This window comes from Molossus molossus, unplaced genomic scaffold, assembly GCF_014108415.1.
Source record: "Molossus molossus isolate mMolMol1 unplaced genomic scaffold, mMolMol1.p scaffold_m16_p_6, whole genome shotgun sequence".
Classification (NCBI taxonomy): Eukaryota; Metazoa; Chordata; class Mammalia; order Chiroptera; family Molossidae; genus Molossus; species Molossus molossus.
The window spans coordinates 103,184,251-103,256,339 of NW_023425399.1; the positions used below are offsets into that span (position 1 = coordinate 103,184,251).

The 72,089-nt window shown below is 46.1% G+C and overlaps 1 protein-coding gene across 1 annotated transcript; it reads right to left on the bottom strand.

The window, feature by feature from the left end:
- Positions 1 to 47,529: 47,529 nt before the first annotated feature.
- Positions 47,530 to 48,942, bottom strand: LOC118619281 (uncharacterized protein FLJ40521-like). The gene has a single exon (XM_036245967.1). The coding sequence runs from the start codon at positions 48,940 to 48,942 to the stop codon at positions 47,530 to 47,532; it is 1,413 nt and encodes a 470-aa protein (XP_036101860.1).
- Positions 48,943 to 72,089: the final 23,147 nt, after the last annotated feature.

The window sequence follows — 72,089 nt, forward strand, 5'->3', positions numbered from 1 at the left end:
CGGGGAAGGAGACAGAGGAGCCCTCCGCTGGAGGGGGCCCTCCTCACCCGCGTCTCTGCTCACCTGGCCCGATTCCATCTGTTCTCTATGCTCTCAGTTTCGCGCCCGGCCTTACCACCCGGCATTTGTGTCCTGGTTCTTCTCATTCACCTGGCCTCTGGCCTGCTCTTTGCTTTAAATGTCACACCTCCCGGGTGCCTCTCTGGCCTGCAGACCTCCTGGTGGCCATCGGCTCTGCAAAGCTCTGCTCTGCAAGTTCTGGCAAAGCTGTCTGCGATTCCTTCTGCTGCGGCCAATTGGGCAATACCCTCACTTTGATTCAACCGAGAATTATGTCAGAAGAGTGAGCTGAAGCAGGGCCTTTCTGCTAGTTACGATCCCAGACAAATACTGGAGAGACCAAGCGCCACACACTCGTCCAATGAGCAGATAGTGAGAAGTTACGGATAATCCACGCCTGCCGTGGTCCTTGAGCCACAGATACTTGTATTTCGTCTGGAGAAACGGGCGGAGCCACAGGGCCACCTTCCGAAGCCTCCGCAGGGATGACAGCGAGGGCCCGACGCCCCCCAGCTCCTGCGGCCAGAAGTGCAGCCTGCCTTCCGGCGTGAACGCGCACGGTCCGTGGGAACCGCGGCATCTGGGCGCTTCCCTCCTGTACACCAACAAACGAGCTTGATGTCATGTCACGGTGCTGGCAGAGGGATCAAGGCTCCAGGGTCAAAGGAATATGACTCATGACGAGAGCAGTAGCCAGGTCTTCGTGTTTCCGCAGGCACCCCGCGTCCCCCAAGTCCCACGTGGCCGTGCACGGGCCCACGTGGATGCCTGCGCAGGCGAGGGCTGCCTTCTAGCCGCCGGACGCCGGGCTGGGGGTGCGCCGCTCTCAGAAGCAGCAGCAGTCCTGCCTTTGTCTAGGGGAGGACCGTTCCTCATCCCTCAAAGATGCACGTTGCAAACGATTTGAGAAACAGCTGCTCGAACGTCTAGGTCAGAAGTCCTGAGGGCCTCGCTTTTGGCATTCTCAACAAGAATGTGCAGGGCTCAGAGGGCCCACGGCGGACTGCCCCCGCCTACTCCTGCCCCCAAACAATTCCCGGCACTAGGGGCTCCTGGTTCTGTCCTCCGGAGGCTCTGTGTGGGCCTGTGCCTCGGCACTGCTCAAGTACTGTCTCCCTAAGATGCTGTCCCCCATACTGCTGCCCACAGAAAGCCACCCTTCTTTAACGACCCCTGCAGAGGTCTCTGTCCCCCATGACGCCTTTTCTGATTTCTCTTCCTCCCTCCAGAACATGCTTCTCCTACGTTTCAGGGTGTGCAGAGCAGTCGCCACATCCCTTCCTTTCTGGGCATATTAATCTGACTTTCTTCTTGAACAGACAGGCTCGTGGGTATGTCAGATAAACAAAAATAACCCAGAGAGACACACACACAGAGGAGAAAAACATGCTGAAATCCAAAGGAGAGAATAAGTTATAAACATGTATTCAAACCAACCACCTCTCTTTCAGATCTTGGTTTCTAAACACTATTCCCTTAGAAAAAGGAACCAAGACTCCTGGAGAAGTGGGTGGACTCCAGGGCTGGGAAGAGAAGATGAGGCACACCTGGCATGTCCCGTGGCATCAGAGAGGAAGCGCTCAGGAAGGATGGGGACGTTGAAAGGAGTCAGGAGCCAACCCAGAGGAGATCCATGGCCAAAGCTGAAACAATGTGAGCAACGACATAAGTAACAATAATATTGTAGAAATGAAAAGGGTTAGCCAGGAGTCCACACTAATATAAATAAATGTTTAAATAAATAAGTCAAAGCAAAAGAAGGGACAACTTTTTCTCATAAGATAATGCCAATTAATAAATGTAGAAGGAATAATAGGAATGGGAAAATCACTGTTAGAAAACCACAATAATAATTGATCTAGACAAGATTCACCCAGGAATGCTAATGTTAGTGGACAAAAATTTAAAGAGAAGCAGAATTTGGGATAGTCTTAAAGCGTCTCCCCCAAAACATGTACTACTTACAAAGGGAAGACAATTATTTATGGCGAAGAAACCCAGCAGACACCCCCTTACCCAAGTGGTCAATGAAGACACCATGAGGAGGGAGACACAGTGACACCCTGTACCTTCCACAGGTGCACTCAGAAAGGCAGGCCATCTCTTTGCTCTTCTTCCCAAAATATATTCCCGAAATCCATTCACGAGAAAACATCAAGACAAAGCCACGCAGAGGAACATTCTGCAAAATACTTGACCAGTTTTCTTAAAAAAATGTCAAGGTCACGAAAGGCAAACAAGATTGAGGGACTGTCACAGCTTGGAGGAGCCATGACAAGTCAACTCAATGAGTTCTTTTAGATTCGACACTGGACCCAAAAAGGGACATTGGTGAAATTCTAGTAAAATCTTTCATGTGCCCATCGTGTTCTACCATGTTCCTGTCAGTCTGGAGAACTGTGCACTGATTGTGTAAGTTAACAGTAGGGGGGCAGCTGCAGCAATGGTTTATGGGACGTCTCTAGAGCATACTTGCTATTCCTTTTCATGTCTAAAATTACTTCAAGATTGTAAAAAGTTTAAGAAAAACAACCTATGCCCTGGCCGGTTTGGCTCAGCGGTTAGAGCGTCGGCCTGTGGTCTGGAGAGACCTGGGTTCGGTTCCCGCTAAGGGCACGTACTTCGGTTGCAGTTTGTCCCCGGCCCTGGTTGGTCGTGCAGGTGGCAGCCACTCGATGTGTCCCTTCACGTCGATGTTTCTCTCTCTCTCTCTCTCTCCCTTCCTCTCTCTCCCTCCCACTCTATCTGTACAAAAAATGGAAAAATATCCTCGGGTGAGGATTAAAAGAAAAGAAAAACAACCTAGTGAGAATTCAAGTAATAGCTAAGTACTTTACATACATGAACTCCCTAATTTACACAGTAACCCCTGAGGGAGGTACTACTATTGCACCCATTTTATAACTGATCGCACTGAGGCATAGGGAGGTTGAATAACTGGTCTAAAGAGACCCAGCTGGTAAGTCGCGCGGCCAGGATTGATTCCAAGGCATCCTGACTCCAGAACTGTGCTCTTAGCCGTGTTGCTTTGCTGGACAAGCCATCATGGTTCTTAGGAATGTGATTTCGCCCTTTTTCTCGGTGCTCCAAACCCCAGAGCAGGGGCTATCAGTAGGAGACCCTCTCTGTTCCAAGCACATACAAAATCTCTTACGACATCAGAGTCTCATTCTCATCTTGCAGTTGAAGAAAGCAAGACCCAGAGAGCTGTGTCAGACACTGTTTTTGATAGTGCAGGCTTTGTTTGTCTAAGCTCCCTCGGGCAGCCTGGTTCCCAGCGTCTGAAAACTCAACTTCCCAGAGTCCTGGGCCAGCGGGTCCCTGGTAGGATTCCTCCCGGAGAGGCCTGCTCTGGGCTCGGAAGACGGGAGAGGGGCAGATGCCTTGTCCCCGGCCTCTGGCTGTGGCCAAGCGGAGGCACAGCCTAGCTGCCCAACAGCCTGCTGTGGCTGCCAGGAGGCTTCGGTGCATCACCCGGCAGGCTGTCCGCTGGAGTCAGCTTCCTACAATCCCTGTATTTCCAGACTTCCTGATATTTGCTTTCCCAGCCTCTAATTCCCCACGTGAAACCTTTTCTAAATACCTAAGGTGGCTTTTATTTCCCTGCCCAAACACTGCCATAGAATTTGAGAACTTTCCTAAGATTACACAGCTGGTAAGTGGCCGCGCTGGATTTATTCATCCGCTCGTGCAACAAATATTTACTGAATACCCAAACTTTTTCAGTTCTGCACTCGGACTGGAGCCCTTTTCTGGCCCCCAGACCTTTCTGCTGGGAGCCTGACAACCTTTCTAGCTATGTTCCTGTTTTCCTCAGCCCTCTACGGGTTCCAGCTTCAACCAGATGAGCATTTCCCGAGGGAGGATGCTAAGTTCCATTTGTCTATAAGCATCACCGTGGCGGAGACCCGTCCACCATCTTTGACATTTTCAGTCACCCCAGCCTGGGTTGAGCTTAATATTGGTACCCATCCCCTCCTTGGGACATTATAATTCTCCTGCCCCTCCTAAAGACAGTACTAGAAGCAGATCATTCCACAGCGTCTCTCTATTTCCTTTTGCTACTACTCGAATTCCAACACACATCATTGCCAAAGCCAAGTTGATGACAACAGGCAACCAACATCAAGTGCAACTCTCATACAAAGCAACTCTGCAAACTTTGCAAATTACAAAGTGCTAGTAAAAATGAATTACTTTGTTTTAGTGCAGTTCTGTCCCTAGAGACCTGGCTCATAAAATGGAATGTAAAAGGAAATATTTACCAATTAATTACTATTAGGATAGCATCAACCCCAAACTGAAAGGATTAATAGGCATGGGTCTCTAGCAATTCTAATTAAGCAACGTTAATGTTGCAGATTTTTGTCTTTTCCGCCAGATTTGACATAAGCAGCCATTTCTGGCTGATGCTACTAAGACCCGGTTCATGTCAGTGTTAGCCAGGTTTGCTCCCACCGAGAACACTTTGAGATTGGGTTTGATAGCGACAAAGATAGGTGGGAAATAATGTGAAGATAGGAAGAGGAAGCAGAGTTGGAAGAAGAGTGAATGCACAGCAGGACTCATCCCTGCTGCCCCAGTGACGTCAGTCCCTGGCTGTGACAGAACTGTTTGATGTCTGGAGGAAGACAGACAGGATGAGACCACGGCCTGAGGGAGGAGCACATGGGCCCTGCCTGGGGGGCCGCTCTGCTGAGCTCCAGCCGGACGTGAAGCGGCAGGCAGAGTGCGGGTCCAGGGTGGCCGGACTGTCCAATTGTTCAATGTGTCCAGAGAACTTGGAGCTGGAAATCCATCGAATATATGTATATGAATACACACACACACACACACACACACACACACACACACATATGATCTCATTCTTTTCAAATGTTGACATCTAATTAAATTTCATTAAAACAAATAAAATTGGACCCACACCTCTGACTTTATGAATATCCTGTGGTCTGAGACACATATATTTAAAGAAGACATAATAGCCCTGGTGGGTTTGGCTCAGCTGTTAGAGGGTCAGCCTGTGGACTGAAGGGTCATGGGTTTGATTCCCAGTCAAGGGCATGTACCTGGGTTGCAGGTTTGATCCTCGGCCCCAGTTGGAGTCATGCAGGAGGCAACTAGTCTCTGTCTCATCAATGTCTCTCCCTCCCTCCTTCCCTTCAACTCTATCTAAAAAAAATCAATGGAAAAATATTGTTGGGTGAGGATTAACAGAAAGAAAGAAAGAAAGAAAGAAAGAAAGAAAGAAAGAAAGAAAGAAAGAAAGAAAGAAGGAAGGAAGGAAGGAAGGAAGGAAGGAAGGAAGGAAGGAAGGAAGAGGGAGAAAGAAAGAGGGAGGGAGGGAGGGAGGGAGGAAGGAAGGAAGGAAGGAAGGAAGGACGGACCATTAAGAGACGAGAAACAGCAGATGAATTACTCTTTCCTAAGCATCGATTTGCTAAGCATCGTGGTCACAGCGACATGTGTCACAGGAAGCAGCCTGAGAGTGGGGTGGAAAACAAGAGAGGCAGAGAGGACGGGAGCGGAGGTCTCTGATCCGAGCGCCCAGTGCCACGTTCACCACCTGGGCCCCTCTCCCAGAGCCGGAGGCCTGACCGAGGGAGCAGGGCTTCCAAGGCAGGAAAAGCCGCCGTCTCTTGATGAAAACGTGGCTATTTTGTTTATTAATTTACTTCCTTCACGTGTTTATTTTTATTTTTAGAAGAACCGACAGACTTGGAACCCTAATATATCATCCCTTAGGGAATTAGAGCGCACAGCTTCCTGCCTCCCCGGCTCTGATTAGATTGAGAAGGGGCTGGTTGTCATGTCTCGTCTGTGTGTATGTGAGCTGGAGCCCTGGGTCCCTGGCCCATCGCCGAGGCCCTGCAGGGGGGCTGGAGCTTGCGGGGACGGGGACAGGCTGGCCGACAGTCCAGGCCAGTTGGTGGCGTCCTGTGTGTAGGGTGTGGGGACAGGAGCAGCCTCCTGGACTCTTCCCTGTGAGCTGGCTGCTGAGGACTCTGTCCCAAACCTGCCCCCTCGCTGGGCCGCCCACTTTCTGCCCCCTGCTCCCCAGGTCTCATTCCATCCGTAGTAACACGGAGGGCCTTCGTGTGCCAGGCCTGCTGTCGTGACACCACGAACTGCGCGGCCTAAAGGGCAGAAAGTTCTTGTCTCGAAGATGGAGGCTGGGAGTCTGAAGTCAAGGCGTGGGCAGGACTGGCCCCTTGTGAGGCCTGTGAAGGCAAATGTGCCCATACCTCCGCCACAGCGTCGGGCTCTGCTGGCAATCCTGGCGCCCCCTGGCACAGGCCGGGGGCGAGAGTGACCAGGCCAGGCCAGAACCGTCTCTGATGAAACGCCCCGGCCTGCGCCGCCTCCCCGCCTCCTGGCAGCTCGGGTGCCGAACAAATGCTCCGCTCCTCCTCCGAGCGCTGTAGGCAGGTCGTCCCCGTCCAGGGGTCGGCAGGGAGGAGCCCGTCCAAACACCTGTGTTCCGGTTATTCTCCTTGGCTCCACCTGCTGCACAGCGCTGACTTCAAGCCGTGAGCCGTAGGGGGATGGATGAGATCTCCACCTCGGGGTGCAGACTGGCCTCGAGCCACGACTTAGTTATTTGAGCCATTTTGACGGGAACTCGGCTGTTCATGGATGCCCCCAACATCCATGGTGGGAAAGTGTCTGAGTCCCGACGGGAGCGGGGGAGGGCGCCTGGGCAGGGTGACGGAGGGACCTGGATGGGCTCCGAGCCCCTGGCAGGGCCCCCCACCCTCTCCTGCTTTCTGAGCATCAAAATATGCTTCCAAAGTCACCCAGCCCGCTGTCACAACACAAACACAACTCCCCGCTCACTCAGAAGTCCAGAATGGAGGCAGGCAGCACCCAACCCCGGGGACACTGGGCAGCTGAGAACACCAGAAAGGACGTTCCTACCTCTACCTTTGTCTTTGGACCAAAAGTCCATCTGTCCCCTTTTCTCCTGCTGTGTGTAGTTTTCTTACTGCGCATGTGCCCAGGCAGGGAGTGTAGGGCTCGTTGCCTCCGTCCCCGGGTTCCCATGGACACGGGACGCAGAGCAGGGCCCGCTTTGTCTTTGGCGTGTACCTAAATTGTGAATCAGGCAAACTGACAACGCCAATGCGATTTCCAGGGAGAACTCCATCTGATTATATTTCCTTTCCCAGAGCTACCACGAGCAAAGTACCATCAACTGAGTAGCTTAAAACAGTAAAAAGCTCCTTGTCTCGGTTCTAGAGTCTAGAAGTCTGGAATTGCAGTGTTGGCGGGGGGGCTCCCTGGAGGGGAGATTATTCTTTCCTCCTCCAGCTTCTGGTGTCATCAACCCTCGGCACTCCTTGGTTTGCAACTACACCCCCTAACCCCCTCTGGGCCACGTGGCATCCTCCCCACTCTGCCTCCAAATGTTCCTCTTCTAATGAGGACATTAGTCATAGTGGATTAGGACCCTGTTTCCAAAAAAGGTCTCATTCACAGGTAAAGGAGCGGTGGAGTGAGGTTTAAGACTTAAATGTATTTTTCTGGGGGACACAATTCAACTCATCATACTGTTGAACAGAAAGATTCTGTTCAAGTACTTCCATTTAAATACTGACAACAGCTACACTTACTAAAAATAGCTTGGCTCAGAAAACCTCAGTGGTGCTCTGTAACCTACATAATATTGAAATACAGAAGGCTTGCCCTGGCCGGTGTGGCTCAGGTGGTTGGGCACTGTCCCGTGCACCGAAAGGTTGCGAGCATAACTCCTGGTCAGGGCCCATGCCCAGGTGCAGGTTTGATCCCTAGGAGAGGCGTGCAGGAGGCAGCCCATCTATGCTACACAGTCACGTTGATGTTTCTCTCTCTCTCCCTCTCCCTTCCTCTCTCTCTAAACATCAATTTTTTTAAATCTTGAAAAAAGAAATACCAAAGTCTATGCTACAGACCCAACCCACCTTTGCACTCTCCTTCTCTAGACCTTGTGGAGTGAGGTTGTATCATTTTTGTGAGCACGCTAGACTTTTCTACCTTGGCACACTTCTTGGAATACTTTTCCCATACACCATCTTCCAATATCTCTCCTGGGAAATCATATCTAATTCTGCTCACCATTGGTTTATAAGCGTCCATTGAATGCTACGTGCCATGCAGGGTGGCGACAGGTGAACAGCACAAAGCCTTCCGTCAGGGTGCCCCAGTCCAGTGGGGAGCACACCAAACAACTGTGATGTCACAAACAAACTGCTAGGATTACGGGAGGAAGAGGTAGACCGGATGTATGGAGTCCCTCCGCTGTGACAGACACATTATTTTCATTAGCTCGCCTGATCCTCACACACATACACACTGCAGGAGGCAGGAGTAACCCCCCTTTGCAGATAAGAAAACTGAAGCGCAGCGCGGGTCAGTGATTTGATTCCAGTCACGCAGCCAGCAAGTGAAGAGCTGGGACTCGATCCCGCAGCGCATCGTCCCTCTGTGCTTGATGCTCATGTCGGGCGTTGTCGACGCGGGATGATGGCTGCATGGCTTGTTCTTCCATATTGTTGTCTCTAATACTGCTACTGTTTGAAACTTTCCAAATGAAAAACGTTCCAGAAACGAAGAATAAAACCCTTGCTATTAATCTCTGCACGGTAGGCACGGGGCCAAATGAGCAGGGCCTCCTGTGTTGGCACCAGAATCGTTTCTTTGGAATTCTCATCGCTCTTGTTTGGACCACTCATGTAGACCCTCGTACTTATATCTGTGTGTAGTTTTCATCAACATCGACCCCCAACATGTATGCATATACACATGCACACAGGGAAATCCAGGAGAGTGGGAAAATGCTATATTTATTGCGTCAAGTCCCTATTCACCAGCACATGATCTGCATATATTACCTTGGAATAAATACGTAGTCGATAAATAAATAATCAAGTTGCACTACTTGCAACTCATGTCTTATTTTTTAAGCCCTTGAAAAGAGCAAAACTGCCTTATTTACAAATATGTGATTTAGTCTTTTCACTATTATTTTATTACTATATTTTGTTATTTTATGTATATATAGATAATATTATTTTGTATTCTCTTCTACATCTTTAACTACCGTATTAACAGGAATTAATGCTCATTGCTCACCTGGCCCCACACACATAAGCACATGCTTATTCTCCACATGCACGTAAGCTTTCGAGGAGGAGGTTTTCATCTGCTTTTACTCGCCGGTGATTCTCAGGCGTCTAGAGCAGTACCAGGCACACAGTTAGTGCTGAACAAGGGAACCAATGAATGGACCGATAACATGTGAGTCACAGGGACCCCTCCGAAAGAAATTATTCAGTAAATTGTTACCGATCTGTAAACCCTGTTCACATGAATTCCAGGGATGATATATTTTGAGGTGTGTGGAAACAGTACTTCAGCTCAAGTGATTTTGTTTTCTTATGGTGACACCTCAGTACCCCCAGCCACGTAGAGCACAACCCCAAACAGGAAGCAAGCTGAACAGATTACTGAGTGACCACATAGGTATTCCAAAGCCTCCATCTGTATGAGCCGTTCTAGTAAGTTTGGCGGGCTGTGTTCTGTATCTCAACAGAATGAAAAAGCATCAGATTAAGAGGGCCATGGTGATATCAGACCAAAAGGACATCCATATGCAAAAAAAAAAAAAAAGAATCTTAAACTACAACGTGACATATTATACAAAAATCAACTCAAAAACTCAAAATAGACCAAATGTAAAACACAAAACTATAAACATTTTAGAAGAAAACATAAAAGAAAAATGTATGGTGTTGGGTTAGGCAAACATTTCTTAGATAGAACTCCAAAAGCATAATCTACACAAGAAGAAAGTAATAATCTGGAACTCCACAAAATTAGAAACGTTTGCTTTGTGATGGACATTGTAAAGAGAATGCGAAAACAAGGCACAGACTGAGAGAAAAATATTTGCAAACCACATATCCACAGAGGACTTGTATCCAGAATATATAAAGAAACTTAAAATTCAGCAATCAGAAAGTACACAACTCTATTTTTAAAATGGACAAATTAGCCCACCCAGTATGGCTCAGTGGTTGAGCATCAACCCATTGCACCAAGAGGTCACATTCCAGGTTGTGGGCCCAATCCCCAGTTCTCTCTCATTGATTTCTTTCTCTCTCTCCCTTACTGTCTCTCTAAAATCAATAAAGAAAAATATTTTTAAAAAATAAAAATGGACTAATTATTTGAACACACATTTTATCAAAGGAGGTACATAGGTGTCAAACAAACACATGAAAAAATGCTCATGACCATTAGTCACTGGGGAAATGCAAATTAAAGCCACAATGAGCTACCACTTGGCACTCATCAGAATGGCTACAGCAAAAAAAATATCAGTAACACCAAGTGGTGATGAGGACATGAAGCAACTAGATCTCTCATACATGTCAGGTGAGAATGTAGGATGGTACAGCCATCTGGAAAACAGGCAGTTCCCTAAAGTGTTAAAACATACATGCACTTTCTATGTGACCCAGGAATCTCAGAAGGAATGCAAATTCACTTCACATCAAAACCTACACACAAATGTTTATAGCAGGTCAATTCAGAATCACCCTGAACTAGAAATAACCCAGATATCCTTCAGTGGAGGAACAGATAAACTGTTGCCCATCCCTCTAATGGAATACTACCCAGCGATGAAAAAGAATGGCTTCCGGATACGACGACTTGGATGAATGTCCAAGGCAGCATGCTAGGTGAAAGGTTATAGACTGTACGATTCCATTTATATGGCATTCTCAAAAAGACAAAGTTATAGTGACAGAGAACAGATCTGGGGTGTCAGAGTTTAGGGGTAGGAAGAAGGTGTGACTTACAAAGAGACAGCACCAAGGAACTTCTTGCAGTGATGGAGCTGTTTAGTACCCTGCTTGTGATGGTGTTCACCAAATCTACACACATGTCAAAATGTGTAGAATTGTATACCCCAAACAAAGTCAACTTAAGTTATGTCATCTTAACAAATGAAATTTTAGAAAAAAGCACTGAACGGCGAAGAATATAATTTACCAGTAGCAGTTGACAGCTGATTGGCTGAGGGAAGGAGATGTTGCTACATCAGTCTGGGGCTAAGTTAAGGAAAAAAACAGCCCAATACCTCTCCTCGTTCCTGTAGTTATGACTGAGCTCCAGCACAGTAAAGTCATGTTGCTAATGAACTTGCTAATTTAATAATAATGGCAGCTTTATTGTTTACACACACACACATATATGAATATATGTATATAATTGAGGATAACGTTGATTCACCCATGAACCTTTAGAGCCAGAATTTCCTTAGGCCAAGTGATTGTGATTAATACTAGTCTGGGAGAGAGGAAATCATGACTCAAGGAAAGCTCTCCTTCAAAGGCAAGAGACCCAGGCAACCCAAGGAACTGGGCTGGACCACCTGGACGCGGTGACGCGCCAAGAAGGCTGTAGGGAGAGAGCGTGTCCCAAACAGAAGCACACCAGGACAGAGGGTGCTCAGCATCGGCCAGCCTGTCCCAGAGCCTTTTCTTCTTACCTGCACCACCTGGCTTTCTCCCGCCAGCCTGCGCAGAGGATTTTTACGTGGCTGTCTCCTGCCAGACTAGCCTGGAAGTTTACAGTGATTTTTAAGAGTAGATTTCTATGCCAAATGAGTAACACTAATATTTTTAACTTGTAATAGAATATACTTGACTTCTTGGCAAAACCATTTACAGGGGATACCTCACTTACAAAGCCAGATAACTGATGTGACTATCTCTGCCCTGTGATTTCTATGATGGCAGAATAATAAAGTATTATTTAGCTTAATACAATCACCAGAGCATCTCTGTGGTCTCGGAAGGAAGAGACACAATCTAAGAACCTTTGTAAGGTATAATCAGTTTCTTTCAAGACATTATACAAATAAAAAGTGAAATTAATTTAAATGACAAGTGGTCCATTGTATGTCTTCATTATATCTTAGGACTAGCTATACCTGGGAAATTAGTCAACCAAGAACATTTTGCTTTTATAGAGGCTGTGAGAATCAAGAATAGATCTATATAAAATAAAATTTTAAATACGATTCAGGTTAAAATGCATTACAAATTTTTATGTTTCATGAAATAGCAAAACTCAGTTATGTGGAGAAAAAATAAAAGTAAACAACATTTCATAGGACAAGGATACTAAGTCAGAGTGGACTTTTCATTGACTTAAATGAGGTCTCTACTCAACTGCACCATCTGGTATTTTGCATTCGCCTGTCTGCGACATAATTTCTAAACAAGTTGACTGATTTTTAACTAAATTCAATACCCTCCCTAACAAAGAGTAATAAGATACAACTTGAATCCCTTTTGCAGCTCAGTTCTTTTCTTGTAACAGCTGATAGAATCCTGTAAAACAATCCTACCAAGAAATTGTACCAGCTTGTTTTGCAAATAACTGCTTAATATTAACAAAAATATGTATGTGAAAAAACATGTGTATGGCCATGGCTTATTTGCAAACCAGGTTTATTACTATATCCCCTGAACTTGGAAGCTCACTTGGGGCAAACACATGCCCCAGACTTTCCCACATGAAACCTGGTTAAAACAAAGACAAAACAACTTGAAAACTTGCCACAGAACCAAAGGGATATAGATTTTAGCTGTGGAACAGGAGTCCAAATAATACTGATTTCTTCATAATCAGGTGATTCTTTATATTCTCCAGCTAGGAAAAATAGTGAAAACTAAAGCTGAAAGGTTGGATCACACATTTTGGAAAATCAGAGGTTCCAGAAGATAAGTAAATGAATGAGACCCTTGGTGATTAATCAACAACAATGAATCAATCAATACTGAACACTTCAGGTTCTCGTTAGTCAAGTTATCAAATACAATCATTACCCAGGAGTTCACATGGTTAGGATGGTCTTTGTATTGTCCAGTGAAATTGTTGAGTGAGAGTCAAGCCTGTGTCTTTTATGGGAGATATAAAATAGTGATGCTCTCCAGGTTCAAGGTCATTGCAAAGGAAAGATGTTCATCAAATAGGCCTTAGACATGGATGTAAATCCCAGGGAAGTGTAGCCTACAAATTGCAACTACAGAGGAAATGTAATGTGCAAGGGAGGGAAGGTGTCAATTGTTAAACTGCCGTGCTAAGTACGGGTTTCCACTAAATTTTCTGGGTTAGTTTGAAAATGTGAGCATGTATCATGGTATACCAGTTGGATCTTTTAAACTGCCTCCTAGAATTAAAATTGGAAACTCAGTAGAAATGATGCATGTGAATTTAATAAAACACCCCAAAGTAAGGTGTTTCCTCAAAATGTGATTTGAAGAATTAGATTGAACTGGACTGGCTGGAGGCCAACCACAGAAGCAGAAAGTTGGCCATTGGTTCACACACCCAATGGGGAACACACGTCCCAACTGTGAGGAAGTGGGGAGGGAGGAAAATAGGGGGAAGGCCTCCTTAGGCCGAAATATTCCTTTGTGGTTTCAAAAGACTTTGAAAGTATACATGTGTAAAGGCAGAATGGGAACAGAAAACTATTAGTTCCTTAGGGATGGCAGCAAGTTCACACATTGGCTCTGGCCAGGACTGTGGGAGAGAACAAACCATCACCAGCTCTGTGTTTCTGAGCACCTCTCATCTCATCTCCTGTCCTGGTGTTTATACTTTGAACCACGCCAGTTTACATGTAATACTGTTATCTCCTAGGTCCTTTTAAACGTATTTAATCCTTATAATAGCTCCGGGAGGTAGAGATGATTATACTTCTGTTTTTTTAGTCAATGAGGAACAGAGGCTTGAATAAATGAACTGCCTGTAGTGGCAGGTACTGTTCAGATCCCAGCAGTCAGCCTCCGGATCCCAAGACCCTCACCCCAAACTGCCCCTTAGTTTATTGTCTGATTTTCCCCGGGTACTTAATATCTTTTTAAAATATAGATAGTAGTCAAATCTTTATCTACGTTGCCCTTGATTTCTTTCACGTTGGACAAGCCATAGATAATTCAAAAGGACCCAGAACGGACAAGCAGCCCTCAGGCAGAATGAGAAATATATTCTTTTATTAGAAGGTGGGGGAGCTGGCTGCTTGTGAGCGTGGTTCTGGCTGGGAGCAGTACCTAACGCCTCCCCAGGCACCGCTGGGCTCGTCTCTGAAGGGCAAATACCTTCCAGAGATACTGAAAATCCTGTGGGGCTGAAAGGCCAAAGGAGCAGAAGAAGAGGTTAGAGCTTAAAAGAGCCTTTGGAACCAACCTCCTCTCTTCCACAAAATCAACATGACATAAATTGGGTCTTTGGATCGAACTTCAAAATGGAGCATTCAGCAATGTCTCTGATCTTTGTAACATGTTTTCGTTTTCAGCTGTCACTCTGTGTCCAGCTGCTGAGGTCTCCAAATGTGACTGGTTCTTTGCCAGAAAATAATCGTGCAGGTCCATTCTTAGCTTCCTTCTTAGTGAGCTGTGTCTTCACAGGAAGGCATGTTGTTGCTAAATAAAGGCTCCATCTTATTAAATTCTTTAGCCCATGCTTTTTTTCCTGAGCAGAAAAGATTTTTAAGAGTTGTATTTTTCCTAGAAAAAAAAAGTTCTAACTCTTGCCTTGGCTGTGTGTATGGCTCTGTGCCCATGTTTTTTGTTTGTTTGTTTGGAGCATGAAGGGGAGTAGAGAGCACCTCAATCGGGCTCTTCTACAATAGCACTGAACACCTTATGGACTTTGATTTCCTTGGGGACCCGCTCCATTAAACTTTCTAAGGATAGGTTTGCCTCTACTCGCAGAGTTAAAGAACGTGGTATTTTACCCACTTTAAACAAGGACTCCATAAAAGCCAATATGGCAAATGCTCTCCAAATGGTTTCCTGACCACAGAAGCCTTAGTATGGGCCATGTGCTCCAGGAGGTGACTGTATATTGGGTGGAGAGTAGTAAAGTGGCATGATTCAAGGGATAAGGACACCTCCTCCACCCCCCACATTACTTCCTCTATGATCAGCGTCAACTTGCATAAATGGAGGTTTCTTTCTGTGCAGAAAACAGTTTCATGAGTTCAGCTACCCCCAGGATGGGTTCAACCATTTTTAGTCACTAATGACTGCATGTGAAATCATTGAAGGCACCAGAGCAAATTGAGTGTAGGCAAGAAAAGAGAACTGGTTATATATTGCCCCAGCAGTGGGGGGGGGGGGGGAGTCATCTCTTGGTCGATGCATTTAAACAGTGTTCAGGATGAAGGATGAAGCAAAAGGAGAAGCACAAAGAGCAGAAAACAGGCAACTGGCCTTGAACCAGACCACTGGTGTCGTTCACTCAACTACTAGGAAACCTGCAAAAGGCTATGATTCCAGTGATGATAACAGCAGAATTTGAAAGGGACCAAAGAACTTAGGCTGCATTCGCTGGCTAATTTGCAATACATGAGTGATTGCAACACCACAGATTCTAAAGGTAAGTCACAGAGGTCCCCAAGTCAAATCTCTGAGGAGCCTTCCAACTGCGTGGGCAGGACCAGACTGGAGTTTCTTCCCTCAACAAGAGGGCGAAATGGCAACACTTGGCCTAGCAACCCTTGGCCAAGTTAGAGGCACATATACCAATGATTCTGTCCACCTCATGGAAACCTAACTGAATTTGTGAAGGACAGACAGAAGAAACACTGGTAACATTTCCCCTTCCTTACAAGTCTGTCATTAATCTTCAATCCTGTTTTCTTAGGGATGGACATCCCAGGTCAAGGTAATAAATGAAGTTACAGAAGGATTTCAAGTTCTAAAGCATTCATTACAAATCTAGGCAGTCCTTTGTTGACGACGTGTTTTCTATTTCAGTCTTTCTCATGTCGCCTCGTGTTATCTCCTGTCCTGCCGCTTTAGCGTGGTTCTCAAAAGGGGAGTTTGTATTCCAGCTCCGCCAAAGGAAACAGACCAAAAACTGGGGAAATGGTTCATCTTAATCCAAGGGTGGCAATCTCATTTATTTGACTTGAGTGCTTTAAATTTCATCAGCTAAACTAGCAGCGCTAGAGTTTGGCAAAACAATGTCTAGTGAAAGCAGCCCCTATAGTGTTGAGCGCTTGCGAGCAGGATGATTTTCATCTTAAAAACACGTGTGGTTGTACATTTTCATGTCTGTGGCTAGCTCGTGCAGTTGGTGCAACAGAGGTTGAGGCCACCTGGGAGGGTTGTCTTTCGCTCTGGTGTCCTGCACCCCCAGCCTGACTAGCAGAAGTGTATTTGCTGATGACAAGGGAGAGAGGGATGATGGATGAATTGGTGCATGTCTGTCTTTACAAATGGAAAACTCCTCAGGCAGAGTGCAATCTTACTTTTCATGAAGATAGTGTAATATCTGAATGGGAGAAGAGACTGTGTGGTCCATGTCCCTGACCTTAGGCCAGACTGAAATGATCCCACTTCTCTCTCACAATAGAGAAAGATTGGAGATTGTGTCCCAGATCTTATGGGATCACTGATCTGTTTGCACTGATTTAAAACTACTTTCATGCCCTTGAAAAGTAGCAGCAAAAATAAAGTAGCATCAAATGGGACAAAAGACCTCTACTTTAGGAATCTATTGACCTGGGACCTCGTCATGCTGTGTCATGAATCACACATGATTTTTGTGATGAAGGCCCCTTACCCCTAAGTCTCCAGTTATGAAATGAAGAGATTCCTAGTTTTATAAAAATAGTCCTAGGGCTAATTGAAGTAAATTTTATACCCATGGTCATATTATTGCTAGATTCCTGTTGCTATTATGTTTAGGAAGCCATTGCCAATTTTGTTCAAATTAATTTCGATAGTAATCAGAAACAGAGAATCAAATGGTGGGGAGCAGAATTAGTTTTCCAGAAGATGCATTCACATGGTGAGAGATAGTGTGAGGCAACCACAAAAGAAGAAGCACAAAGAAGAAGAAAGAAGGCAATTTGCCTACTGCACAATTTTCGGTCACCCCTGAACACGGTCATTGGTACCATTCACTTAACTACCAAAAATTCTGCATAAGGCTCTGCTTTCAATGATAACTGCTGAGCTATTGTGCCAAGGGCAAGGGTGTCAGAGCATAGGTGAATCAACTTGGCGTGATTATTTCCTCCCTTATTCTTCTACACCTTCGATCTATAGGCCAAATCAGTGTAATCCCTGTTTTAGTCAATAAAGTTTTATTGGAACACAGCCACATTCTGGACTGTCTATGTCTGCTCTGCTACAACGTTAGCAGAGTTGAATGGTTGTGCTAGAGACTATAAGGCCCGCAAAGCCAAAAATATTTACCATCTGGTCCTTTGCAGAAAAAGTTTGCCAGCCCTGTTCTACACATTTAAATGGATGTTCACTGTCTTTTCATTGCAATATATGCCAAAAAGAGGTTTCTCTTCTTGTTCCCTGGACTTTTGGCTTCTCATCTGACCAACATCTGTCACCTCATTAATGTCTCCAACTCTTCCTCGTATTTTTATCCCAGTCCTCCTTGCCTTTCTGTTCATTCCAGGGTCATGTTTTGTTGGTTCATACAATCAAAATTTCTTTGGACCTAGACTCATTTGCCAATTTAATATCAGCCAACATTCTTCCTTTTAAAACCTTTAAATCCCTCTTGGAAAGTTGGCACAGGAGGAGGATTTCAATGACAATGCCTGGTATTTAATGCACCCTGAGTCTGTGCTGCATTGTTCTGAGTCCTCAGGGCAGTTGTAGTGATAAATGGAAAATTGTTCAGGTCAGAGACTAGGTCCCTTGTTAAGTTATAAATGCAGAGTGGCTGAGAGCCACCACTGTTTACAGTGCTGTGTAAATTACTTTGTTGTGAAAAATTCTCCTCCGTGAATTCTCTTAATGACCCTCAAACCTGGTCTATCCAAAAGCATTTCCATTTCTAAGTAAACACAGTTTCAACACAGTTGAATGTGTTGTCTCAAAAATGTGCTATACTTCTTTTACAAAGCTTTACAGAAGGACAGTTGCACATAAGTCCATGAAAGAGCCTGCTCCTAGTGGACATATGACGGAACTTCAGCCTGGGAGCCAGCCTATGGTCTTCACTGGGAAATTTGAATACATCTACTATCATACATGAGTGGGTAATAAATAATGTCTCATAGTAGCTTTATTAATTTTAGAAAGAGAGAAAAGGAGAGAGAGAGAAAAATTGATGTGAGAGAGAAACATCGATTGGCTGCCTCTTGCACACAACCTGACTGGAGATCAAGCCTACAACCTGGGCATGTGCCCTGACTGGGAATCAAACAGGACTTCTCAGTCTATGGGATGACACTCAATCCACTGAGCCACACCAGCTTTAAATTTGATAAAAAGAAGCCAACAAAAATTTGCTTAAAACAGAGCAGAAGACTACAAATAAAGTATGAAAAGCAATTTGCCATTGCATTGTTCATCTCATCGTTACCTGTCTCAATGCCAAAGGTAATTATATAAAAAACAACTTACTTTCCCCCCAAATATGCTCAATTTTCTCCTTATAAATTAGCTGTGGAACTGGAGACACATTAAATTTCACAAGTATTAGAGAAAATACATAGACACACAGAAATATTACTGACTCCCATGTGGCTGGAGGTGTACGGAAGACATTCTTCCAAGGCACGGCCTTTGCTCACCTGGCGAGGGCGAGGCATGCTGTCTTCGGGCGCAGGAAGTCGTCACCCCTTCTGGGAACAGAACTGGTCTACATGAGAGTTGCTTCTATCACTTTGGCTGCTGTGACCAGCTTGACACGCGAATTTAATGATCAAAGATAAAGTGTCTGGTACTTTGGGCTTTCTCTCACAGACAGTCTTAAACAACCACTTGACAGCAGACATAAGACTCATTTTTGAAACACTGTTGAGTGGGGCAAAGGAGAAGAGCGTGGGCTCCTGGTGCTGAAGTCAAGTCACAGGCTCCGCTCTTCGTGAGATACTTTTGCTGTGTCTAATCCACAGCCGAGTTACTATACAGGTTTATGTGTAAGGAACTGAAGAGTATGTGATCCCAATGCAGACTTCTCCTTACGGGGGGGGACCCTGCCTCTGTTAGGGCACTTCTGGGGGCAATATGAAATTTTGACTGCTATAAGGTTTTGGCTTTCCTTCTCCTTGGTCCAAAGGGTTATCATGACTAAACAGGAAAAACAAAGCAAGCTCTCTGGATGTTATCAGTGAAGAGTCCCAGTAACTTCATAGGATAGTCATTCGTGAAGCATTGTCTCAGTTTCCACTCTGATCTAGGGTCGACGTGTCAGGCGCCGAGGATAGGAAGAACAATACAGCATTATACCTGACTTCCAAGAATCCACAGCTAACTGGGGAGAAGGCAAATAAATCATCGCAATCAACAGATGTGTGTGTAAAGTGCCATGGGGCACAGAGAATAAAAAGTGTTTTCTAGAAGACGTTTCAGATGAGCTGCATGTTGAAAGACAGGAATTGACTGGGTAGGGAAGGTAGGGAAAGGCTTTTCTGGACATGAGGAATAGCATGAGCAAAGACATGATGTAAGAGAGATGACATAGTCAAGAAAAAGCTGACAGGTCAGAGTAGCTTGAGATAAGGTACGTGACTAGGAACACTTGAAGCTAGGACTAATCTCAGATAAATTTGAATAACACAGAAAACCAAAGTTATTGTGCTTTCCAAAGAAATTCTAACATTATTCACCAGACAACAGGGCTCCCTACGCAGGGGTGTATCTTGAACAAATTTACATTTTAGAAAACATTTTTAGGGTATGTGTGGAATATAACTGGAAGGGAGGAACCCTGGAGATGGAGTCGTCCAGTGAGAAGTTAGAGTAGTACAGATATAAACTAACAGACTCGTTTGGTGATGGGCCCGAAACTAGTAATGAAAATTGAAAGTAGAGGATAGAGTCAAGAGATATTATGATCAGTTGAAGTTGGAGAAGCACTGGGTGCTGGGTGGTGGTGAGGCAGAGGACTGGGCCAAGGGTCACCGTGGTGTCTAGCTGGAATTACTAAGTCACACTGGAGTAAAAGTGGGCAGTACAAGAAAGAGGCAAGAGGAAAACACAAGTTAGTTTGAGATGTGTTGAGGATGTGGTTTCTTGCAAATCTCCAGTCACAGCTATCTAAATTAGTGCTGGAAAGATAGCTCTAAATCAGCGGCGAGGAGGTAGACATACTTATTGCAGAGTTGGCATTTTTCGGTGGTGGTTGAAGCCATCAGAGTGAATGAGATCGTCAAGGACTATGTGCAGAGAAAGAAGGAGAGAAAGGATCCAAACATCACAGCTCAATCCACAAGGATCATCAAATGTTGAGGAACGGGCAGAAGATACATAGGAAGTCAAGAGAGCAGAAAAGGAAGTAGAGACACATGGAACCCTGGAATGGCATTACTGAAGTCAGGTAGGAGTGTTTTAGGATGACGTCATCGATGTCACATTGTAAGTGATAAATTCAGTTTAAGAGGGGCAGATACCATAAAGAAAAAATTAAGAAGCCATTGGTACGCCACCCCCAAAAAAATCAGAGCAGATGCTAGTGATGGCTCAGTGGGGTGGGGTTCAGGAGATACCAGCCAGAGTTCATTGAAGTGCTCAGGAAATGTGGGGCACCCGAGACAGAGGGTTCAGATGCTCTTAGCTGATTGCCAGGAAGCATGCGTTTTAAACCATGAGTTCGAGCCCCAAGAACACTACAAAGAAAGGGTAAAGCACTAGAAATTGAGTGGATGGGAGAAGGTCACATAGGAGCTGAGGGCTGCAGAGCAAGCTCTGTGGGTCCAGACGCCGTGTTTCTCATGGCCTCTGCGGGCCAGTCTCACGGGCCTGTGACCTGAGCAGTCACACGGGACCACCTGCTTGGAAGGGCCCCACATTCTGTTCAATGTTCTGCTGTCATAATCCTGAAATTTAAATATTTTTTTAACAAGATGCCCACATTTTAACTTTGCATGGGTCCCACAGATTTTGGCCCAAGGACAACTGCTCAGTGTGTAATTGAGCTGACCTGCCAACCTCTGAATAAATACGGTCAAAACTGAGCACTTTGTCTCCTTCTTGCATTACCTTAAGAGTATCCAGACCCCACTTTGCCATAATTTCAACAATGACATAATAACAGCTAACATGTATTGGCCAATAATTACATGTCAGACATTGTTCCATGCACTTGACACCTGTTAATCCATTTAATTGTTACAATTTTATGAGTAGGTATTATTATCCCTGTTTTTAAAATGAGCGAATAAAAGCAGAGTATGGTTAAACAAGTTATACAGACATACAACTAAGAAGGGGCAAAGCTGGGGTTCAAACCCAGACATTCTAACTCCAGAGTCTGTGCACTTGACCACACTATTCAGTCTTCTTTATTCCCTGGGGTCATGGTTGTAGTGTTTTCTCTTATGTTTGTTCCCATTTCTCTAACATGTAGTTTGAAATCTGCCTACATACAGCTGCTCAGTGCTGCAGAGAGAAACACCCTCCTCCACGTGAAGCATCAAAGACATCCTGTGTATGGGTTCAGGGGTCCATAACCCACTAAAATGTCATGAATCAGTGCGGACAACTCTCCCATGTGGGGAATAATAAGATCGTTTGATACCATTGTAATTGACCTAGTTATTAATCACAGGAAAGGAGCAAAGGGAAGGCCAAATATTATGGGCATGTCATTTGGGCAGTTTCGCCAGGAAGCTACAACTTGACACTCCTCAGGGGTCCAATGGAGGGGAGATGGACGCATGCCTAGTAAAGTTGGGGTGACATAGGACAGGCACTTGCCTGTCAGGCACACCTGGAGACAGGTCATTGGCCAGAATAGGAGTGACCACTGCAAGGACGCGAAATTTCTTAATCCCTGAAAGGAGTTAGCTCTCTTGTGCTCTTGCGACCCCTGTTGCAGTAAGCACGCTTCTTGGCTTCCCTGATTCGCCCACGCACAAGGGACTAGTGGACTGCAGCTAGCCGATGCTGAACCAGGCGTGGCTGCAACCTGGGATGGAAACTCTGGACACTGGCTCTGCTTCTAGCTCTACTAAAGCCCCAACTACACTTCTATAACTGGACTAAGGGAAATGGGACATTAGAAACCAAAGACGTAACTCCACACAAATACAAATCACTCATTCTCCCGTGCAAGTCTCAGGAAATTCATTTTCTGGAGATGTTGTAAGGATTCCATCCCCAGCACTCAGTGGGGAAAGGGTGACCTCAAGTTCCATGATAACATTTTGAGGCTGGAACATGGATCTGGCTATGGTCCCTTCATCTTCTCCCTCTCCCCTACGCACACATTTGGGTGTTCCCAAACTTTCAGTTCTCTTCCAAAAAGGCTGAGACTTGGATTGAGCCCATTTCCTACACAGGCGTCAGGTTGAACATTGGTCACTGCTCACAGAGGGTTGTGTAGCTGCTTCTGTCTCCCAACTCTCATTTTCCCAGAGGAGCAAGTCAGGGCGATCTCACTCATGTGTGGAATATAAATTAGTCGAACTCAGAGAAGCAGAGAGTAGAATGGTGGTTACCAAGGATTGGGGAAGGAGGAGGAGGGCGGGAAGATGTTGGTCAAGGGTTACAAAGCTTCAATTACAAAAGATTAATAAGTTCCGGAGAGCTAATGTACAGCATGGTGACTACAGGTTACAGTACTGTACTGTACATTTGAAATTTGCTAATAGGGTAGATCCCAAGTGTTCTCATCAAACAAACAAACAAAATGAAAGGTAACTATGTGAGGTAATGGATATATGTTCATTAGTTTAAGTGTAGTGATTATATATAGAAAATCATCTAGTTATACATTTTAAATATATTACAAATATATTTTGGTAATGCAGTTTGGTAATATGCATGAAGTGTTAAAAAGCATGCACAAAAATAAGGAAGAGAGATAGATCACCAACAATAACATTTGCCAAATAAAGTAGACTGAGTCCTTGAACATTTCCATTAAAACAAAACAAAACAAAAACCTTGCAGATGTAAAGAAATAGAGGTGGCAGAGGAAACTAAAATTTTTTTAGCACTGGATACTTTTGAGAAAATGAATCTTTGGGAAAACCCAAATATATATTGACCAATAATTACGTACAAGACATTGTTCTATCCACTTGACCCCTATTAATTTATTTAACTGTTACAATTCCATAAGTGGGTATCATTAACCCTATTTTAAAAATGAGTAAATAGCCCTGGCCGGTTTGGCTCAATGGTTGGAGCGTCGGCCTGCGGACCAGAGAGTCCTGGGTTCAGTTCCCACTAGGGGCACATACCAAAAATAAATAAATAAATAAATAAATAAATAAATAAGAGCAAATAGAGGCAGTGCTTGGTTTTATATATACACGTTAGTAGTATTTTAGTAATATACATTTATTACTTCAAAGTTTTAGAAGTATAGCATTTGCTCCTCAAAAGTCAGTCAAAGGGGCCATGAGAGGATTTTCTAGAAATATAAGTATTTTTGGTCTTTTGGAGTAGTTCATGGATGGCAATTTAAGGCTGATTTCAGCCCCGCATCCTTGTGATTCTATTGAAATATTTTTTAAGGTTTTGAAGCAACACCTCAATTTTCAAAAGATGGACTTAGACTTCACAAAAGATCTCAAGCCGGGGCCGAGGACCGAGATGATGGAGTGCCTGCTGGTGGCCGCCCTTCTGGGACAGGCCCCGGAACCAAGAGTACTGGGCTTGCGAGAGCTGCGTAAACAAAGCTTGAGTATCAACTGGAGGCTGGGAAATAAGCACAGCAGGGTGTCCCTCAAGGTACTTTGGACTCCGACTGTGTTTATTACCCAGTATCAGTATGGAAATATATGCCTGACTACATTTATGGTGCCATTTAGAACTTTAAAATAGGCTCTTACACTCAGAAAGAGGTTACTAAATTACTCACCCTGTAAGGTTTTCCTTGATTAGCATACTTCCAACCCTTGCGTGTTTCACCAAGAATGCGTTTCCATTGCGCGCACGTGTTCTGGAGACATCCGGGGGCCTGTTTCCATGGTCCCGCGCCCGTCCTCAGTACCCGCCTTTTGCTGACCTCGATGGGAGACTCCGGGATAGAATCCCCTCGAATACCTCGCAGAACGGACTTCTCGAGGTTCACACACCGCCTGTTGATGAGTATAGCAGAGACGGTCTGTTTATTCTCCCCCTGGGTTCCCACCAGACACTTTTCAAAATTGCCTTTGATGTCACCTTTTTGCTTTTCAGAGGGAAAGTGCAAAACTGTCAGGGACTCGTGCTATAAAGCTGGGTCCTTTGTGTGGACCTCGGGATTCTGTCCCGAACGGTAAAAAGGGGCGAGAGCAAACATGTCCATAACTAGACGTGGGATCCTAAGGAGCTGAACGTGACCGGGGCCTCTTCCTGGAGCCTTTGGGAACCAAGCTGCTTTCGTTTCTCTACGTTGCAGTTCCTGAGCTCACACTAGGTGGCAGCATAGAAAAGGGTCATGGGGAGAGAGGAGGCCCCACAGCCAGAGCCCACAGGGCTCAATGTGCACACACGCACACACGTGCGCACACGCACACAGGCACACACACGCACACGCACACACAGCTTCTAAAGGGTCCCAGCTCAAGTGTCCTCTGTGACTCTCCCTGGCAACCCGAGTCTCAGTGCTGGCAAACCCACCCGAGAACTGCAGCCGGCTGCTCTGTGGCGCCGTGGGGTCTTCAAACAGTCTGGTCCCCCAGACACCTGCGGTGTGCAGGGCCATCGAGGTCTGCAGTGGGTTTGCGCTCACTGTGTGCACGCGACAAGGAAGAGCCTTTCCGTGCAGTCCCCGCAGTCTGCACACACACAGGCCGTGTCTGAGTGCGTGTGCAGCACTGAATAAGAAATGCCTCCCAGTCACACCCGGGTTCAACATTCCCTGCTCAAGCGGAAAGTCAGCCTCCAGCGGGTCCTGTGCTCTGATCAGGAGTTTCCACCACAATTTCAAAGGCTTCGGGAGAGGTATTGGATCATAGTATTTAGAGATGAGCAAAGATTTCATCCAAGTCAGTCCATCTCATTGGACAGATAGGAAAACTGAGACCCAGACATTTCGATTTGCCCAGAGCCACACAGGTTGCTAGAGGCCACGCCACGTCTGGAACTGGCCTCCAGACACCCTGCCCAGGGCCCCTGCCATTGTTCCCCATGTCGTAAATATACAGCAGATGAAACCTCAGAGCCCTCCTGCCCGTTCACCACCCCACCCCCGGCAGCTCTGTACCCCTCGGTGCAGCCCAGCCTGGGCACCCCCACCTGTCTGCCCCAGGCTCCCCTCCTCCCAGGGCAGGGAGGGGGAGGGACAAAAAGAAACCAGAGAATCGATATTCATTGGGACTGGATGACAGACACAGAAAGACTGAAATACTGCAGCCCTTTCCTTGGCATTTCCTCTTGACCAGAAGAAGGAAATACCAGAAATCTCATAAGCGAGCCCAGTTGGGCAATTTTTTTATACTCAGTATTCATATATTTCACATTTTTCTCCAAACCTTTGAGTACTAATTCAAACCGTCCAGCCTGCAGGCCCCCTAGGGGTTCACCTATCACTAAATATTGTTGATTTGCAAAACACAAGGATTCTTTTCATAGAACAGGCTCTGCTTTCTTCAGACGCTGCGCCTTTTCCCAATTAAGCTACGGTCCAGCTTCCCTCTGGTTAGGATTACAAACAAACACCGCCACCCTTCCCCTCTGCTCCAGCCCCCCCCCCCCCCACTTTGACACATGGTTCTTTTGATCTCAACCCCAGACCATAGCAACAGGCTCCTAATTATTCACCAGCCATAAATCATGGCAGTAATGTGGTCCTTGCTAAGGAAAAGGAGTATTGTTGGGCCATCGGAGTCTGGAAAACTGGGTGTGTTTAGTGTTTCCAAAAGCAAAGCAGTAGGGGGAAGGCAGGCAGGAAGAAAAAGGATGTTTTAAATGTTTGTAGACATAGTTGCTTTGATGTTCAACTCTCTCCCAGAGGAAGTCAAGAGTCTGAAAATGAAGTCTATATTTTTATATTTCAGGGGTAATGAAATCCGCAAACCTCCACCAGAGGCAGGTGTAAGCAAGGCCTCCTAAAGTGAATGCTAAGTACTATCAGAGCAAGCGGGAGAAACATCCTCTCTCGGCCCACCTCTTACATTTATTTTTGTTGGTTTTTTTAAATTTATTTTTTATTGATTTTAGAGAAGGAGAGGGAGAGAAAGGGAGAGAGGGAGAGAAATCAATTTGTTGTTCCACTCATTTAAGCTTTCATTGGTTCATTCTTGTACGTGCCCTGGACCGGGGATTGAACCTGCAACCTTGGTGTATTGGGACAATGCTCTAACCAATGGAATTTAAGCCAGGGCTTAAATTTGTTAATTCAATTTTAGCTGCTCACTTGTATGAGAAATCTTCATTCCTCCATGGCCTTATTGAATGGTACATAATTGGTCAGATTTGGCATTTTCAACAGGAATCTCTCTGGTAATCCTGAATTATTTTATTAAACTCAGCCTAGGCCAGGATATGCTACTGAACCAGCAGCAGTCCCACTAATAGCAGTGAAACTGGTCAGTATCTAACCAGCTAGATCATGTAACTGTAATACCATCTTGTTAATGAGGTGTGTGGGCTTAATTGAACTGGAAACCATTCTCTTTCTTATTTCAGGATGATATATGCAATATAAATTCTGAGAATAAGCTGTAGACAGTCTTGTATTGGTAAGTTTTTCCTTAGTAACAAATACAAGATACGGCAGAAATATTTTTCCTTTATTTTTGTTATATTAGCCACTCCTATGTGCTGGAACATGTAGTCAAGTCCAGACTGGAGCAAAATTGTGAGATTTGTCTTTGTTCAATATTTTTTGAATATTTACTCTGGGCTAGATCCTGGGGTGCTGACAGCTACAGATTCAAGTGCAGGCAAGATCAATGCAGTTATTGATCACATGCATTAGAACAGGGGCTTGGGACAAATACATTGTCTAGAAAAAAGGTTGGCCAGTTTTTTTCTGTACATGGTCAGTGAGTAGATATTTGAGGCTTTGCAAGCCATTCAATTGCTCTCATGATTTCTTGATTCTCTGCCTTTATAGCATGAAAGCACCATAAACAATATATTAAAAAATGAGCAGAGCTGTGAGCCAATAAAACTTTATTTTAAAACACAGGAGGGGGCCCAGATTTGGCCCATCAGCTGAGGTTTGCTAACCCTGGTCTAGAAGGAGGTGCCTTTAAATTTAGAGAAAATTACAAACCGGAGTGATAACTGCAATGAGGAGGAAGTATTGAGGACTCTTCAAGGTCAGAGAAGGGCAACTTGTCTAATTTGAGAGTTCACGGCAGGCTTTTGGGGGCAAGTGATAACTAAGTTAAGACCTGATGGGTCGGCAAGAGTCAAACCAGTGAAGAGAATTGGGGAAGAACATGTCAAGGGAAGGAAATATCACTGGTCACAATTTAGAGGTTGGGAACGGAAGAGGTCTGGATTGGAGAGAGCCATGGTGGGGAAAGTGGGTGAAGCTCAAGTCAACACAGCATCAGGAGCCTCATCCAGAGGGGAACGCAGGGCCAATGAAAGGTGTGAGCACCAAGGTCCGAGACCACACGTGCCTCAAAGGGATCACCTTGGCACTTACGTGGCACATATTTTCAGGACCTCTTCGGGCACCTCACCGCCCCCACAGCCAAACGGAAGCAGAAGTGCTGTGCTGTGTTTCCTCCAACTCTGCTCCAGAGGTGCTCCCGGGGACAACTGAATTCCATCTATGGCATTCTTCCCTGAGTCTGCATTTTAATAAGGAATCAAAGCCTTGGCTACATGGATGAAGTTCTCATCGTAGAATTTTAGGCAAGAGCCCAAGCAGGAAAAGGATTTGGTTGTGGGAGGGGAAGAGAGAGATTAGAGCAGTCTCAGTCCCCTTGAAATCATTCCACACAGTCATTTTTTTCCACCAAAGCGTGAGTCTGTAGTTTAGTTAGTAGTATCGTACCAATACTATAATTTTAATAACTATACTCATGGGTATCTCTTGTGCCAAGTTTTCTAGATTGTTCAGTTGGGTCATCAGAAACAAAGAGATTTTACTGCAACCAAGTGATCAATGTTAACATCACCAGTAGTAAGACGTTCACATAGAGCCCTTGAGAAGATGCGCCAACAAGGTGGCTTCATTTCTGTGATATTCCCACCGAATATGCACAACCTCAATCTGATCATGAGAAAATATCACGTGCACCCAAACTGAGGAACATCCTGCAACATGAACCAGTACTTCTCAGAAGTCCCAAGGTTGTGAAAGACCAAGGAAGCCTGAGGAACCTCCACTGACTGCAGAAGATGAAGCAGAATTAACAAGGAAATGCAGTGTGGGTCCCAGGTTAGATCCTTGGACAGAAAGGGACATTAGTGGGGAAATCTGGTGAAATCCAAATAAAGCCTATAATTTAGTTAGTAGTATGGTAATAATTACACCATGGTTACGTTCACACTAGGGGAAGCTGGGTGAGAGGTAGACAGGAATTGTCTATTAGTTTTGGAGCTTTCTCTGTCTGCAATTGGAAGAAAATGAATTTTTAAAAAAGAAATGAAGATAACTTATTAAAATAATCCTGATTCTCTCATTCTAGATTTTTTTTGAAAGATTGATAACTAGTGTTTCCTTGCCAGGTTGTTCATTTCTCCGCTAATAATCATGAGGATTGGCAATGAGTATACAGGTCTTTCAGGCCTCAGAGTACTGAAAGTCATCTTATGAATAAAACAGAGCATCTTGCCACTTACCCACCCACACACTTGGAACCTCCCCTTCCATTTGGTGCTGACCACACCCTGCAGAAGCTTCCCCTAGAATGCTACCCTGACCTCTGTCCCTTGTGGTCTTGGGCCAGTGCTCATCCAATGCTGTGCCTGTTCCTACAATGAGCAACAAAATGGTTCTCTGCTACCTTGCAGGACTGTGGAGGAGTATTAGAGAGAGTTCTGCACGCTGCATGAAGTAGAGAATCCTGGATGGGGAGGAGTAAGAACAGGGATTCGTGTCTCAGTTCTTCCAATCTTGGGCCTTGGTGTGTGTTACATGCCACTGAGTCGGCTCCATCTCCTGGAGGCCCTGTGAATGAGTGATATCCACAATGGCCTGTGCCCAAGAGCCCTGCTCAGTTCCTGTGGACTCATGTCTATGGCTTCTTATACAGAGTCAATCTGCCTCATACTTGGTCATCTTCTTTTCCTGCTGCCTTCAATGCCTAGCATTATCGTCTTTTCCAAAGAACCCTGCTTTCTCGTGATGCTTTAGTCTTGTCATTTTTATCCTCAGCAACATTTCAGGCTTAATTTGCTCTGGGACCCACTTCTTTGTCTTTCTGGAGATCCAGGGCATCCACAGAGCTCTTCTTCAACACCGTATTTCAAATGAATAAATGTGTTTTCTACCAGCCTTCTTCACTGTCCAACTTTTGCCCCCTACATAGTCATTGGGAATATGAAGGTCCTGGAGTCTTGAGTGAATCACTTGAGTAGATCACTGACTTCAGATTCTTTATCTGTAAAATCAAGCTTTTCAGGCAAGATCCAAGATCTGAATCAGTAATTCTTATACCTGCGTAGGCTTTGGAATCATCCAAGAAGTATGTTTTTTAAAGTGTTGGTGCCTGGCCCCGCCCTCAGATTTCCTGATTTAACCCCTTTCAGATACAACTCGGGCACCCAGATTCTTTTAAAGCTCTCTTGAGTGGTGTTGACCGGTTGCCAGGGTTATGAACCACTGATCTCGACAATCGCTCAATTTTAACCTTCTAGGACTTATCAGTCTCCTTTAAACAAGATGAGTCACTATCTAGAGGAATTCTGGCTGTGGGTAGATAAGACTACAGTAAGAAGTGTTTTCCATCCTTTCTTCAAGACTCTGCTGTCTGTGTCTGTCTGATGTGTTATCTTGACTGATGACTTATATAAAGCGTTGGGGTGTTTGGCTTATGGAATGTGTCCTGAGGAAGATGAAAAACTATATACAGATATTTTACAAGAGGGATGTGATTTTTCTACCCTCACCACTTCTGTTGCCGTGTCCTCGTTCCATCACCTCCCCTTCTGCCTCCATCTCCATATTCCACTATCTATATCTACATAGAGATTTACACTTAAAAATAAGGTGAAAATGGGTGACACTGGTGAAGTGTGTCAATTTGGGTGGGCTGAGAGAGGAAGAGTGAGAAAATTGCACTGTTTCAAAAATAGCAAGAACTTAAAGCAGGGTTAGCAAATCCAAATGCCTACAGGAAGGCAGACAATAGGGAGGCCAGGCCTCCTGGGAATCAGAGAGCTCATGACTCTGTCACGGCCCCTCCCAAGGGATCACTTTTAGTCTGTTCCAGCCAACTGTGGCCAGGGGGCGTGTTGGCCCAGTAACGCCAGAACTGTTGATCTTTAGGAGACTTTAAAAATCCCTAATTGATTTGTCAATGCTGAAAACCAACTTTTAAAATAAATATGAATACGATGTAGGTTCAACCAACACCTCGACAGGTTCGATCCTGCCAGTTTGTAATCTTTTCGTTAAAGCTTAAAAACTGTAATAGGTAGAACTGGAGGCAAAATGTAAGGGTGAAGGAGGTATTTTGTTGGTTTGTTTTGTTTGGGGAGGTGACTGTAAGTGGCTTTCCATTTGCTAAGGCGTGCTGGGCCCCCCCAGCCGGCGTGTGCGGAGCAGGGTGGACGTCAGTACTGGTGAGGTGAGCACCGGGTAGAAGAACACAGATGCAGAGGCTGTCCCTGCTGAGAGCAACCTGGCCGCACCTGGCTCAGGGTTCAAGCTCAGAGAGCCTCAAGAAATGAACAATGGCATGGGAAGTCCATTTGGCAAGTAGGAATTCGAGTCAAGGAGCCTGAAGGGCAGGGGCTACCCAACCTGGAGCCAGGTGATCCTGAGATGTTATCAGCTCCTCTCAGGACAGGATGCCTTCCAGCAGATGGTGACATGGGGGGACAATTCTAGCAACTCAGGTAAGAAAGGGGGACGCGAAGGCAAGGGTGTCCTGGCCCCAGCCAAAGGGACTGCCGTTCAGGGAAGGGCTCAGTCCCGAGAGGGAGGGGTAGGTGCCATGGACCAGAGCTGGAGCAGGCACAGGAAGAAGCGGGGCTCAGCCTTGAAGGTTGGTCTATGGCAGCAAAGGCCACTGGGCTGCCCTGGCTCACTAGAACCAAACCTACTGGGAAAGAGTTTGAATCCTGAACTCCACCAGCGGGAAGATTGAGACTGTAACTTACTTCTGCCCTGGTGGGGACTAACTCCGGAATGGGACGGGTCTTGGTGTACAGGTGCAGTTCACTCATGCCCAGATCAGTGGAGAACTTCGGATGAACCGAGCGGTGGGGGTGGGGGGCGATGAGCAAGTCCCAGGACCCTGAAATCACCCCCAACGGACAGCTCTCTTCTCTACTGGAGTCTGAAGTACAAAGAAAAAAACTGGAACCTTCTTGTCACCCACCTGTGCCAGCGCTGTCTTAGGGCGCTGTGACCCCTCAGCTTTGCTCCTTCACATAGAGCTCTGGTCTCAGAATAACACAGAGATGGATTCTAGATAGACTATTCCAGAAATACATCAGTAGTCATCGGTGTGGCAGACTTTTATGCTTTCCCAGAATGAAAGAAAGCAAAGGTGGACCGTTGTTCCTCAGGAGAGTAGCCCACTGGCCTCGGAGGGAGGAAGTTACCAGACTTCTCAGCACAGTCATCCATAAACTCCTGTTGGCCGAAGACATGCCATCTTCCCTTGTGCTCTTGCTTTGCTAACGGTGCCGTGGACCGTCGCGGTAAGAAGGTAATGGAAAGAGCAGCAAGTTCTGGCTCCACTGCCTACTGGCTGGATCACCTGGGAAAGTAGCTGCTGCTGAGCCTCAGTTTCCTGCTCTACGTACCAACCTCACAGGGCTGGCGAAAGAATCAATGTGATCACTGATAGAAATGCATACGCCAGTAGTTGTCACTTCTGAGGGGCAAGCTCTCCTGGGGTAAAGAAAAAATATGTCCAAATTTCTGGGCTCTTTGAAAAACGATTGAAACTACTTTTATTTGGAAAGCAAAGCTTAATAAAACTTTCAGTGTTGGTTCTCATCTGGCGACAGCTCCTCGTGTGCAGAGAGGACTGTGACAAATATTTAGGTTTTGCCAAAAGAGAGAGAGTTTTGAAAACTTGCACAACGCTGGTCTATGTAAATGCGAGATCTTGGTTCTTTGATTTCCATTGCACTTAGCATTCTTATTTGCCTTGTGTGAGCAAAGAGGTGTGTTGTAAACAGGAGGCAGAGACTTCTGCTGCTGCTTTAATCTGGTGTTTTTGTTTGGCTGATTGGTTGGCAGATTGGTTGTTTGAAGCAACTTTCACACTTAAAACCTTGAACCTGACTCTCCTTTTGTGTCCCAATCCTTGGAGAGACTTCAAAGGAAACAGAAACGCGGCGTTTGAGCAGATAACCCTGTGGAATGGCAACCACACAAGCAGTTTATTTTATGTTACGTTATGTATTGGGGAGAGAGTTTTACGAATTTGATCCTCAGCGGTAGAAACAGTTTTGTTGGCTCGGCTGCAGCTGTGATCAACAGCGAGCTCCTTGCTGCATTGCCTGTAGATGTTTAGGCTCGGCCAGGGAGATGCTGAGCCTTCTCGTTCACACACACCTTCGGAGCTCATCAAATCCCAGGGGACACCGTCGGTGCAAAGGTTGGAACTCCGCGTCGCATTCCAAAAGTCTGAATCCGGGCTCCACGTCATGACCGTGAAGATGCTAACATCACTCCTCAGAAAAACATGCATGTTTTTACCTGCCTCACCTGTCCCCAGGCATTCATTTCTCCCCACGTTTAAGAAAGGATTAGATGTGGTGAAAAGCATTTCTTTCAGTGGGGAGAATTTAATTAACTTGCATTGTCTCATTGTTTACACTTTATATGGCTGGGGGCGAGGCATCTTAAAATTCCTTCCTTCTTTTTCTGTAAAATGGAGATAAACTCCTAGTGCTTTTTTGGAGGAATAAGAAGTCAATATAGTAAAGATGTGGAATGTCAGTAAATGCTCCATAAAAAGCTGTTAATTTCCCTCTTACTTCTACATGGTTTTGATTCACATTCTGTTTCTCAAATTTTAGGTCAAGGATGGTTAAGAGGAAGAAGTAATCTATTACAACACTCATTTTATAGACAAGCTTGACACTGGAGGCCGGAAATCTGAAATGGTTTCCCTAAGACCATATGGAAAGTCTCAGAGCCAGAACTAACCATGTTTCCTGATTCCTAGAGCAATGATCTTTCCATGAAACAGTATTTTACGGTTTCTTCTATTAATCAGCAGAACTTATTTCAAAGCTACTTCTCTTAAAATATTTGTAGTGTGTGTGTATATATATATCCTTAATATGAATGTTTTATTACTGACTCTGGGATCCTTCGAGTTCCGGGAGCTTCCCAGCACAGCTCTGTTCAGTGAATATGCCCATGAAAGGACATGTGTCTGAGGATATTTACAAGGTTCTTCCTCAATAACTATGTTTGCATCATCTACAACATGGGCCAAGCCTTCCAGCACCTGTCACAACCACTGCCCTCTCTGAGGTGCATTGCCCCTGCTCAGGAAGTCTGCCCTAGGAGATCCCTCACATTCTTTGGACATGTTCTCTAGTATATTCTGGCCCCAGCTGATTGGACCAAGTATGGGCACCTGACCAAAGGCAAACAATTCATTGGCTTTTTAGCATCCTAAGAGGTAGCCTGAAATGAAAGCTTTAACCAACAAGAATGAAGATGATGAGAACCAATCAGATTCTGCTCCAGGAAGAGGCATGAATTAGTTGCTAACAAGTGCTATCATTTATTCTTTGGATCGTGGCGTGTGTAATATCTACAGATTCCAAGAGTGTTCTATGGTAAAACTGAAAAATATTGAGTCATTGATTTATTCACCAAGATGGTGGTGATATGAGTAGAGACATAAAAACATGAACAACACGTCAATGAAGATCATGAAGGCATAAAAGTGAAGTAAATTACCTTGAAGCTTTGGTCTGGATATCTGAACAAAGTAAAGAAAGAATAACATCAAAAGGTATCTAGAAATATGAACCAGTAGATAGCCTTAGATCTTAAAATTTCTAATTTAGAAAAGTGTGATTTATGCCGTGTTCCATGTAATTAAGGTAAGGGTCTCCAACTTTAATAAAAGATACCTTTAAAAAAAGATATCTTTGCCCTGGCCGGTTTGGCTCAGCGGTTAGAGCGTCAGCCTGCGGTCCCGAGAGACCCGGGTTCGGTTCCCGCTAAGGGCACGTACTTCGGTTGCAGTTTGTCCCCGGCCCTGGTTGGTCGTGCGGGTGGCAGCCACTCAATGTGTCCCTTTCACATCGATGTTTCTCTCTCTCTTCCTCTCTCTCCCTCCCACTCTATCTGTACAAAAAATGGAAAAATGTCCTCGGGTGAGGATAAAAAAAAAAAAGATATCTTTCCTCTCTGGGCAAAGCACACACTATGAAGGATATCTCTAAAAGTCTTTAATATTACCAGTAAGATTATCAAGATTACTAAAGGATCTGTGATCTGTGACAACATTTTGCGATAACGTGCTGATGATTTTAGGGATGAGACTCGGAGAAACCAGGCACAGAGTGACGCTGAGGAAGGTCAGCAGCCCGGGGTCCAAGGCCAGGTGCTGTCCAACAGCTTTTCACAGAAAGACTTTTTCTGTCTTCATCAGGACATGTGATGGAAAAGTTCATGACCATGATTCAGATGGTCTCTAGGCTTTCATGAAAAATACCATTTAAAATTTGGCAGATGGGTAAAGATGATGATTCTTTTAAACTACCATACCAGACAATGCTGTTTATTAATCAGTTTGTCCAGACCAAGACTCCAGATTTCATCCCCATTTGGTGGACACCGATCTCAGATTCCTGCGTCGCCTGTTGACCATTTTGACTGAAGCAGCCCCTCCCCAAAGACAAATACTACTTGTTTCAGCCCAGAGATGTGCCTACGTACAAGGGTGACTTGGAAAAAATGTTGATGGACTTCGGAAAAAGATTTGGAATTTTGTGAAGAATTTTACTGTTTTCATAGTAACATTTGACCCCTGAATTTTTTTCCCCCTTATTTTTCCATGTGGTTTTAGGCAGAAATGATCTGAACATAAAGTGGCGAGATGACAATAGACTCGTTTGGCATTATTGGGGTCAAGCACCTGGTCGATTTAACTCGGTGACAGTATTTCCTTCCACCCCTCTGCCAAGCACGGGTCCAGCCCCCACTCTCTTACCTGGATTAGGCAACAGCTCGCAGCTGGTCTCTGCTTCTCTCTTCTCCCCTTCAATCTATTCTCTGCAAAGAAGCACAAATGAAGGAATATTAATTGGATCACATCACCACCCTTCATTCATGAAATAAGCCTGAACCATCCCATTAAGAATAAAACTCTCATTCTCCACTCTGGCTTATAAATCCATCTCTTTCCCTCTCTCTCCCTCTCTCTCTTTTCTTTTTTTCTCCTTTTCCTTCTCTCCTTCTCTCCTCTCTTTTTGCCTAGAAAACAATTTCATCCTTTTCAGGTTAAATGTTGCCTCTTCAAACAGGATTCGACCACCTAGGGCTTCCTCCCTCTACCTCAGTCCCTTGCTGGCTACCTTCATAGCACTTAGCACAGTTTAAAATCATTCTCCCGGTGTACTGTGTTTCAGTCTTAGGGGCTGACATATGTCAGTGCAGTTGACTATTGTATTGCCAGCACCTACAGAGTGCCTGGCCCATGGGAGGTGTCCAATAGGTATTTGTTAAATGAATGAATAAATGATGTTTACCCTTCTCAAATCTTTGCCATTCATCAACCTGTCCTGTGAGTTGAGGATATAATGGCTGAATTTTCTAAAGAGAGTGTATATTTCTCATTATTTTTATATTCTGAAAATAGCCAAGCCTTGTATCTGGGGCTGAGTGGCTAGACCTGCTCTCCTATGAAAGGGGGTAGGGGTCCCTCCATGTGATCAAGCCAGTCATGTGCCGTCCTGGGTCATACCTGCACTCAGCAATGTGTGGACCGGTGTCGGCGTGATTCTGAAGAGATGGGAGAATGTGAGTGTACGAAAGTCCCTAAGCCAAATTTCCTCAGCCGGGAAGTAGATGATTTAGAGGAGATTCCCTGGCCTAGAATTCAACTATTACAACACAAATAGGACGATGGCAGGTGAGCACCCCGACCACCACGCGGGGTGTTGCAAAGACCTCATACTGCGTTGGGAGCTCCTGGAGGGACCTGGACCGCTGTGCTGCATCGGCCTCGAAGGGCCCTCTCAGATGCTGAGGTCTTTCCATGTTCCAAGGGCATGTCTGTGGGCTCTGCTCTTCAACGCCTGCGCTCTTCCCCTGGGGGTCGTGTGACTTGGGGTGGCATTACATAGCCACAGTTCCTTTTCCTTCGTGGATCTAGACTGGGATGCTCCGAGAAAAGTTCCTTCTCTTAAAGGATATGTCATTTTGTGGTTTCTTCATGGATCTGAGAGGGTGCTGCTTTGACCGTCTCTTAGTGCTGAGCATCAGGAATTGCACGGGGGCGGGCAACCGCAGGCAGCCCAGGGCGTGCTGGGAGTTTCTTCTCCATCTCTTCGGCCCACCCGTGAGGACTCCTCCTTCATGTACCACCAGGGGGTGTTCGGAGGTTATCAGATAAGCTCCTCTGGTCAGATGACTTGGTAGAATCTGAGTAGGACCAAAGCCAAACACTGGGGCTTTGAATTATAACCAGATATTCAGTGGGCAAAGAAGCTAGAGAGAATCCTACACAAAAGTGCTTTCATTTTTATCCTTTTCTTGCATCATTTACTTTAACAAGAGCTCCTCAACTTCACCCTACCTCTCCTCTTGTTTGCTCAACTTTTCATGTATTGACTTTAAATTAAAAATAAACTTTAACAATTTGAACACAACAGTCAGTGGCTAAGTAATCACAGCACTTGCCCTAAAGAATGAAACAATTAAAATCCAATCCGTCCTGATAATGTTGTGTACTGTGATGCTCGACTTCCCTTTGCTGTGACCCCTCTCCTTCCGGCATCCTGTTCTGGGACAGATATGATACCATAAAGGTTTCCTGTGACTGTCCCCTCACTCCTGACCCCTCACTACATCCTCTCTCCATCTATTTGGAGAACAGTGACTGGGTTCCTCTGGTATTCTTCCCATTTCGTAGGTTTCATGACACTTGTTGCTAATTTGGGATGCCAGAAATGTTGGGCAAAGTCTGGACCGAGTGCATGGCAGCTGGCAGCCTCCTGGTCACTGGCCTACCAGCAACATGGGAAATGTGATATTTCCAGCTGTTATCGGTTATATAACTTGTGGAGGGGTGCTTTCTCGACGCAGCCTGCCTGTGAGCCTGGTATCTGAAACTGATGAACTCCTTAACCTTTCTCAGGTCCATTCTGAATGTTCACTCATTTCGAACAGACTTTCCTGGGGTGTCAGAAATCAGTGTCCTTTGAGGGCCACCCCGGAGAGGGTCCTCTGAGGCAGCCTGAGGTCAAGGCTACCAAGTTCAGGACTGGGTTGCTACCGCACTGCTGTTTACCCTCTAGCCATGAGAATCTCCCCTTTCTTCTTTGAGGATCTCATGTCCATAGAACGAAGATTTCAGCCCATTGCATAACAGCCGACAGCCATGCTCAGTTCTGTGGTTGGCAGATCACTTGGCACATTTTTGCCAGTCAGACTATATTAAATAGAACGCATGACCCGAATACCATCGAATAAGACTGTGAAGACGGCCCGTTGCCTTCATGGCTCTCTCCTCCCCGCAGCTCAGCAGCTGTTGGGGTGGGAGGCCAGGCCCGGTGCAGAAATGAAATCCCGGGTTGTACGGGGAGGTGCCGCTTGCTCTCGGCGCCTCTGTCCTGTGTCAGGAAGCCTTGGTCCCAAGCCCTGTGCTGCCTGCCTTCCAGCCAGTCATGGGTTTAGGGATGAAAGAGGTAATACTGCTATCCCTATTTTGTAGATGAGGAAACAATTTGGAGAGGTTACGTGACAGGTAAGATGTTTGGGGGACTGGGTTAGATCTCACACCTGCATGAGCATTTCTCTAGATCCTTTCTGAAGGTGCCGGGACCCTCCCAGCCAGTGCCAAGTTCTCCTCGGCTTTGAGCTGGTGGAGTGTGAAGTAAGTAGCCTCGTGGCCCTTCTCTCTGCTTCCCCAACTTTGAGTCCTCTTCTCAATTTCTCCTGGGGGGTCAGGGACACCTGTCTCCCCGATCCCATCAGTCTCTTGAAATGACAGCCGTGCTTCCTCTTTTTATCACCTCCTCATCTTTCCGTGGGAGGTGAGGACGGTTCGGTCTCTTTCAGCTGGATGCCATCTAAGCTTTTCTCAGCCGCTGCTATGGAGACAAAGCGCAGGTACCGTTTCCATTTGCCACCACGTGCTATTAAAAGACAGGCACGGATTGTGAGCCCAAGATGTTCAGAAAATCAACCTGGAACTTACCCCTTTTTAAAAATTCTAATAGAGGGTAATTCATGCACGTTTGTTGGCAAGCCATCTGCCTCAGGGACCGAGCACAGGTTAGATAATTAAACTCAACCTGTTCCTGCGTGGCTGCCTGACTTACCATTTACCTCATCTCAGACTCCTCGCCTCCAAAAACCCACTCTCCAAACTGGTTAACTCATTGTTCCCCCAAAACACCTGTCTTGCGTTTTTATTTTTACTCATGCCATCCAGCCACCTGGAACGTCCTCCCCCTCTCCCTCTCCAAACCCTTCTCATTTGCTTCACAATATGTTCCCCAAACACCTCACTCACAATGATCAGTCTCCCTCCCTTGAATTCCAATAGCAATGAATTCTATACAGTTTGGCTGGTAATTAATCATATGCTGCTTTATGGTATTCTCCCTATTGTTACCTTGAACTGTTACTTAAATCTTTAATTTTAACGTAACTGTTTCCATATGTTTGTCTTGTTTCCATAATTGAAATATAAGATCTTCAAAAGCAGGAGATATATTGTCTTATTGTATCCCCTTTAGTCCCTAATATGCGGCTGATCTGATGATTTATTTTTCTTTTTTTTTTTTTTGCTAATTGGATAACAAAACTTATGAAACTTCATTCGATTGCTTAGGTAATAGCAGAGCATATTTATTAAATGGTAAACATGTGTGGGGGGCTGGAGCGTGTGGTCCAGGGTTCCTTTAGGTAAATGTACCCCCCAACGCTGAGGAAGGAGTGGGAAAGGGGACCCCTGCTCGTGGACCTGCAGGACACGGGGTCTGAGGAGGAGTCGGCTGGCAGCTTCGTCCTGCCCCTCTCTCCCAGGCCAGGGCCAATGATCCTAGAAAAACACCTGCATAACCTCTTGCCTTGTTTCGTTCTTTTTCTGTGTCTCTCTCATCTGAACCCTCACAAAGACGCAGCCTAATGCTCATACTACCGCCGCGTCTCCCTCTGCCACCCTCACTGCAGAGAGGAACAATAAAAACACCCTGATGAACTTGGTGCACGGGGTAAGCAGCTTCGCAGATGGCCTCCCCGGACCGCTGCCTCGTGGTGTCTGCACATGTGCAGAGTCCTTGTCCTTCAATACAGGCCACGTCTAGTGACATGTCTCTAATGATGGTTTGTCACGTGTCACTTCCAAGGTCAGGTTGCAGACAACCTCTTTTTTCTGTCCTGTGCGCTCTCTCTCTCTCTCTCTCTCTCTCTGTCTTCCTTCTGGAGAAACCTAGCTGATAGGTTGTGAGCAGCCCTGAGGAGAGGTCCACATGATATTTTGGGGCCCTGGGACCTGCCAGGCGAGTGAGTTTGGAAGTAGATTCTTCCCCAGTTGGACCTTCAGCCCTGACCGCCACCTTAGTGGCGCCTTGTGAGAGGCCCTGAGCCAGAGGACTGAGCTCAGCTGCCTAGATTCCTAACCCACTCTGCCTTTGAAATCACAAATGTTTGCTGTTGGAAGCCACCAAAGTTTCGGAGTAATTTGTTGTGGAACAATAGATCGCTAATACGGTATTTAATTATGGTAAACCATTCAGGAAATGGCCAAGATCATCTAAATGCCTCTGTGTATATTTATAACATTTTTATTCTGTAAGCTTAAAAAATATGATGGTTCATTTCAGATGCAATAATTGGGTTGACCCTGAGGTGGGTGCTATGTCCATTCTTTGCTGCCTGTCTTTCATCATAGTGAAACTAGTCGATGGTTAACAACATAGATCATGAGCTAGACAACAATGTCACAACTAGATCAGTATCTGAGAACATGAGCAGCATGAAATGAGTCACTGAGCCTGCATCAAGTATCAACATAATCAGAGGGAGACTGCTGTCCTCAGTGGTGTATTCTCCAATACTCAGCAAAATTCAAGTGAGTCATCAGAAAAGAACTAAGCAGTTGTTTCATTATCTGTGACACTACCTTCCCCAGTCTGAATAAATCTCACTTGTGTAATGGGGAACTGGGCTCAGCGCGCCTAGTCTGTACCACTACCTGTTTTGGTAAATAGGTCTTATTGGAACACAGCCGCCCCGTTGGTTTAGACGTTGGCCATGGCTGCTTTTCATCGGCAGCATCCGAGTTGAGTAGTCGGGAAAGAGTCAGTAAAATTCACAAAAGCTAAAATATTCTCATCTGGCCTTTATAGAAAAAGTGTGTTGATCTCTCTACTCCAAGGCAATGATTTGTAAAATATATTCAAAGGAACACTATTTCTATGGGATGTTAATAAATGTTCTATGAGAAAAACAGCAGGCTCTGTGGCCAAATGTCTAGGAAACACTGTGTTAAACAAAGGTAAATGCATTGCTTTGCTATAGAACTTCTCTGAGCCCTTAATGATCTCCAAGCGGAGGACATGGAGCAATGCATTTAAAAAAATTTTTTTGATCATGAAGCTTTTTGTCTCAGATCATCCTCAAGAGACTAGTGTTCAACTCACTAGCAAATGCTCCACTAGGGCTATGAAAGTTGCAGTTTTCAAAGTATTAACTTTGAAAAAAAAAAGAAGTAGACATAAGCATAACAACCTTGACTTTTAAAGTATCCATAACAGTTTGGAAATACACAAGGAGATGGCCTTACTGATCACAAGCCTGATATTAAACCAACACTTGGAAAGTCAGATAAACATAAACATGAACTTGAATGTTAATAGCAGGCACTGTTTTTACAGAGCTAGCCATGCTGGAAATAATTTTAAAGTCGGAAGAAGAATGTGATATTGATTGTCTGAAATATTGTACCGCGGAGCCCCTACAGTTCTTGTAGATGCCTTAAGGACTATAGCTGAGAATTAAAGATAATCTTGGTTTCACCAGCCAATTTAAAAAATGGGTTCAATTGCTAAACGAAGTTCAAAAGACATTAATCTATTCCTAACTTTTCTTCTTGAAATTAAGAACAGATTTCTAAAGGACTAGAGCGATCACAGTCACGGGTGGTCAGCCACTGACCAATGGTCAAGATTCAGACCGATGTTATGACTATCCATTCCCTTACACCATACTGCCCAGCTTATGGCCTGTGGGACACGTTTTGTGGTTGACTGGTTAGGATTAGAGACCTAGTCTGTAAGCCTGGGAAACTGCTGACTCACCACCTCAGTCTGAACCAGCCTGGGATGAGAAGAATACCAGGAAGAGTTTGGTGAGTGAAGAAGACAATAGGTTCCCAAGTATGACACCAATATAATAGAATGTAGAGTGGGATGTTTCCTGTTGTCCCAGACCTTTGGCCAAGGTCCAAAGCAGAGCTTGAAACTGTTGGTGGTAAGCACTTCCCCAGAAGACTGACTAGAGGTTCTATCGCTGAACTGCCCCTGATAAAATAAAGAAATGAACAGAGTTGAGGACAGGAGGTGACCAGCCTTTGGTGAAATCCACATTAATGAAGAAAGTATTTCCTCTGTTTCTCTGTAGTCATGGAGGAAGTCTCCCTCTTCCCAAAGCTAAGTAAGGCAGTCTCCAAGAGAATCGTGAATAAAAACAAGGTGACTCAGAGAAAGGGTGCTGAATGGGTGCATGCTGAGCTGAAGACCTCAAGTCTTCTCTGGTGCAGCCACAGGAGTGAGGTCTTAGGGGTCATTGAGAGAACGTACCAGGAAATAAGAAGTGTGACGTGCTATCTTCTCCATTTCCTAATGCTTGCAAAGGCAAGAGGGTGGAAGAGTGATTGATACATGTCATCTGGAGCCTTTGTGGGTAGCATGTTTGAACATAGAGAATAATGTTCACTTCAAGATTCCTGAAGGCAGTAGGTCTAAGGAAGCAGGACTTGTATGCCTGAAAATGGGGTGTGGGTAGGCCCACCTCACCTCAAGTCTCTGTGGAACTGGGAAACTCAGAAGTAGTTCTCATAGCTCCATGTAAAGCAAGATGGGAGTGGGTAGAAGAACAGGACCCATGGAGCCATTCAGGATAGCCAGCGTGGGAGGCCAAACACAGACAAGGGCTGAGAGATGTTTAACACTGCCTTCTGGGGTGGAGGTGGGAATTCTCAGTGACGGAGGGAGTAGGGGTAAAGCTGAACTGAATGCTACCCCCGAACACAAACACACATACACACACATTTCTATTTGCCACCTACACGGGGGCTGACATAGAAACTGAGAACACCAACATAAGAAGGACCAAAGGAGAGCTGGACCAGTCCAACTTCCTGACACCACACACTCTAGTCCATCTGCTCCTTCCTCGCTGACCAGCCACGATGGGCCAGCGTGGCCCTGGGGGATTGTAAAGTCTAAAAGAAGGAGTTCAAAGAGAGGAGAAAGGAGGGAAACACATGAAGAACAGACCACCAACCTTCAAGCCACTGGAGCCATGAAGTGGAAGAGAGAAAACACCACAGGGGAGAGAGAGGACACAGCTTTGAGTCTGATTTAAGACTGAAGTAAATAAATACGGCTGAGTCTTACATAACAAATGGACTGTTCTAATAACCAAAAGTGACAGGCAAGTTGGAGGAGCTGGCCAACTTTCTCTTAAAGGAGCTCCTTCCCATCCGGAAAGGTGGGTCAACATATTCTAGTGGAAGGAGCTGTTATTGGATAAGGATAAAACTGTTTCATTTTTATATCCATAACATGTTGAGACTCCCCAATAAATTTGTTACATAAGATGTATACTTTGGACAGAATTTTTATGTTTTCCTATTCCTAATGCTTTTCTTCCGAGGGATTCTAAAGGCAGCATGCCAATATTTTCCTTGTTCTGCAAATTAGCACACAGAGAAAGTGGTGTTGGTTATCAAAGGACCTGAATCTGACAACAGCTTTCTGTCTTCTACTCATATCATGAGGCAGCTAACTCCCTCTCAGACCCAAATGTGGTCCATTTTTAATTGGGAACAGAACTTTTCAATTCTTGAGCCCAAAACAAATTAAAAAGTAGGAGGAGGAGGATGGGGGAGGAGATGGAAAAGTTTTGTTTTTTCCCTTAATTTGAGAATCTGTGATGTCTCACTGGTTTTTATCAGTACCAAGATTTTTGTTTTGTTTTGTGTGTTTTTTTTAAGGTTTTTTTTTTTTTTTTCTTTAAAAAAAAAATTCACAGTTCTCTATTCATGACTAAATTTATCTGTTTTAAAAAATCCATCTGGCTTTTGTGTTATGGAAGCCCACACAAGCCTGTACCAACCATCCTAGAAGCAACAGAGTTATCAAATGAAGCGAGATTTAAATGAAGGAACAGCAAGCTCATTAAGGGCTGAGTTTCTTAATAAGGAATCAGGAGCAGTGGAAGCTGAATGATGCCAAAACGCACAAAAGTTTCAAAGTCTAAAACTGTTTTTGAGGAAAAAACAGAAGAAATGACTTGGCCAATTCTGCAAGCCCTACCCCCAAAATAAATACATCTATTCCCATTTGTACCAACAAATGTAAATATCACTCAATCTCAAACTAACATTAGTATTACAATGAAATATAAGTAATTCTGAACATAAAGGCCAAGTACAAGACATACCAAAATATAATAAAACTGGAAATAACTTTACATTTATTGTTCAGAGACTGTCACTGGTTTTCTTCAGAAACTTTATTTCTCTGCCTCAACCACATGTAGATTTCATTTTCATATACTACTCTGGACAGCTTAATTTTCTTTTAACCAATGAATGACATCCAATTAAGTAAAACCTCTCTCAAGAAAATCATATTTTCAAGTGATTCTGGTAAATGAAATGCATTACCTGGCTTTATTTTTAATATCTCATATCAATGTTCATAAGCAAGGAAAATATGAAAAATCACTTAGGAAAGGTCAGTATCTCTCCTGGTTATTGGAAAGCGTATGGATTTCAAATGTATATAATATATTCCTGCTATATTAGAGCCTCCTACACTAAGCGTTAGGGAGTTTTAAAGCTTTTTTCAAATTTGCCTCAAATGTGTTTAAGAAGATGGCTCATCACATTAGACCTCAATCACTCCTCAGAGAGAGAAAGCTGTTGGTAACCTGTGTGCTTCTAGGAAATGAATCTGGGATCCATTTGTGAAAGGTTTCTTTGAATTTCATAAAGAAATGGCATGTTGGAATTGTGTGATATGGCCAAGTGAAATCATTATGTTGGAGCGTTTCTTTGACTGAACTATAGATAACCAAGCAGCGCCTTCAAGGTGTCTCGCTTCTTCTGAAAGTCAACACCCTCGCAGGAAAGTGAAATGGTTGCAACTTCTGGACACGGGGAGAAGGCAGAGAGATGGATGGAGCCTCCCGAGGAGGGCGCGGACCAGACGAGCTCCGAGTGCTCAGTGACCACTGTTAAAATGTGACCCTGTCTGCACAGCCATCTGCTTCTGCCATCATCTTTGGTTCCCACAAACAGATTTAAAAAGTTCAATCTGGCCCTTGGGGAGTATAGGAGCATTTTGCAGATTTTCTGGATGGGATCAGAGAAGCCACTAATGGACTCACCACTCCTGTCTCCAGGAACAATCTACCTCAAATTCTTTTAGTTAAGGCCCAGCACGGTCTTACAGATCCCTATGTCTTGCCCGTCCTGTGCAGGAGCCAGAACAGAATTCGAACAGTTTGCTTCTCCCATTCCTTTCCACGCCCACCCACCCCACCCCCACCCCAGCCTAACCGCCACCACGCCATCGTCCTCATCTGGATGATCAGTCAGCCTCCTACTGCCTTCCTGTCCCCTGGATTCCCTCTCATCTCTCCTCCACAGCCAGAGTGAACTTTGTCAGAAGTCATCGGACCTTACGGCTCCCCACTGAAAACTGTCCAATGGCTTCACGTTGCATCCTGACAAACGAAGAACTCCAAATTCCACACAACAGCTGCGAAGGCAGTCTAGGTCAGTTAGCAACACTACACAACAAACCGGCCCCAAACTCAGTGGCGTAAAATAATATTGATCACTCTTATGCCAACTGATTTTGCTGATCGAGGCTAGCTGTGGCTGGGCTCATACACGTATCTGGGTTCTGCGTCGTCTCTCTCACTCTGCTATGTGCAGACCATGTGCTAATAAGCCAGGTGTGAGTGAGGATTCCTTTTTTTTTAATTTGCAGCCAAACATGGTCTGGGGGTGTGGTTACAGTATGTGCAATGCCTAGGGGCCACCATACACTTAGGCGTCTTCGAAGTTGTTCTCATTTTATTTTAAAAGCAGAAGAAAAATGAATATGATAGCAATGAACCCATCATTATTTTTTCTTTATATCAGTGCATTGTAAAATATAATTTTTCATAGTTTTGAGTGGGCGTGTGTGAATGAAGTGGTCCTTACCTGGGGCCACGGAAGCCATAATGCAACCTTGCACAATCCTTATTTATCAGGTCTGAAACCTACAAATCCGGTTATTTGTCCTGTTTTTCTTTTTTTCTCATCAGTAGGCCATGGAGTTTTATGAAATTTCAATTTCCTCCCTAAAAGGCCAGGGAGCGAACAGGTGAGTTTCATCGACCACCTCTGGAAAGGGGCAGCCCAAAGGCCGTGACTCTCCCTGCACTCGGTAGCTGGCTGGACCCTGGCACCCTCAGCTGTCTGTCCCCATCTAGGAGACGCACGGTTTTAAAGGGAAATTGCCCCTCGGTTGGTCTGCTGCACTGTGCTTGTCATCCTGCTGAGCTGTTGCATCCATGAGTTGTCACTATGCGGAGTCTCTTTAGTTCTCTGCAAAGAACGTTAGAACACGCCTTCCCGCAAGCGTTTCTGTGCCCAGCCAGAGCGTTGGCTCGGTTCATTCCCATGCAGTCCCCTTTACGCTGTACTGGAACAGAAGCCCATTCCAGTGATCAGTTCCATTCGGTTTGTGGAAATCCACTGCTGGGAAAACATCGTGAGACTCAGAGGGGACACAGACACGGGAGGTGCTGTTTGAAGAAGACGGGCACATGTCCTCTTCACCTGTGGAGATCGTTAGTTTCGGTTCAAATGTAAGAACTTTATCAGCCATAGTCTTGTCATTCCCACAAGAATACTTGTGCTTCGTAGCCAAATATAAGTGTAGTCATGCCATCCTTTGTAAAAGAAGCTGCGTAATTTTTTAGATCACTGCATACAGAATATTCCAAAGTTAGCTTTGTCTTGTGAAACTCTGAATTAGCTTCACCATTTTTAAGTTATTTTGACATAATTCTGTATTTTTAATAGGCGGTTCATTTCCTGTTTCTGTGTGCCTCTTCATGGCTGCGAGAGCTTAGATTTCTTTTTCTTGCTGGTTCCCAAACCACAAATGAAAAAAGTACAATCCTGCATTGACCACGTCAGCTACCTAAATATTTTCACAGATTCTGTGCTCTCTTTCCTTGCCGAACCGAGAGAGAAACTCGCATGGTATTTCTACCCTTCCGGAGTGGAGAGTTCATTTCATCTCGCCTGTGTTTACACAGATTTCTTGGTATTCAGATTCCAGATCCTTCCTCGGGCTCCGTGACAACGTGGCTTTGGGTGCCCTCCACTCTGGGGCGCCGTGTGCCCTGTGGCCCACGGATTGGAGAAGACACTGTCCTTGGCGCTCTGGGTCGTTGTGCCCAACGTTTCTGAAGTTGGACCCAGTTGTCTACTCATTACCCTCATCACACTTTTATCTGTTTGTTTATTTTTAGGTAGGGTGGAAGAGAGGAAGGGAGGGAGAGAGAAACATCGCCGTGAGAAAGACACGTCAATTGGTGGCCTCCCACATGACCCTGATCTGGTCCGGGGATTGAACCTGCAACCCAGGCATATGCCCTTCACTGTGTCTTCTGTCGCTTCCACTCGGCCAGGAGTCACCTGGAGAACAGTGACAGTGACAAGGCACCCTTCCCTCAGTCATCTCCTTTCCTCGCCGTAAGGAGGGGACCCCTGATTTACCTGGTGGGACTAAGGCAGTGATTCTCCAAGGGTGGTCTCTGGGCCAGCACCATCAGACCCCCTGAGCTGGACGCTCTGGAGCCAAGGCCCCATGGTCTGGGTTTGAACAACCCCGCTGGGTGACTACCAGGCTAACGTCTGAGAACCACAGGACTAAGACTTTGCTTTCATTCAGACTCGGTGTTAACCCCTCAGAGTATTTCCGCAGCCCCAGCAGGGCCCTGTGAAGTCTGTGCTCCTGGTCCCTGAGACAGCTCTGTCCCCGGGGCAGCCTCCGCCCTCGGGCAGCTCTGTCTCCGGGGCAGCCTCTGCCCTCGGGCAGCTCTGTCTCGGGGCAGCCTCCGCCCTCGGGCAGCTCTGTCTCCGGGGCAGCCTCTGCCCTCGGGCAGCTCTGTCTCCAGGGCAGCTCTGTCTCCAGGGCAGCTCTGTCTCCAGGGTAGCTCTGTCTCGGGGCAGCTCTGTCTCCGGGGCAGCCTCCGCCCTCGGGGCAGCTCTGTCTCCAGGGCAGCTCTGTCTCGGGGCAGCTCTGTCTCCGGGGCAGCCTCCGCCCTCGGGCAGCTCTGTCTCCGGGGCAGCTCTGTCTCCAGGGCAGCTCTGTCTCGGGGCAGCTCTGTCTCTGGGGCAGCCTCCGCCCTCGGGGCAGCTCTGTCTCCGGGGCAGCCTCTGCCCTCGGGCAGCTCTGTCTCGGGGCAGCCTCCGCCCTCGGGGCAGCTCTGTCTCCAGGGCAGCTCTGTCTCCAGGGCAGCTCTGTCCCCGGGGCAGCCTCCGCCCTCGGGGCAGCTCTGTCCACGGGGCAGCCTCCGCCCTCGGGCAGCTCTGTCTCCAGGGCAGCTCTGTCTCCGGGGCAGCCTCCGCCCTCGGGGCAGCTCTGTCTCGGGGGCAGCTCTGTCTCGGGGCAGCCTCCGCCCTCGGGCAGCTCTGTCTCCGGGGCAGCCTCTGCCCTCGGGCAGCTCTGTCTCCAGGGCAGCTCTGTCTCCAGGGCAGCTCTGTCTCCAGGGTAGCTCTGTCTCGGGGCAGCTCTGTCTCCGGGGCAGCCTCCGCCCTCGGGGCAGCTCTGTCTCCAGGGCAGCTCTGTCTCGGGGCAGCTCTGTCTCCGGGGCAGCCTCCGCCCTCGGGCAGCTCTGTCTCCGGGGCAGCTCTGTCTCCAGGGCAGCTCTGTCTCGGGGCAGCTCTGTCCCCGGGGCAGCCTCCGCCCTCGGGGCAGCTCTGTCTCCGGGGCAGCCTCTGCCCTCGGGCAGCTCTGTCTCGGGGCAGCCTCCGCCCTCGGGGCAGCCTCCGCCCTCGGGGCAGCTCTGTCTCCAGGGCAGCTCTGTCCCCGGGGCAGCCTCCGCCCTCGGGGCAGCTCTGTCCACGGGGCAGCCTCCGCCCTCGGGCAGCTCTGTCTCCAGGGCAGCTCTGTCTCCGGGGCAGCCTCCGCCCTCGGGGCAGCTCTGTCTCGGGGGCAGCTCTGTCTCCGGGGCAGCCTCCGCCCTCGGGGCAGCTCTGTCTCCAGGGCAGCTCTGTCTCCAGGGCAGCTCTGCTTGGGGCAGCTCTGTCTCTGGGGTAGCCTCCGCCCTCGGGGCAGCTCTTTCTCGGGGCAGCTCTGTCTCTGGGGCAGCCTCCATCCTTGGGGCTCCCGCGGAGCTGGCGCGGGGCCATGGAAGGAGCATGCAGTCTGCTTTGGACAGCCTCTCCTATTTCCTGTCAGCTCCTCTGCCCTTTATAGCCCTTTCCTGTGTCACGTCCACACCCATTGTTCCTCTCTGGATCTTCTCATCCGGTCCCATTCCAGGGGATCCGTGGTGGAGGCCGACAGGGACCCTCCCCCCGGGATGACTTGAATGCATTATCATAAAGGCCTACAAACCATCATGCATCTTCATCCACCTCACTAGGCCGTGCTGTGCTCACCAACAGCCCCCAGATCTCAGGGTCAACGACTGCAGAGGATCATCACGCACACTGCCGGCCCCGTGTGAGCCCATGGGGAAAGGAATCTCTGCTGTTCAAGGCACGCCTCGCTGTGGGCCGGGTGGGCACTGCTGGTGTCTGGTGTGCTGGCTGGCGGCAGGAAGGAGCGTGGCACAGCACAGAGGGGCTCACCAGGCTTTATCTGGAAGTGACACATTACTTCCTTCCCGTGCCATTGGCTAACACAGCTAATATGGCCAAGTCTGACCTCAACGGGGCACGCAGGGTCAGTCCCCCAGAGGGAACTGACGACTGGTCATTCTTCCTGCGATCTTAGTCCGTCACCCAAAGGCTAGACCACCAATGGAGAATTTCAAACTCCGGGGTGAATAATGAGACAGCGTTTGGGTGTGTACACCTGTGACTGTACACCCACAGAGTGCGTCCCAGATGGAGAGAGCGTCCTGGGGGAGGCAGCTTGCTGTTGGCCTCAAGCACGGTCACACGGACTGTTTTAGAGAGGAAATGGGAACTAACGGTGATAGATAAGGGACAGATAAGTGCTGGCCGCTGTGCCTGACCTTTTCCGTTCATATTCTCACTGACACCTCACCTTCGGCAGGAGAGAAAGGTACTGACCGTGTACAGATGAAGACAAGGTCCAAAGCAATGTGAAACTTACACAGTGGCCTGGGATGTGGTGGGAAGGAGATGCTGACGTCACAGGCACCAGCAAAGTAAACCTGCTACCAGGAAAGTCCAGACTGAGGAAAGTCACCTCCCACCCACGTGGCAACGGAAACATCGATTCTTCCACTGACCCCAGTGCTTCTGGTACAAAATCGGCCTCTACCAGGGGGCAGTGATCACTTCTAATCCAACGTGATTATCACATTGTCCTAATGAAACTGTTTCCCCACGGTACATACAAGTTTTCAGGAATTTAATTGAAGGAGCAGTTATTCAAATAAAAGTAGGAAAAACTATACGATTCTTCCTAATGAATAGTGAGAAATCCGTTTAAATCTGGAATGACCCAAGAAAAACAAAACCTATCAAGCAGTTTGAGACCAATCAACGCCATCGTCTTTAAAGAACCCTTCATACCTTTTTTTGCAGGAAGCTCTCTGGTTTACATCATCGACGGTACACACGCGAAAACCTGTTTCGCGACATTTCAGTTTCTAAATCACTGAACAATAAGCACCCATAAGGCACATTAGCAGTCACCACCGGCGGAGAACTAGGGGCGCAGGGTGTGCGGGAAGCAGACGCGCGCAGAGCACCCTGCGAAGGGCCGACAAGCAGATAACTTGGTCGACACTGGTTCTAGAAGTGCTGACCTCACCCAGAAACAGCACCGGAGCCTCAGTGCAGACGCATCACGAAATTCTGTCGATGAGATGCTGCACTCAGCAGCTCAGCAGCAGGGCAGCAGCTGACTTCAACGCCTCCCAAGAACACGGAGAACTAATCATCACAGCGCTCTGCAGGCGCAACCCCAAACATCCCGGGGTGCACACGCCAAAAGCCCAAGGAGGACGTGATCCTTCAAAGAGGGACGCAGAGGCCCAGGTCCTCCTAAATGAAGGTATGCCACAGGGACAACCAGAGATTGCTTGCCTTATGATTTCCAGTCACCATTATAAAACAGAAATGTTCTAAGAAATTTGTGGGTGTTTATTGTCAAACCCTTTAGAGGTACATTTGGGAAAGAAAAGCTCTTTCTAGCTGAGGACAAATGACACAATAAGATAGCATGGTGGTATCAGAAACCATCACTTGTTTTCCTTACGATCCCCAGGAGTGACTTGGGTTAAAATAATATAAACTTGGAAGCATGCATGTAAATTATAGAGCTAGCACAGATTCATCCCTAGGCCAACAGCCTATAACATAGCCACTTGCTGTAAAAACTCTATAGGAATGATACATCCAGCCTGACTTTAATTACTATGGTATCTTTATGGATTTTCAGCAGCATACATACAAAAATCCTAGAATCCACCAAATATTAAAGCACCAGCAGCTGAGTGCACACACAATTCTGGGGAGTGTCCCGGAATGGCTGATGGTCCAGTCATTAGCTTGTTAAAATTCCCTGGCTCATCCCATAATTTCCTTTTACTGTGCTTTAAACCTTCTCTTCATCCCAATGATGACAATGAGCACATCACACATCACACATCACACATCACACATCACACGCAATATATCCCTCCATGGTTTCCAGATGGTATTTGATAGAATGGAAACAAAAGAAAGACACAAGGAAAATAGATGTTTTTGTTTGTTTGTTTGTTTGTTTGTTCTTTTACTTTGGTTTTTGAACCACTTTTTCCCTTGGAAGAGAAAACTATGAATGCATCCACCCAGGGCTAATGAGGAAGCTGGGGAGATATGGTTCATCTAGAGACAACACCCCTCGGACCCCGAGTTTCAGGCCACTCTTTGGTCTGCAGCCAACCTCTGCAAACCAAGAGTGAAGCTCTCCTTAAGTCAGGTGTGGTTCATTACTCACTCGGGCTGCAAGGAGATCGGCGATGGTTTAAGTGAGTGGTTTGGATGTAACTAGACTCATCCCAAAGTTGTTCCCACACTGATCACCAAATTCACAGAGTAAAACATTCAGTTACAGTGACCCAGATTTTTCCAAAGTCATCATTTATAGTTTCCAAGATTTTAAAGTTAAAATTAACAATTTCAAATGTATTAGAAAAAATATTTTAATAGGTTATTTGAGAAGTAAAAATATAAAGTGAGAATATGACTTTTCCGAAATTCTGTATAAAGAGATAAGTTGGGGATGTTTCTAAGTCTTGAGGACTGTAAATCTGAGCACCACCCGCTCAGTATTTACTATCAGGACTTGCTCTGGTCAGGGAGGTGCAGCTCGTGGAACCTCAGCCACACCCACTCGGAGCATCATCGCACCATGCCCTCCAATCAGGATGCCTGGCCTTGACCTCAATCCCCTTGCCCACTAGTGTCTCCCCACGGAGCTTGTCATCCCAAACAAATCCCTGAAGGGGGATGCAAGTGGCCTTCTGGTGGCTCTCTGAAGCCATCTCTAATGCGCTCAGGTGCAGGGACCCCCATGCTTTGCCCGGACCCTCTCATCCACCCTTCCATGTGAGTCCCACTGCATGTCGCTGGGCCGAGCCTTCAGAAGGGGCATCATGGGCCGCAAAACCTGGACTCACATTTCTCTCCACCACAAAACGAGCAGCACACCTTACACAGGCCACTACGACAAGTTTAGCCTTAACTGTGTCCTGAGGAAAAGGGGACAATAATTACACACTTGCAGGGTTCTGCCGGGACAGTGTTTCGCAAGCACGCGGTAGGAAGCACCTGGCACGTGATAGCGAGGAAACAAATGCAACCTTCTTCCGCGAACCGTACGGAGCTTGCCAACTCTCCCCAGTCCGCCCCTGCGCCGCGATTATTCTCAGGCTTTTCTAGAAGGTGTTCACAGTCAACACGAGTGGCGTCCTATGGTCTCCGAGCTGGGAGAGCTCCTCAGACGTGATGTAATGGAGGTGGATTCCTGCCATGCACGTTCCCCCTCTCACACCCAGTTCAGTGGGCATCAAGGCCACTGGTCTGCAGGCCGACACAGGGTGGGCCCCCCTTTACTGCTCTGTAACGTGAAGGACCTGAAGCATTAGCTGAAGAAACAGAGCGCGGCCCATGCCCCGCGGCCTTCTCGTGTGGTCTCCCAGAGGGAAGGCAGCGTTTGTCGTTGAATACCTACTGTGTGCCAGGAACTCGGCCATTGTCATACTCTTTCTTAACCAGCATGACACCTTAAAAAACGTTGCACATCCGCTGTAGTTTCCTTCTATTTTGTACCTGTGAGAACACACAGGTCACGTGTGAGTGGCAGAGCCAGGTTCAGACCAACATATATGCCACCCAAAGCCTGTATTCTTCTCTGACACTTTATGGCCGAGCAATGGCAAAAGCAACAACCAACAGGGGTGGACAGATGAGCGCAGAAACAGATGAGGTGGCGGGCTCCACGGTCATCGAGTCGGCCCCCGCCGGTCACAGCGCACGGGAGCAGCCTCGGGGTGCGACGCGACAGTAACGTCAAGGAAGCGTTGGAGAGTGTGGGATTCCCATCAGAAACCAAAACCACCCGCCGAGTGGAAAACAAATTCTGAACTTGGCTCAGCCTGAGCGGAATACAAAGGTACGGAAGAATAAACATAAACACGTGCGAACTGAGAGGGAAGGTTTGCAGATTGAGTGCAGGTCGGTTTGAGAGGACCTATGCTGTCTGCTGAGTCCCCTTGATGGAGTCAAACCAATTCTCCTATTACGACGCTGTGGGGAGGAACAGATGAAATGCTCTTCGAAAGCTATGTAAAGTGGACCAGTTCATCATTATTAAAGACAGCCCTGGGCTGGGAATCAGAGAGACCTAGGACTTGGTGTCAGCTTTGGCTGGAACTAGCTGTGTGACCTTGGGTCATGCACTTTGATTCTGCGGTCCTCCATTTCTTCAACAGAAAAAGTCAGGGTCTGAACCGAGAGGTCCCTTACAGCCAGAAAACTGTGTCACTGCTTTCCTGACCCTTCCCTGCTGCCTCAAAGACACCCACGTCTCCGGACTTCCTGTGCCCCTGGATTCCAGGGTGGCTAAAACCTGGAGCTGCGGTTTGTGCCCTCAGCATTGTTCCAAGTTCTAAATTTGCACACTGTACAGAATCGTGAGCGCACACACACACAGAGAAAGACAGATGGCAACAGACAAACTTGCTAACCTTTTCAAAGACTCCAGTCTGGCTACTCCAGCAGCCTAGTGGCGGGGATCTGTGCCCAGAGGAGTGGAGACAGGTGAAGAACTCCCGGGCCGCGGCGCTCAGACACTGATTCAGCGCGCTTCGCCCCCCGCCCGGGGAGGAGCAGCCCCCTGGCTCCAGCTACCCCAGCCCAAGACCGGCTCTGAGCGCCAAGCCCCTGGAGGAAGACCTTTGCTTTCTCTTGTTCCAGGACCATCCAGGGTCAAGGAGCTTTTGTGAAAATGTAGGAGAGAAAGGAATCCCAGATTGGAATTTGGAACAGGCTACTTTTCTTTGTTTAGTGGAGTCTGTTGGTGGGTTTGAACTGTCTACAAAAGTCTGGCGATGGTCAATTGAAGAGGTCAGAAATCACATACCTACATGAGCACCCTCCTCTGATGAGTGGGTCCCTCCAGAGTCTGTCCACTTCCCCTGAGTGAAGTCTTCTAGAAATGTCCCTCAAGGAGAGAATGCATTTAAAAAGAGGATTCTACAACCAGATGGACTAGGCTTGTGTTATCGGTTGAAATTTTGTTCCCAATAAATAAGATGTATGGCAGTCATGATCCCCCCAGAACTTGTGGCTGTGACATCATCGTATTTGGAAATAGCCTCTGTAGATTTAATCAAGTTAAGATGAGATCGTTAGGGTAGGCTATATTAATCTGATACAACCAGTGTCCTTATAAGAGGAGGGAAATCTGGACCCAGATACGCAGGGAGATGCTCCGTGAAGACTGAGACCCGTGGACACCTATGAAGAAGAGGTGGAGATTGGAGTTGTGCTACTGATAGTCAAGGAAGCCCCAGGGCCAAAGGAAGCTGGCTCCTTCCCGAGAGGCCTCAGGCCGAGTACAGCCTGCTGACACCTTCTTTTCAGACCTCTGGCCCCCAGAACCGAGAGACACTACATTCCTGTCGTTTTAAGCAACCTGGTTGGGGATACTTCATTATGGCAGCTCTTGGAAACAAATACAATTTATTTCTCATTTTTACCAAGTACTACTGATATGACCTCTGGACAAGTTTCCTAACCTCTCTCGTGCTCAACAGCCTCATCTGCTTCACAAACGTGGCATGAAAATAAAATAGTATCAATTAATGAAACTGCGTAAATACGGTGCTTGTCACAGAGTAACAGCTCATATAAATATTTATAGTGACGATAGTGGTGAGGATGACAATGATGAGCCTACATTGTATCCTTTCAAAAATCCTCACTGATGATAAAGCTTCACTTTTTGAACCAAATGGGCAGTTAGAGCTGGTTGTGTGAAACTGTGGGTCAAAAAATAAAAAACATGATGTGACTTAAACAGTGACGGTGGGGGAAGCGTGCAGGCACTTGAAAAGGCCAGGGTGCCGATAAATCTCGTCAGAATGGCCCAGAACCAAACCTTTGGTTCAAAGAAGATGGACTGGGACCGCCGCTGCTGTGAGTGGCATTCCCACGCATCACCCCGCTTCTGAGTCCACGAGCGGCATGGCTGCACCTTCGAGCCCAATACTTAAAGAGACCAAAGGCTAAGCCGAAGAACTTATACGCGTGGATGCGTAACCAATGGACACAGACAACAAGCCTGGGGGCGGGGGGTGGGGAGGAGGTTGTCTGGACGGGGGGGGAGGAGAAACATCTGAAACAAAAACAAATTAATACAAATTGAAAAAAAAAAGAAAGAGCAAAAGCTGAACGTGAGACACCAAGATTCCTAAAATGTTGCCCATCCCCTAAGCTGTGTCCCTGAAACACCTAGAAAAATGCGGAGGCCCAGAGGGTTTAGATATGGGTATCTGAGCAAGAAAGGAAAAATGAAATTTCCTTTAGGCATACATACTCCTTCCCAGTAGGACAGCATTGTTTTGATTTGGGTGAGTTTTTTCCTGATAAGTTTCAATAAATGAAAATCCAGGTCTACATATATGACCTGCTTTGTACAGGTGCTTTGAAAGGGGAAAAGATTTTACCTTTCTGAAGAAGAAATCAGTCATGAACACAGCAAAATAAATAAATAAATAAGTAAATGTATCCTTTTAGGGCTACTTAGCAGGAGAAATGTCTTCAATACATCGTCTCTCAAGAACAGTCTTTTCTAACATCCTCTCTCGCTTGTTAGAGGGCCCACAGGTCTGAGAGGAGTTCCCCCCCTATTTACAGCTTCTGGGCTGGCCCTGGCTGAAAGGTGAAACTCCGATTTACTTTGACCAAGGACACAGAGTTAGAAATGTGAAATGCTTCTCAGACTCAATAACTGAATTATAATCAAACAATAAATCATTATTTATTGACCATTTACTCCATGCCTGGCCCTTGGCTGTGGGTGATATGACTCATGACTTTTGTTCTTGAGAGAAAAATAAATATGTATTGAACACACACTGTGTCGTAGCCCAACATTAATCCTTCCCACATTATCTTGCGTAATTCTTTCAGCAGACATGAAGTATATTATTATTCTCATTTTATAGGTATAAATAAAATATAATAAAAGGCAGAAAAATCATTAACTTGCATTGATTGAGTAGCAGATTCAGGATTCGCCTGTCTCTTCTCTCTCCAAAGAGCCCAAGCTCTTTCCACAACGTACACTGTCCCAGTCTCTTTGGGGTACCCAAGACTTATACTTTAAAAGAGAAAACAGCCCTGGCCGGTTTGGCTCAGAGGTTAGAGCGTTGGCCTGCAGACCAGAGAGACCCGGGTTCAGTTCCTGTTAAGGGCATGTATCTCGGTTGCTGTTTGTCCCTGGCCCTGGTTGGTCGTGCGGGTGGCAGCTACTCAATGTGTCCCTTTCACATCGATGTTTCTCTCTCTCTCTCTCCCTTCCACTCTATCTGAACAAAAAAAAAAAAAGGAAAAATGTCCTTGGGTGAGGATAAAAAATAATAATAATAATAATAATAATAATAATAATAATAAATAAAAGAGAAAACATATAATAGGATGCAATGTAGGGTCAAAATGCCAAATTGGATCTATGAAATGCTACAGAAGCTGGAGAAGGGAGCGATCTGGTTGGCAAGAGGAGGAGGTGACTTTCACAGAAGTGTTTTTCTCTCTCCTATCAGGCAACAGATCCATCACTTGCCTCCCAGGTCAGGAGGAGAAAAAAACAACCTATTCATTTGACATGCTTCTGATTCTAAGATACATCATGGAAAATTCAGAGAGCTGGTTTCTTATCTGTGTAAATGTTTATTGTCTGCATTCTACAAACTGTCTGGGCCAAAGGGCTTTGATCTGTTTATATCCTGAGATAAAAGACAATATCTACGCTAAAAGTTACAACAAAGGCAAGACACAACCCATGGGGAGAGTCGCAGATGCTGCATTTTCTGGGGTTACCCCTCAGGTCACTCTTCGGTTCTTTCATTCACGGAAGCATTCATGTCATCATCCACTTATCCATCTCTTCAAATATTTATTGAGAGGCTTCAGTATGCCAGAAACTCCTATTATAATCTTTTGTCATTATTACCTTTGTTTGGAAATATTTTGAAATCTGCTGCCTTTCTGGAAGCTCTATTGTCATTTTGTTAAAGATGTTGGTTCAGAATATGCAGTTAGCAAGACTTCTCTAGGGTCCTGGTATGGTCGGCCAATTATGGAATTCAGGCTCACGGAGTCATTTTCTTAGAAAGGTTCATGCAGAAGGAAAGCATCCGCCCTCTCTCCTCTATTCTCTATCAGTCCTCCGTAAGGCCCCGGGGCCCTAAGGAAAGGTACGGCCCCTAGAATGATACCATTGAAATCTATAAAAAGCTCATAGCTGTAGGTTTGTTTCATAAAGAAATACTCCACACTTCAGAAAAAAAGGAATTAGAAGACTTTGAAAAGTTACTTCTTGAGGCTTGTTTTCATTAGTTGAATCACGAAGTTCACACGAAAATGTTAATTCTCTGGAACCAAGCCTGACAACTAAGACGAGAAAGGGGACAGTTTGGGCTCAGAATTGCCTACGGTATTGGAGCGGGGGCGGGGCAGCTGTTAAGAAAGCCATCATGGCCTCTCATCTCCCAGTCCTGTGTAGTCGTTGATAGGATCCTATAAATCACAAGGCAGGAATCACTCCTATTTTCAGATGAGCCTATTGAAGTATCTTGTTTAGGCTTCACTCCAACGTAGACTAGAAAGGCAACCATGTACTTCCTAGATGGGGTAAGACAAAGATATGCCACAACTTCCCACTTTCCAGAAATATGTCATTTACCTGTTTGTTCATTCAATCATTCATCCTACAAATACCTATGGAGCACCCCTAATGTGCTAAAGACTCTTTAGGCTTAGGGGATACATCAGGGAATAAAATTCTCTTGAAATGTATACTCTTGTGGCAGCCAGAGAGTAGGTATAAATAGAGACAATCGACATAACACATAAGCAATATATAAGCTTATTTATAACATACATGAGCCTCCAGAAGAATGCAGTCTTGTCAACACCTTCATTTTTAGCCCATTAAAGACCCATTTGGGACTTCTGGTCTCCAGAACTTGTGGGGTTTTTTCAAGCCACTAAGTGTGCAGAAATTTGTTATAGCGGCAATAGGAACGCAATACAAAAATAAGTTTTAAGCCTGGCTGGTTTGGCTCAGTGGTTAGAGCGTTGGCCTGTGGACCAGAGAGTCCCAGGTTTGGTTCCCACTAAGGGCACGCACCTTGGTTGCGGTTTGTCCCCGGCCCCCGTTGGGGTCGTGTGGGTGGCAATCACTCCATGTGTCTCTCTCACATCGATGTTTCTCTCTCTTTCTTCCTCCCTCCCGGACTAGCTGAAGATAAATGCAAAAATGTCCTCAGGTAAGGATAAAAATAATGATAATAATAATAAGTTTTAGGGTAAATATGTCCCGTGTGACTTTCAAGACATTTATGCTTAAAATTATTTTATTTGTTTAAAATTAAAATTTAACTGGGCATCCTATATTTTATCTGGCAACCTCTCTCATGGAGGTCCTGAAGCTTGACACATGTAGATTTTCATCGTAAAAGAATTACTTTGGCTCCTGTGTTGAAGACTAGGGTGGGAAGGCAAGATAAAAAGCAAGGAGACCTGTCAGAGAAGCTACGCGGTCGTCCAGACGAGACGCGACTGCGGCGTGGACCAGGGTGGCGGTCGTGGAGGAGCTGAGAAGTAGGTCCGCCTGCATCTTGTATGGTGGGCTCTGCTGAAAATGATACTGAGGGACGGTCTTCCCATCAGCACAACCCTTCTGCCTCGCAGGCTTCAGCCTTTGGACTAGTTCACATCTCGTTACCAAAGCCCAAAAAGAAATTTCTAGACCCCCAAAAACAGAAGTAACATGGAGTATTCATGGACCAACATTTCCCGTCTTTTCCTGCCACCCCAAACGTATGAACCGTTTAGAAATAAGGCACCCAGAGTACTAACTAAGGTGGATGTCACTGATCTGTCCAACAGGCCAAACATTTCTAATCTGCAGACCAGTGGTTCCCTGGCTCACTGGTTCTCAGGCGGTCTGAGCGCATCGTGTTCCACTTCTTCTTGTCCTTGGAGATCTTTCTTCCGACCTTTATGAAAGGCTTAGGGGTCAGGGGGGCCAAAGACCTAGAATATGAATTCTCTCGTGTTGGCTACAATTGCTCTTCGGTTCATGTAGCTGGGAGAGAATACTGCTTCTCATTTACCTCTGCTCTTCAGTTTGCTCGCATAAGTAGGTTGTTGGTGACTTCTATCACCAAAATCCCATCGGCCAGGGAGCGTGAAGGGACACGAGGATGAAGGGACAGTGCAGGAGGTGACCACACTCAGGTTCACAGGCATCACCTTCTCCAAGGCCCTTGGCTCTTCCCATTCGGGAGGACCCCTGGCTCACGCGAAATAAACAAGCGAAGGTTCAGTCTCATCTTGGTCTATAGCTCAGCCAGAGAGAATGAATGAGACGGGGGCTACAACAGAAATTGAAGTGATCTAAATAGTTTCCCAGTTCTATTCTACGTATGTTATAGGCTGCCTATTTCATATAAAACATTACACCTGTTATTTCAAAGATGAACGAGACATGATCTCCGCCCCCAGGTTATAGAGAACACACACAAGCAACTAGGATAACTCCTTTATAGATGGAGATTTTCCATCTAAACCTACTTCTCAGCTTTACCTTTTCGGAAAGATTTCTCAACAGAGTGGCAACTCGTAAGCCCTTTCAGGGCATCTGTACAAATGCAGAAAGGTGTTGGTAAGTTCTAGGTGCCCAAATCAGGTCGACTCGCCAATCAGGCTAGATTTTCTTACCAGTCAAATCAACAACTATTTTTTGAGCTCATATGAGACATTTTGTAAGGTATCAGGCACTTGAGTACAAATAAAAGGATGGATATATTTCTTCCCTTTAGGGACTTGTACTGTATCTGAGAAAACAGGATTATCAATAGAATGCAATCACTGGAGATGTGTACAGGCAAACACATGCATTCCGGTCTTTGGAAATGGGATGGACTAGAGAGAGGTCTGTGCTGTGTGGGAAAACAGGTGAGAGGTTGGAAATGAAGAGAAGATGGTTTGTTTCCTGGGGCTGGTGGTGCCCTTCTGATGTTCTTCCAAAGACCATCCGGGCATCTCCTGGAACGTGAGTCGCCAAGTCGGCTGAACCCTTGTTTTCATGGCCGCCTGCGGAAGGGTGTCTGGCATACACTGTTGGTCTCTGGGACGTCTCCGATGAATATTGCTCTTTCCTGGGAGTGTTCCTGACATGCTCCATTCACACATATCAGCCCCACAGGTCACGTAACAGACCCAATGACAAGTCACTAATGTTGGCTTTCAGACACAGCCCTGGTGATAACAATCTCATTTCTAAAGGTTTAACTTAAAATCCTGAAAAGGGACCAAATGATCACAGCACTGAACCACATACTAAAGAGAGAGTTCCCTCCCTCCCCATACCACCCTCACCTACCCTGTCTGCAAAGTGGCCACGTGGGCATTCCCGGTTTCCTTGATTGCGTTCATTTCTCGAAATGTGGGTAAAAATTATGCCAGGGGCTGCAGCATTGGGGAGCAACCGCTCTTTTAAAATGATGGCAATGAAGCCAGTGCAGAGCTTACATGAGGACCTCCCCACCTATCCGTGCCTGTTGGCCTCTGGGCACCCTCCGTGTCCCTCTCTGTCATCTCCCGCTCCCTCCATCATCCCGCGAAGCCATTCATTGTGGACCAGATGGAGAGAAGAACTCTTATCGATCTGCTAGCCCTACCTGACCAATTCTACCCACATGTGACTCTCCTCCGGTTCCGCTCCTGCTCCAGCCGCCCCGCGTCATGAAGTCATGTTTTCGGCCTGATGTCTTCCATCACTTCATTTCCTGGCTCCTTTAAAGCCTGCACCTGCGTTGTATCCGCACAGGAGGTTTGGATTAAAAGCAGCCTCGCAGAGGATGGGCTGACCTCCCGGGGTTTTTAAATGAATTTTGAAGTTGTAAGGCTTTAAGTCGTAACATACTTCCCTAGAAATAGTCTGTTCTCCAGGACATGTGAAAATACTAAATGGAAAAGAACAGCTTTGTCCGTTTTCCTTTATTTTAAAAAAAGAAAACAGAGGATGTGACTTACAGGTCTCACAATCTCACGTTGGACATTAAAGGTAAGAGGGTGCTTTCCCAGGAGTCCTTAAAAATAGTGACTTGTTTTTTGCCCTGACTGGTTTGGCTCAGCGGTTAGAGCGTCAGCCTGTGGTCCACAGAGACCCGGGTTCAGTTCCCACTGGGGGCGCGTACCTCGGTTGCAGTTTGTCCCTGGCCCTGGTTGGGTTGTGCGGGTGGCAGCCACTCAATGTGTCCCTTTCACATTGATGTTTCTCTCTCTCTCTCTCTCTCTCTCTCCCTCCCACTCTATCTGAACAAAAAATGGAAAAATGTCCTTGGGTGAGGATAAAAAAAAAAAAATAGTGACTCATTTTTAAATTGCTCCAATCCCACGGCATAGAGTGTTCATGGATGTACCAGAGGGGCAAAATGCCCACGTAAGTAATGAACCTTCCTGGTAACACTGCTGTTACAAGAGATGTACTTTTATAAAAATCACTGTTACGCACAAAAGCCTGGACAAGATAAAAGCATAGAAAGGGTTTTGTATCGCAGACCACACATGTCAGTATGCCACGTTCGGATGTGTTTCTTCCTTCAACAAACATTTATTGAGCTTGTTTTGTGTGCTGGGCTCTGGGGACTCAGAGACCAGCAGAAGCAGCCTCTGCTTTTACGGAACATATAATAACAATGCCAGTTTTCTCTTACGACAAGTAAGCTGAGAGGCCTCCGAGATCTCACCTTGGAAAACTCAATTTTGCTCCCCAAAGTGAAGAGTGCACAGTGCAGAATGAGGGGCCTCAGGGTCCACCCAGCACGGCCACCAACTATCTGGGTTTATGCACAGGTACTAGGTCAGCCTCTCTGCCCCAGTGACGCAGATTTCCTGGAAGGCTCGTTGAATCCGTCCAGTCAGGCCTCCCCCTGCAAATGCTGACTTCGCAAGTCTGGATGGGAGCCCAGACCTTTGGTGGGTCTTCAGAAACGTGCGGAAACACCGGACCAAAGAAGCTGTAACCCTTTAACTATCAGGATACTTTAAAATAAAGTAAAATCAAAGAAGATGAGGTGATATCAACATCAGTATTGACAGGCTCTTGCTTCTAAAGGCTGAAAACTCCTGCCAAGCTCTGTGTCTGTGATCAATCTTCTTCGCCTGCTCATCTGACCAGCTGCTCCCGGTCCGCCGAGGAAAATCACTCCCAATTAGGTAGGTGGAGGACTCCTAAAATTTATAGAAATGTTCTTACCTCAGGCCATTGCCTATTAGAGCATGATTTTACTCCATGTAAATTTGGGGGATATATAAACATGTGGAGATCACATATATTTATATCTCAGTAGAGAGACAAATATTCACCACCCGAATTTCACCTGGCTTGTTAAATAGGTTTGCGGGTGGGGGTTATTATAGTTGAACCTAGAAAAGCAAAAATTGTCTTTGGATATTTCTTGTTGTCTTCAAGGTGAATCGTGAGTGTTTCAGTACACTATTCCTATAAGCCAAACACTCCTAAGGAGAAAAAGGAGGTTTCCATGAAACACACACATCATTGGATTAAAATTTTAAAAATCTCAGCATAGGCACAAATCTGTGAATAAATCCAGTCCACAGGCTTTTGACTGATTGACTAGTTTGAATTTCGCCAACACAGAGAGCCCAGATTAAGGCTTTTGTTGGGGTTTCCCTTCTGAGATGCAGAGTCAAGGACACCCAGCCCGGGCACCGTTAGGAATGATGGTGGGATCGTTTGTAAGCTTTGTTTTGTCTTTCCTCTCATTTCTTTGAGTCACAGGGTTAAAGACACTGATTTATGATATGAAAGAAAAACTGGCTGATGATGTCATTCTGGAAATGTCTTGATCTGTCATGTCTGGCAAAGCCAGGTAATGGGGCTGGATAGAAATCAGAGAGAAACAAGAGACGAGAATAATTTAAGCAAAGCCACATTCCTGATGCCTACCAATGTGTGTGTGGATATTTACTTCTGAGTTTCTTTATCTAGTTTACATGGTTCTGATGGTTTGCTCTCCCAACAGCTAACAATGGAGCCCCTCTTCTGTGCTGAGTACCACACCAGCCGACGAGGAATTCCAAGAAGACAGAAGGTCTGCTCAGGAAGAGGCACCACTGTAATCATCACTTCCGTGTTCTCGTCTGTAAACGGGTTTGTGGGTGAGAGAACGGGGTGCGAGAGGAAGAACGAGCCGCAATCAGCTCTATCCCTGCGCTGCTCCTCGCCAGCTGCGTCGATTGGGTCTCAGTTTCCACATCCATGAAACTGAAAGCTGTTTGAACCCTAAGAGTCAATGATTCATGTGCTACAGAAGGCTTTGTGAGGAACAGTTTATGGTCCCCAAAATACAGGAGGATATGATCAATGTCATACTCTCTGGGGATAACTTTACAGGGTCATTTGGCTTGGGGAGAACGGGACATTTTGGGTAGTTAGAGATGTGTTTGTTCTTCCTTTCTTCCTTCTTTTCTTCCTATCTTCCTTCCTTCTTATCTTCCTTCCTTTCTTTGCTTCTTTCCATCTTTCTTCCTTCTTCCCTTTATACTTTCTCCAGTTCTTTTGAAAGGAGAGGTGACCTGTGTGCACTATCCTCATCTTTTCTTCTTGTGGTTTTCTAAAGCGGCTTCTTCAGCCCTTGCCCTGATGATACAGTTATTAGAGAACAAGTCCCCTGTTTGTGTCGTGATGGGCAACAATGCAGAGATAAGATAAGTCTCTGGGAGCTGATTTTAGAATTCAAACTCCAAGCAGAAGTGATAGATTTAAAATTCTGAGCCCAGCACAAACCTCTTCATTTTCAAGTTCATTTACCCTTGGCAACATGCAACCTCCTGTTACAAAGGGGGAGGGGGGCTTAAAAGGCTCATTTAAAAGGCTGAGGAGCCTTTTGGGATCTCCACAAGCTCTTTAAAAACATATTTTGATGATACAAGTGTAAACAAATCAAAAGCATATGGATTGAATTTCCCTTAAATTACACAGGATTTTTTAAATGATGGGAGGGTGGAAATGTGTTTGGAAAAATATGTTTCTGGTTTTACTGACTCAGAAACATGCGAATGAGCTGAAGCTTTTGACATACCCCAAGTGGTGGCAAGTTTGTCCATCATCTGTCTTTGAGGATCTGTAGTGCTTCACGAGCCTTCTCTAGTTTTTAACCCAATGAGTAGAGGCGTCTGTCAATACAGGGTTGCGGAGAGAGAAAGACCAAAATCCACACATTGTGAGTTCTACCTACCCCTTGAGCTAATAAGCCCTATTTCATGAGGTTTGGCAAAGTGACTCCCCTTGGACCAGTGAAAGGGATTAGTGTTCATTTTATAAAATACAAGTCTATATAGGGCTGTACAATCTGGAACTAGGTGCCAACACCTGCATCCAGACTGACCTTCTGCAGTCCCAGGCTGGGAGCCACCCCCAAGCCTTCACCCTGTGCCTTTCAAACTACTCTGGAGAGTCACAGTGCCATCATTACAATCCCTGCATCTTCCAACCCCAACACACAACATGCCATAAAAATGGGGTCAACAACCCCGGCCACTGACTCTCAAAGGTTGCTCATGCCAGGAAAGAAGAACAAGGACCAAGAACACTCAGACAGGGAGAAGGGCGGCGGTGTCCTTATGAACACTAAGGCTTCATCTGCAAAGCAGAAAGTTGGGATCTTTTATTTTGATGCATCTGTCTAATCCAATCCTAAAGAAAAATGTTTCAAAAATCTCTTCTCTAGACACTTTCTCTGTTTTCCTATTACCTTTATCTGAACATGTAGAGTTCAAGAGTTGGAGCAATCTCTGAGAGCTTCTGGAAGATTCAGGAAGGTTCTGGATGGGCTTGGAGGACCAGGCCACCCTGGAGGCCCTTTTAGTCACTATATGCATGGCCAAATGGACCATCAGAATTACTTAAAGGCAAAAAGCACTTTGAGCTTCCATCTACACAGAACTATCTGGAAAAACTGATTGGATTACTTTAAGAATCTTCGATTTGGAAAGTTTAGTTGGAAACATACTATTACAAAAGAACCTGACTTACCTGAGGTAAAAAAAAAAATAAAAAATAAAAACAACTGCATCATTTTACTTTTGGGGAAACACTACAAGCATACATAGTGCCTCTCTTTTGACACATACTCAAATAGAGACGTTGACATTACAACCCCTCCACCTCATTTTTAAATTTTTTGTTTTGTATCAGAGGAATGATGTGAGAAAGTACTTTGGAAAAATAAAGGGCCCTCTAGTAAAAATAGCTGCTACCCACCCCCCTCATGCCTCCAGTGCTGGAGACCTCTGTCCCCTCGCTACAATGGTAAATGCCTAACCAGTGCATAATTTTAACAGCACAATTTGCATTGCCTAGGCAGCTGTCTGCCACACCAACTCTTTATGAAATCCACCCACGGCATTTGACTCAATTACCTCCTGCAGCTGCGAATTCCACAGGTCGACCACACTCTGCATGGAAAAGTATTTCTTTGTATTTGTTCCAAATTTATTAGCCATTTGAACCATTTCTTTTAGTGACTTATATATTTTTAAGTGTTCATATATCACCATTTCAGGCCCAAGTCCCATTGGCCTGTATTTAATATGCAGCTCGGAATATTAGAGTGTGGTCTTCAAAGGACCCGTATAAACTCAGACCTGGTGTGTTGACCTCCATGTGAGCTATGCTCCAAGTTCTCCAGCCACGGGCTTCTTCACAATGCACCAGCCTCACAAACACATGATCATAATCATAAGAGGGAAAAACACTTCAGGGACCTGGCATGGAACAGTTCAAACCTCCGTCGTGCTAGAAATGAGCCGCGGCCAGGTGTGATACGCAAGGACATTCCAAGGGGTGAGGAGGCTGTTTTGCAGATGGAGAAACTGAGTCACGGAGAAGTGAGGTCACCGCCCCTCAGTTCCAGAGGTGCTTTAGGACAAGCACCAAATCCACTAACTAGGCTTTCTGAAAATAATTCCCATGCTCTTATCCTACCACAGAAGGTTCTCCGTGAGGAGATAAGGGCAAGAATCATGGATAATTGAACTAACGTCCCCTGGGCCAGTAGCAATAGACTTTCGTGCTCCGGGAGTCTCGCCCCCGCTCAGCGGGTGCCATGCCTCTCTCCCCAGCCCCTCAGAACATTCCGTGGGGCCTGAGAGTCCTCTCCCCTCCTTGAAATAGGCCTCCAGACACATCCACCAGCATGCCTTCGGGCATCTTCATTCAGTTTGAAAAGTGATGTCCTCGCCTCCCTGTCATTACCTCCCGGTGAAAGCAGGAGGTCTCACCCCCTCCCCCGGGAAACCCCCTCCTGTGCTGGCCAGGCTGTGCCACCCTGGGCAGCCCCTTACCTTCGCTGACTGCAGTCCTTCCACGGGAACCGAGGGCGTGTGCCAGGTCTCCTCATCCCCGCGCATAGTGGAGCGCCCTCACACTTTGTTGTCGAGAGCTAGAACCTGTGACCGCAGGTGACCTCCTGAACCCCGCGGCCATTCCTCCCCTCCAGCACCCCAGGGACCCACCTAACCTGCGTCTCTTACAAAGATGAGCCCTGATGGGCCCTGTGCGCCCAGCCCTGTGTGCACCCCACAAGAGATTCCCGATACACGTACGCTGCTTGCCGTTCGCAAGTTTATTCTCTACTTGAATCACCGGTGCTACAGGATGCTAAAGATACAACAGGCTATTACACCCTACAGCTTCCCAAGGGGTGGTCCGACTTACTTAACAGTCTTAAAAAACCACCTGAAGCAGAGACAAAATCCAGAACTTAGGTCTATCGCTTAGACCTGTGTTCATAATGAATGTATGACCCACAATTAACTTATCACGACATGGACAAAACAGGCTGCTTGATGGAGAAGGAGAGCTTCGTGCCCAGGCCCCTCCCTCCCCCGAACGAGAAGAAAATGCCAGTTGGGAGTGAATGTAATAACGACACGTTAAGTCGGGTGCATCTGCTTCCACTCCATGTCAAGAAATTACAGTCCACGCTTGAATTCAGCAATTTATTCTTTTTCGAAAAGTTTCTTTGCTGTCATGTACAGGCTATGTTTAGGGTTTAGTGTTTCAAGATGGTTTTACTGTAACGGGAAATGAAAACAACTATGGGATATAGAGAATCTATTGATCTTGAGCATTTATAGGACCGGAATTCCCTTTGTCTTTTCAAATAATGCAGTTGTCTTAACCGCATCTTTTTTTTTTTTTTTGCAAATTCTGAATCAGAGTATTGTTTTCTGATGGTAAATGTAAAAACCTGTTGTCAGCAATTCAGAAAAACTGGAACGTCCTCTAGTAGCCTGGAGTCCCGTTACACATTAAAAAGGTCTTTAGTCCTTGTCTCTAACGTTGGCTCAAGTGGCCCGAGCAGCTTTGGGCAAGTCACTGAGCACTTTCTACCTCAGACTGATCATCTGCAACAACAGAAGTGGGGGGCGCCACCCCCCACGCAGCCTAGAGCTGACATTCTGCTCCGTCGAGCGTGTATTCATCTGCCAACCATGGGTTTTACAGCTTCCTTTCTCCTGACCATCAGAACTCCAATCATTCAATGTATTTTATCAAAGCATCCTGAATCCTAACCCGTTTCACGTCATCGACCCCACTGAGGCCAAGGCAGTGGCAGTCACGGTCTCAAGGAACAAGTCTAGGCCACTGTGGACTTGGATTCAGATCTGAACACGGACTTTGGCCAAGTTTACGTTAAGAGTAGGCCACATGGAAACGCCCGCCTGGTCTGTCTCCAAGACAACGCACTCTGAGGCCAACCTGAAGTCGCTGCCAAGCCTCCGTGCTCAGCTCTGGACCAGTCCGGGACCGACGGCCTGTTACCAGCCACATCAGCGGACACACTGCTTACACTCTCCACACATCCACTTAAAAAGAAAACAGATAATTGAGAGAGACTTTGCATACCATGCAATTCACCATTTAAAGTGTAAATTCAATGTTTTTCTATTTTCACAGGGTTGCACAACCGTACAATCAATTTTAGAACATTTTTGTCCCCCGGTAGAAATCCTGCACACGTTAGGCGGCACTCTCTATTTCCACACCCCCCTCCCATCCCCCGGCAACCACCGATCTACTTTCTGTCTCTATAGATGTCCCTATTCCAGGCACTTCAGATCAATAAACCCTTACACCGTGTGGCTTTCCTGTGGCTGGCTTCTTGCACTTGGCACAATGCATTCCGGGTTCGTCATGTTGCAGCACGTGACAGCACCGCATCCCATTTTTACGGCTGAATAATATTCCTCTCTATAGAGAGCCCTGTGGCTTATCTATTCATCAGTTGATGTCATTAAGGTTGTTTGCGCTTTCTGGCTATTATGAGTACCGCTGCTATGAGCATTCATGTACAAGTTGGCATGTACATGAATCTACAAAATTCTGCTGTTTTCCTCACATAGCTATTCTGATTTGTTTTGATTACTGGGAAAACATTAAACACATTATTTGGAAGACGAACTCACCCTCTTCCCCATCACCACCTGCTCTTCTGCCCTCCCCTGACGATACCACCTTTGTTCCCGGTACTAGGGCCTTTCCCAACATTTGAATTGTCCCTTCACTTTGCACCTGACATTAAAATCGTTTCTGAATTCTTCCAAGTACTTAGGATGTGTCTTGAATGCATACTTTTCTTTCTTTAGGATTTTTAAATTTCTTTTTAATTTTTAAATTTCTTACGATTACATTTAACTAGTTTCAGGTGTACCCCAGAGTGGTATGAGCTTTAGATAACTTAGGAAGTGATCACCCCGGTAAGTCTAGTCCCCACCTGACATCGTGGGTAGTTATTATGATAGTATTGACTAGATCCTCTATGCTGTACTTTAAATCCCCTATTATCGTCTCAAAGTCAAAACCTCTTTCCCTTTCACTTTCTTCTTCTCACTGAATATTGTCCTCACCATTGACCAGTCAAACCCCACCCCCAGCTCTCGTCCCGTCTTTCACTAACAACATTTTAGTTCTAGTGACTGAGTATTTTAAAAAGTCGTCGTCGCTCCCCACCAAAAGGTTAACTGTGCTAAGTCCTTTACCAGGGACAAAATTTGCAAGCCACAAACAGGTACATAGAAACTATAAATCTGATTTTTTTTTTCATAAATGAACTGAAATTATCTTTTAACTCCCCATTTAGTCTACCGGCAAAACACATACTCTAGTGACATCCCGGTGAATTCAGACATTTCAGAGACTTCTCGGTGCTTTCTGGTCTGTCCCAGTGTCCTCTAGGTCGGCCCCCATCACCTCTCGCCTGGCGGGGAGGGCAGGCGATGTATGGGGGGACCCCCGCGCAGCCCGCCGGCACCTGTACTGTCCAGGGTCCTGATGAGAAGCCTCCACCGACTGCTCTAGCGCAGTCACACCCCCTTTCGCGCTCCTGCCTGGGACTGACCTGCTGGCAATTCTGCTCTGTGCCAGCGACGGCATCCAGGCTCTCAGGGCCCAGGGCCCCTCCGGGCACCCCGGCAGCCAGTCGCCTGCCCACTCCTCGGAGTTCCTGTCTAGCTCACCCCCACCCCGGGTCGTGGGCAAGGGACAGGCCCCTTCTCAGAGAAAAAGCTACTCACAAGCTGTCCTTCCTCTCCCGCCAGCTCCTCCTCCGCCAGCTCTGCCCACCTCCGTCCGGTCTATGCAGACAGCCTGGTGGAGCTCTTTACCCATTTTCCTTCCGATGTGCTTTTTATATCGTAAACCGAAGGCTCTTTCATTCAGGTGTCTTGTTTCCTAAGACACCCAGCTCTTAAAAATCAGGAGCCCCGGCTCTCAAGGCTCGTGTTCCTTCTACAGGCTCCACGGGCCCTCTTTGGAATGGCTACTTCTCAGGCCCACCTGACTCCAAGCCTTTGCCCTTAACTGCTAGTGTGCTGCCTCCGGGTCCCAGAGGGCACTGAGGGCTGGTACCGGTGGCCAACACTTTAAGTCTCTCCAGTCTTTCAGGGCACAGGGGAAGCAGCAGGGGGCCCCTGGCCAGAGTAGCTCCTCTAATTACACGAAAATTGTTTTCCTTCGGTAGTTTGAGCCACCAAAACATTCTGCCCAGCCCAGGCTGTCTGGTTTGAAGGACCCTGGCCAGTCTCTGACTTGGTCTTCTCTTTGCATCACACCCTTCTGGAAGGTCGACAAGGTGTCCAGAGGACTGTCACAACTTAAGACACTCCAGCCCTAGTTCCACTTCTGCTGATGCGTCCGAGGGCTGGACAAAGCCTCGGGGGCCAAGACCCTAGGAAAGTGCAATCGCGTGTCTATGTGGAGCACCTTCTTAGGGAAGACGCACAGCAAAAATGCACCGTAAGTATTCAGATGTGAGGGGTGGGGGCCGGGAGAAGAAGCCATCACAATAAGAACCCAACGTTCCCAGTGGGCGCAAAGTAGACACGCGTAGAACCCTCGTTCATTGTCTGTCCTCGGATGGAAGTATCGAGTAGAAAGCAGAACAGCACGGTAGGCGCTTCCATAAAGAGGAAGAGAGAAAGCCATGTGAGAATTGTTTTGCTTTTGTTTCAATTGGCTATTCCTTGCTATTAATGGAAAAACATAAAAGCTGTACTTGCCTATAATTACTGTTGTGAATTCAGAAAGTCAAACTTCTGGTGAAGTTTGACTTTCTGAATATCCTAGTTTTTGCTGCTCTCCTAAAATGGAAAGAATGCAAACTGATTGGAGCAAGCAGAATCAGGATTTGAATTTTTTTTCCTCTCTGTGTGTCCTTCTAACTTCTAACATAATTGAAAGGATGAATTCATTTGGCGAGCAGTGCTCAAATTCAAATTTGGTTCTCTCCAAGAAAGAGACCAAAACAGATTTTTCTTTGAAGCTAGAAAATAATGAAGCAGAGCGATGATATATTTTGCATATTTGTTTGCAGAAGACACGATGTTCTGATACATATAGTTTTTTGTCTTGGAAATGGGTTGCTGTAAGAGAAAATTCATCTTGCAGGATTACTTCATTTGGCTATATCCCTTTAAAGACTTAATAGCAACTCTCCATCCATATTATCTGGTGACAAATCCTCTGAAATTCCTTGCTAAAACAAGTCCCACTCACAGCAGATAACCCGGGCTCAGCCTTCTTAAGTTTCATTTCGATTAATCTCTGATTCATGTTAATGATCTTTCAACTGTTTTATTCCTTCTGATGCTGGATTTCTTTTTTTTTATCATCTTAATGCGCTTATGACATACCTAATCCGCCCCTTTCTATCCTTGGTTGACCATTGCCTGCATGATTTCGGAAATCTCCTTCCCTTCTCTATAGATCACTACCCTCCCTCGGTACCCTTGGAGAATTTGCTTAGACCAAACATTTCGGATGCTTGGCTTCCATTTCTGTAAGTTCCTAGTTCGAAGAAATCACTTTTTGTTTTTTAGTGTGTGTGTTTAGATATTTACTATGCTCATTCCTGCATTTGTATTTAATTGTCATTTTCCTCGGAACCATGTGTTTCCCCAGTTAATTTCTAATGGCCCATGGCAGGGGCATCTGCACCGCAGAGGGAGCAGC

Excerpts from the sequence above, each read along its gene's own strand:
- LOC118619281 (XM_036245967.1), bottom strand. The coding sequence starts at position 48,942 with ATGGAGGCTGCCCCAGAGACAGAGCTGCCCCGAGAAAGAGCTGCCCCG.